Genomic DNA, 70,481 nt, shown 5'->3' with positions numbered 1-70,481 from the left:
GTGTAAAAAGAGGCACATGTTTTGGCGGGAAAAAGTACACAGGCTCTCTGATTGGTGGATTCAAATTCAGCAGCTCCCAGGCTGACCTAGAAACTTACTTCTCTCTCCCTGTGCATTTTTTTGCTGATTTTTTCATTTAACAAGTATATTTGAGGGACCCTCAGCATGTTCAGCATTTTTTCAGCTGTCCATTTTGCTTTTCCAATTTTTCTGTTTAACTTATTACTATTGTGCTAAATAATACTATTTCTGCTATTTTATAAGATTTGTGCCTAATATAGTATTTCTGCTAAATTACAATATTTCTGCTTTTTATACTATTTGTGCTAAAACATAGTATTTCTACTAAATGTAGTATTTATGCTTAATCATACTATTTCTGCTTTTTATGGGATTTGTGCCTAATATAGTATTTCTGCTTTTTATAGGATTTTTGCTCAAACATAGTATTTCTACTAAATGTAGTGTTTATGCTTAATCATCCTATTTCTGCTTTTTATAGGATTTGTGCTTAATATAGTATTTCTGCTAAATTATAGTATTTCTGCTTTTTATAGTATTTGTGCTAAAACATAGTATTTCTACTAAATGTAGTATTTATGCTTAATCATAGTATTTCTATATATTTCTGCCAGGTCCCCAGGCAGCCAATCCTCTGTGAGGACTGAGAAATTCAAATTTTCAAATCAGGGCCTGCACGGCTTCCCAGCCAATCATATATGTGTCCTGAGGCATTCAAATTTGCATATTGGGGCCTTCATGGCTTCTAAGCCAGCCAATCATATCTGAGGGCTGAGGAATTCAAATCCACAAATCAGGGCCTGCACGGCTTCCCAGCCAGCCAATCATATATGTGGTCTCAGGCATTCATATTTGCATATTTGGGAATTCGTGGCTTCTAAGTCAACAAGTCATCCATGTCATATATCTCTAAAAATTCACATTTTAATGATAAATTGTTAACACTGGAAGATTCCCCCATCTCTTCTGAACAAAACAGTGTAAGAATGACCGCTCTAGCCCCTACGGTTAGGAAATTATGGTCATTTGTTTGAGGGGAGTCCTCACTATGAGAAATAGGCTGCAATAATCCTGTGCCTCTCTGTGCTGCTGCGTGTGTAAAAAGATGCACCTGTTTTGGCGGGAAAACGTAAACAGCCACTCTGATTGGTGGATTTAAATTCGGCAGCTCTCTCCCTCTGTGTGTGTGTGTGTGTGTGTGTGTGTGTGTGTGTGTGTGTGTTTGTTTAGTGGGAGAGAGAGGACCCTGCCCTTATTTGGCAGCATGTCATTGTAGGATTTAAATTGAATATAGTTAGACTGGTTGACTGGATTAGAGCCTGTGTTTGTGTGTCCCTCTGTGCATTTCTGTTTCAATATGCCTCCATATTTGTAATTTTGTAAGTTATTACTATTCTGCTAAATCATAGTATTTCTGGTACTTTTCGGTACTTGTGCTAAATACAGTATTTCTGCTAAATCATACTATTTCTGCTTTTCATAAGATTTGTGCCTAATATAGTATTTCTGCTAAATTATAGTATTTATTATTTTTATAGGATTTGTGCCAAACATAGTATTTCTGCTAAATTATAGTATTTCTGCTTTTTATACTATTTGTGCCTAATATAGTATTTCTGCTTTTTATAGGATTTGTACCTAATATAGTATTTCTGCTTTTTATAGGATTTGTGCTTAATATAGTATTTCTGCTAAATTATAGTATTTCTGCTTTTTATACTATTTGTGCTAAAACATAGTATTTCTACTAAATGTAGTATTTATGCTTAATCATAGTATTTCTATATATTTCTGCCAGGTCCCCAGGCAGCCAATCCTCTGTGAGGACTGAGAAATTCAAATTTTCAAATCAGGGCCTGCACGGCTTCCCAGCCAATCATATATGTGTCCTGAGGCATTCAAATTTGCATATTGGGGCCTTCATGGCTTCTAAGCCAGCCAATCATATCTGAGGGCTGAGGAATTCAAATCCACAAATCAGGGCCTGCACAGCTTCCCAGCCAGCCAATCATGTATGTGGGCTCCAGGTATTCAAATTTGCATATTGGGGAATTCGTGGCTTCTAAGTCAACAAGTCATCCATGTCATATATCTCTAAAAATTCATATTTTAATGATAAATTGTCAACACTTGAAGATTCCCCCATCTCTTCTGAACAAAACGGTGTAAGAATGACCGCTCTAGCCCCTATGGTTAGGAAATTATGGTCATTTGTTTGAGGGGAATCCTCACTATGTGAAATAAACTGAAAGAAGCAGGTCTATGTCTCTGTGCTGCGTGTGTAAAAAGATGCACCTGTTTTGGCGGGAAAACGTAAACAGCCTCTCTGATTGGTGGATTCAAATTCAGCAGCTCCCAGGCTGACCTAGAAACTTAGTCCTCTCTCCCTGTGTGTGTGTGTGTGTGTGTGTGTGTGTGTGTGTTTAGTGAGAGAGAGAGGACCCTGCCCTTATTTGACAGCATGTCATTGTAGGATTTAAATTGAACATAGTTAGACTGGTTGACTGGATTAGAGCCTGTGTTTGTGTGTCCCTCTGTGCATTTGTGTTTCAATAAGTTATTACTATTCTGCTAAATCATAGTATTTCTGGTACTTTTCGGTACTTGTGCTAAATACAGTATTTCTGCTAAATCATAGTATTACTGCTTTTCATAGGATTTATGCCTAATATAGTATTTCTGCTAAATTATAGTATTTCTGCTTTTTATAGGATTTGTGCCTAACATAGTATTTCTGCTAAATTATAGTATTTCTGCTTTTTATACTATTTGTTCTAAATTATAGTATTTCTGCTTTTTATAGGATTTGTGCTTAATATAGTATTTCTGCTAAATTATAGTATTTCTGCTTTTTATAGGATTTGTGCCTAACATAGTATTTCTGCTAAATTATAGTATTTCTGCTTTTTATACTATTTGTTCTAAATTATAGTATTTCTGCTTTTTATAGGATTTGTGCTTAATATAGTATTTCTGCTAAATTATAGTTTTTCTTCTTTTTATAATATTTGTGCTAAAACATAGTATTTCTACTAAATGTAGTATTTATGCTTAATAATAGTATTTCTATATATTTCTGCCAGGTCCCCAGGCAGCCAATCCTCTGTGAGGACTGAGACATTCAAATTTTCAAATCAGGGCCTGCACAGTTTCCCAGCCAATCAAATAAGTGTCCTGAGGCATTCAAATTTGCATATTGGGGCCTTCGTGGCTTCTAAGCCAGCCAATCATATCTGAGGGCTGAGGAATTCAAATCCACAAATCAGGGCCTGCACGGCTTCCCAGCCAGCCAATCACATAAGTGGTCTCAGGCATTCAAATTTGCATATTGGGGAATTCGTGGCTTCTAAGTCAACAAGTCATCCATGTCATATATCTCTAAAGATTCATATTTTAATATTAAATTGTCAACACTTGAAGATTCCCCCATCTCTTCTGAACAAAACGGTGTAAGAATGACCGTTCTAGCCCCTACGGTTAGGAAATTACGGTCATTTGTTTGAGGGGAGTCGTCACTATGAGAAATAGACTGCAAAAATCCTGTGTCTCTCTGTGCTGCTGCGTGTGTAAACAGATGCACCTGTTTTGGTGGGGAAAAGTGCACAGCCTCTCTGATTGGTGGATTCAAATTCACCAGCTCCCAGGCTGACCTAGAAACTTACTTCTCTCTCCCTGTGTGTGTGTGTGTGTGTGTGTGTGTGTGTGTGTGTGTGTGTGTGTGTGTGTGTGTGACAGAGAGATAGAGAGATAGAGAGAGAGAGAGAGAGAGAGAAAGGCTTTTAATGGGATGATCTCATTCTAAGATTTAAATTCAATATATTTAGACTGGTTGACTGAATTGGATCTTGTGTGTGGGTCTCTCTGTGCATGTGTGTTTCCTCATGTGTACATATTTGTGATTGTGTGGCTGTAATAAATTTTTTTGCAGATTTTTGTCATTTAACAAGTATATTTGAGGGACCCTCAGCATGTTCAGCATTTTTTCAGCTGTCCATTTTGCTTTTCCAATTTTTCTGTTTAACTTATTACTATTGTGCTAAATCATACTATTTCTGCTTTTATAGGATTTGTGCTTAATATAGTATTTCTGCTAAATGTAGTATTTATGCTTAATCATACTATTTCTGCTTTTCATAGTATTTGTGCTTAATATAGTATTTCTGCTAAATTTAGTATTTCTGATTAATTATAGTTTTTCTACTAAATCATAGTACAGTATTTCTGCTTTTTATGGGATTTGTGCTAAAACAAAGTATTTCTACTAAATGTAGTATTTGTGCTTAATCATACCATTTCTGCTTTTTATAGGATTTGTGCTTAATATAGTATTTCTGCTAAATTATAGTATTTCTGCCAAATTATAATATTTGTGCTAAAACATAGTCTTAATTTAAAATTACAATATTCATAGTTCATCACAGTGTCTCTGGTAAATCACAATATTTCTGCTCTGTTGTACTATTTTTCTAAATCATAGTGTTTCTGTAATGTTTAAGTATTTTTGGCTAAATATATTCTTTCTGTTATCTTATACTATTTCTCCTAAATTCTTGTATTTTTGAGAAGTTATCATGTTTCTGGTAAGTTACAATATTTCTGCTAAATTCTGCTATGCTATTGTATTTCTGCCAAGTATTATGTTTCCTCTAAGATATTGCAGTTCTGCTAAGTTATTCCATTTTAGCAAACTTCTTTTGCTTCTGCAAAGTTTTTACAATTTCTGCAACTTTTCAGCTTTTTCAGCTAGTTTTTGCATACAGCTTCAGCTTTAAGCATCCACACTGCATTTTCGCAGGAAATGCAAATTTTTCTAGTTATTATTCTAGTTGCTTCCGTACACTTTTCGCCGTTAAACTACTTCCACAATTTTCAGCCGATTTTCACCGTTCAAATTTTAAACTATTCAGCTATTTTTGCTAATTCCTGCTACGATTTTTGCTATTTTTAACTATTATACTTTTTAAAATATTAAGCTTTTTTCCTTTAATTTGTCCCATTGAAATGAATGGGAAACTTCAGCAATTCTGCTAAAATTTGCTTGTTTTTGAAACTTAACTACTTCCTCATATTTTCACCTAGAACAACCATTCAAACTTTAAAATGTTCACAAATTATTGGGCTATTCAGGTATGATTCAGCTTTTTCAAATCTTTTACTGTTTTACTTTTATGCCTCTTAAAGTTTTGAGTTGCAAAATTGTGATTTTTCACAAAATACATGTGTTGTTATGGTTGCTATGCTCTTGGCTTCCAGTGTGCCACTGAAGGTTTTGCAATTTTCACTTCATGTCCGAACAACTTCCTGCTACTTGCTCAATTTTCACTCAACTTCCACAAATTATACATCAAAACGTAGGTATTTTTGCTGGCTTTCAGAAAATGTCACCATCATTGTTGTGGGATTTATAGAATTTTTGCAAATCTCCTCAGACTAACACAAGGTCAGAAAACTCTCCATATAAAGTGAATGGAGAGCTTGTTCAAAATCACCGCTGGATTTCTGTAATGAGAGGCATATTCGAATCGTCATATCTCCTTAACGAAGCAAAGTTAAGACATGAGGCTTGTCCCCGAATATCTTCAGACACCCCTGACGCTCACAATTCAAGAATTTCTTTCTCACCTATTACCGTTCTGAAATGAGTTGGACTTGTTTGAGGGTAGGAAATTCGTCCTTCGCTCAGATTTCTTCAGATTTCAAACTGTGGAAATGAACCACTTTTTTCTCTCGTCATAACTTTTTGTTGGATTTCCACAGAGACCTGAAAATTTCCATGATTGTTCACCAAAGCCTGCTGTCTCTTACGGTGAAAGAATGATATCGATACTCCAAATAGATTTCGAGTTAGAAAGCGTTGTTTGAGGGCAAGTCAAGGCAGTTTTTGCTTCGCTCTACTCAGTTATGGTGCATTACAAGTCAAATATCTTTAATAATTCATATTTTAATGATAAATTGTAAACACTGGAAGATTCCCCCATCTCTTCTGAACAAAACGGTGTAAGAATGACCGCTCTAGCCCCTACGGTTTGGAAATTATGGTCATTTGTTTGAGGGGAGTCCTCACTATGAGAAATAGGCTGCAATAATCCTGTGCCTCTCTGTGCTGCGTGTGTAAAAAGAGGCACATGTTTTGGCGGGAAAACGTACACAGGCTCTCTGATTGGTGGATTCAAATTCAGCAGCTCCCAGGCTGACCTAGAAACTTACTTCTCTCTCCCTGTGCATTTTTTTGCTGATTTTTTCATTTAACAAGTATATTTGAGGGACCCTCAGCATGTTCAGCATTTTTTCAGCTGTCCATTTTGCTTTTCCAATTTTTCTGTTTAACTTATTACTATTGTGCTAAATAATACTATTTCTGCTATTTTATAAGATTTGTGCCTAATATAGTATTTCTGCTAAATTATAATATTTCTGCTTTTTATACTATTTGTGCTAAAACATAGTATTTCTACTAAATGTAGTATTTATGCTTAATCATACTATTTCTGCTTTTTATGGGATTTGTGCCTAATATAGTATTTCTGCTTTTTATAGGATTTTTGCTCAAACATAGTATTTCTACTAAATGTAGTGTTTATGCTTAATCATCCTATTTCTGCTTTTTATAGGATTTGTGCTTAATATAGTATTTCTGCTAAATTATAGTATTTCTGCTTTTTATAGTATTTGTGCTAAAACATAGTATTTCTACTAAATGTAGTATTTATGCTTAATCATAGTATTTCTATATATTTCTGCCAGGTCCCCAGGCAGCCAATCCTCTGTGAGGACTGAGAAATTCAAATTTTCAAATCAGGGCCTGCACGGCTTCCCAGCCAATCATATATGTGTCCTGAGGCATTCAAATTTGCATATTGGGGCCTTCATGGCTTCTAAGCCAGCCAATCATATCTGAGGGCTGAGGAATTCAAATCCACAAATCAGGGCCTGCACGGCTTCCCAGCCAGCCAATCATATATGTGGTCTCAGGCATTCATATTTGCATATTGGGGAATTCGTGGCTTCTAAGTCAACAAGTCATCCATGTCATATATCTCTAAAAATTCACATTTTAATGATAAATTGTTAACACTGGAAGATTCCCCCATCTCTTCTGAACAAAACAGTGTAAGAATGACCGCTCTAGCCCCTACGGTTAGGAAATTATGGTCATTTGTTTGAGGGGAGTCCTCACTATGAGAAATAGGCTGCAATAATCCTGTGCCTCTCTGTGCTGCTGCGTGTGTAAAAAGATGCACCTGTTTTGGCGGGAAAACGTAAACAGCCACTCTGATTGGTGGATTTAAATTCGGCAGCTCTCTCCCTCTGTGTGTGTGTGTGTGTGTGTGTGTGTGTGTGTGTTTAGTGGGAGAGAGAGGACCCTGCCCTTATTTGGCAGCATGTCATTGTAGGATTTAAATTGAATATAGTTAGACTGGTTGACTGGATTAGAGCCTGTGTTTGTGTGTCCCTCTGTGCATTTGTGTTTCAATAAGTTATTACTATTCTGCTAAATCATAGTATTTCTGGTACTTTTCGGTACTTGTGCTAAATACAGTATTTCTGCTAAATTATAGTATTTCTGCTTTTTATAGGATTTGTGCCTAACATAGTATTTCTGCTAAATTATAGTATTTCTGCTTTTTATAGGATTTGTGCTTAACATAGTATTTCTGCTAAATTATAGTATTTCTGCTTTTTATACTATTTGTTCTAAATTATAGTATTTCTGCTTTTTATAGGATTTGTGCTTAATATAGTATTTCTGCTAAATTATAGTTTTTCTTCTTTTTATAATATTTGTGCTAAAACATAATATTTCTACTAAATGTAGTATTTATGCTTAATAATAGTATTTCTATATATTTCTGCCAGGTCCCCAGGCAGCCAATCCTCTGTGAGGACTGAGACATTCAAATTTTCAAATCAGGGCCTGCACAGTTTCCCAGCCAATCAAATAAGTGTCCTGAGGCATTCAAATTTGCATATTGGGGCCTTCGTGGCTTCTAAGCCAGCCAATCATATCTGAGGGCTGAGGAATTCAAATCCACAAATCAGGGCCTGCACGGCTTCCCAGCCAGCCAATCACATATGTGGTCTCAGGCATTCAAATTTGCATATTGGGGAATTCGTGGCTTCTAAGTCAACAAGTCATCCATGTCATATATCTCTAAAAATTCATATTTTAATGATAAATTGTCAACACTTGAAGATTCCCCCATCTCTTCTGAACAAAACGGTGTAAGAATGACCGCTCTAGCTCCTACGGTTAGGAAATTATGGTCATTTGTTTGAGGGGAGTCGTCATTATGAGAAATAGACTGCAATGATCCTGTGTCTCTCTGTGCTGCGTGTGTAAAAAGGATGCACCTGTTTTGGAGGGAAAGAGTGCACAGGCTCTCTGATTGGTGGATTCAAATTCAGCAGCTCCCAGGCTGACCTAGAAACTCACTTTTCTCTCCCTGTGTGTGTGTGTGTGTGTGTGTGTGTGTGTGTGTGTGTGTGACAGAGAGAGAGAGAGAGAGAGAGAGAGAGAGAGAGAGAGAGAGAGAGAGAAAGGCTTTTAATGGGATGATCTCATTCTAAGATTCAAATTCAATATATTTAGACTGGTTGACTGAATTGGATCTTGTGTGTGTGTCTCTCTGTGCATGTGTGTTTTCTTATGTGTACATATTTGTGATTGTGTGGCTGTTATAGATTTTTTTGCTGATTTTTTTCATTTAACAAGTATAGTTGAGGGACTTTCAGCATGTTCATCATTTTTTCAGCTGTCCATTTTTGCTTTTCCAATTTTTCTGTTTAAGTTATTACTATTGTGCTAAATCATACTATTTCTGCTATTTTATAAGATTTGTGCCAAATACCGTATTTCTGCCAAATATAGTATTTCTGATTAATTATAGTTTTTTCTACCAAATCATAGTACAGTATTTCTGCTTTTTATAGGGTTTGTGCTTAATATAGTATTTCTGCTAAATTATAGTATTTCTGCTTTTTATAGTATTTGTGCTAAATTATAGTATTTCTGCCAAATTATAATATTTGTGCTAAAACATAGTCTTAATTTAAAATTACAATATTCATAGTTCATCACAGTGTCTCTGGTAAATCACAATATTTCTGCTCTGTTGTACTATTTTTCTAAATCATAGTGTTTCTGTAATGTTTAAGTATTTTTGGCTAAATATATTCTTTCTGTTATCTTATACTATTTCTCCTAAATTCTTGTATTTTTGAGAAGTTATCATGTTTCTGGTAAGTTACAATATTTCTGCTAAATTCTGCTATGCTATTGTATCTCTGCCAAGTATTATGTTTCCTCTAAGATATTGCAGTTCTGCTAAGTTATTCCATTTTAGCAAACTTCTTTTGCTTCTGCAAAGTTTTTACAATTTCTGCAACTTTTCAGCTTTTTCAGCTACTTTTTGCATACAGCTTCAGCTTTAAAGCATCCACACTGCATTTTCGCAGGAAATGCAAATTTTTCTAGTTCTAGTTGCTTCCGTACACTTTTCGCCGTTTAACTACTTCCACAATTTTTGTGCTATTTTCACCGTTCAAACTTTAAACTATTCAGCTATTTTTGCTAATTCCTGCTACGATTTTTGCTATTTTTAACTATTATACTTTTTAAAATATTAAGCTTTTTTCCTTTAATTTGTCCCATTGAAATGAATGGGAAACTTCTGCAATTCTGCTAAATTTTGCCTGTTTTTGAAACTTAACTACTTCCTCATATTTTCACCTAGAACAACCATTCAAATTTTAAAATGTTCACAAATTATTTGGCTATTCAGGTATGATTCAGCTTTTTCAAATCTTCTACTGTTTTACTTTTATGCCTCTTAAAGTTTTGAGTTGCAAAATTGTGATTTTTCACAAAATACATGTGTTGTTATGGTTGCTATGCTCTTGGCTTCCAGTGTGCCACTGAAGGTTTTGCAATTTTCACTTCATGTCCGAACAACTTCCTGCTACTTGCTCAATTTTCACTCAACTTCCACAAATTATACATCAAAACGTAGGTATTTTTGCTGGCTTTCAGAAAATGTCACCATCATTGTTGTGGGATTTATAGAATTTTTGCAAATCTCCTCAGACTAACACAAGGTCAGAAAACTCTCCATATAAAGTGAATGGAGAGCTTGTTCAAAATCACCGCTGGATTTCTGTAATGAGAGGCATATTCGAATCGTCATATCTCCTTAACGAAGCAAAGTTAAGACATGAGGCTTGTCCCCGAATATCTTCAGACACCCCTGACGCTCACAATTCAAGAATTTCTTTCTCACCTATTACCGTTCTGAAATGAGTTGGACTTGTTTGAGGGTAGGAAATTCGTCCTTCGCTCAGATTTCTTCAGATTTCAAACTGTGGAAATGAACCACTTTTTTCTCTCGTCATAACTTTTTGTTGGATTTCCACAGAGACCTGAAAATTTCCATGATTGTTCACCAAAGCCTGCTGTCTCTTACGGTGAAAGAATGATATCGATACTCCAAATAGATTTCGAGTTAGAAAGCGTTGTTTGAGGGCAAGTCAAGGCAGTTTTTGCTTCGCTCTACTCAGTTATGGTGCATTACAAGTCAAATATCTTTAATAATTCATATTTTAATGATAAATTGTAAACACTGGAAGATTCCCCCATCTCTTCTGAACAAAACGGTGTAAGAATGACCGCTCTAGCCCCTACGGTTTGGAAATTATGGTCATTTGTTTGAGGGGAGTCCTCACTATGAGAAATAGGCTGCAATAATCCTGTGCCTCTCTGTGCTGCGTGTGTAAAAAGAGGCACATGTTTTGGCGGGAAAAAGTACACAGGCTCTCTGATTGGTGGATTCAAATTCAGCAGCTCCCAGGCTGACCTAGAAACTTACTTCTCTCTCCCTGTGCATTTTTTTTGCTGATTTTTTCATTTAACAAGTATATTTGAGGGACCCTCAGCATGTTCAGCATTTTTTCAGCTGTCCATTTTGCTTTTCCAATTTTTCTGTTTAACTTATTACTATTGTGCTAAATAATACTATTTCTGCTATTTTATAAGATTTGTGCCTAATATAGTATTTCTGCTAAATTACAATATTTCTGCTTTTTATACTATTTGTGCTAAAACATAGTATTTCTACTAAATGTAGTATTTATGCTTAATCATACTATTTCTGCTTTTTATGGGATTTGTGCCTAATATAGTATTTCTGCTTTTTATAGGATTTTTGCTCAAACATAGTATTTCTACTAAATGTAGTGTTTATGCTTAATCATCCTATTTCTGCTTTTTATAGGATTTGTGCTTAATATAGTATTTCTGCTAAATTATAGTATTTCTGCTTTTTATAGTATTTGTGCTAAAACATAGTATTTCTACTAAATGTAGTATTTATGCTTAATCATAGTATTTCTATATATTTCTGCCAGGTCCCCAGGCAGCCAATCCTCTGTGAGGACTTAGACATTCAAATTTTCAAATCAGGGCCTGCACGGTTTCCCAGCCAATCATATATGTGTCCTGAGGCATTCAAATTTGCATATTGGGGCCTTCATGGCTTCTAAGCCAGCCAATCATATCTGAGGGCTGAGGAATTCAAATCCACAAATCAGGGCCTGCACGGCTTCCCAGCCAGCCAATCATATATGTGGCCTCAGGCATTCAAATTTGCATATTGGGGGAATTCGTGGCTTCTAAGTCAACAAGTCATCCATGTCGTATATCTCTAAAAATTCACATTTTAATGATAAATTGTTAACACTGGAAGATTCCCCCATCTCTTCTGAACAAAACGGTGTAAGAATGACCGCTCTAGCCCCTACGGTTTAGAAATTATGGTCATTTGTTTGAGGGGAGTCCTCACTATGAGAAATAGGCTGCAATAATCCTGTGCCTCTCTCTGCTGCGTGTGTAAAAAGATGCACCTGTTTTGGCGGGAAAAAGTACACAGGCTCTCTGATTGGTGGATTCAAATTCAGCAGCTCCCAGGCTGACCTAGAAACTTACTTCTCTCTCCCTGTGCATTTTTTTGCTGATTTTTTCATTTAACAAGTATATTTGAGGGACCCTCAGCATGTTCAGCATTTTTTCAGCTGTCCATTTTGCTTTTCCAATTTTTCTGTTTAACTTATTACTATTGTGCTAAATCATACTGTTTCTGCTATTTTATAAGATTTGTGCTTAATATAGTATTTCTGCTTTTAATAGGATTTGTGCTTAATATAGTATTTCTGCTTTTTATAGAATTTGTGCTTAATATAGTATTTCTGCTTTTTATAGAATTTGTGCTTAATATAGTATTTCTGCTTTTTATAGGATTTGTGCTTAATATAGTATTTCTGCTAAATTATAGTATTTCTGCTTTTTATAGTATTTGTGCTAAAACATAGTATTTCTACTAAATGTAGTATTTATGCTTAATCATAGTATTTCTATATATTTCTGCCAGGTCCCCAGGCAGCCAATCCTCTGTGAGGACTTAGACATTCAAATTTTCAAATCAGGGCCTGCACGGTTTCCCAGCCAATCATATATGTGTCCTGAGGCATTCAAATTTGCATATTGGGGCCTTCATGGCTTCTAAGCCAGCCAATCATATCTGAGGGCTGAGGAATTCAAATCCACAAATCAGGGCCTGCACAGCTTCCCAGCCAGCCAATCATGTATGTGGGCTCCAGGTATTCAAATTTGCATATTGGGGAATTCGTGGCTTCTAAGTCAACAAGTCATCCATGTCATATATCTCTAAAAATTCATATTTTAATGATAAATTGTCAACACTTGAAGATTCCCCCATCTCTTCTGAACAAAACGGTGTAAGAATGACCGCTCTAGCCCCTATGGTTAGGAAATTATGGTCATTTGTTTGAGGGGAATCCTCACTATGTGAAATAAACTGAAAGAAGCAGGTCTATGTCTCTGTGCTGCGTGTGTAAAAAGATGCACCTGTTTTGGCGGGAAAACGTAAACAGCCTCTCTGATTGGTGGATTCAAATTCAGCAGCTCCCAGGCTGACCTAGAAACTTAGTCCTCTCTCCCTGTGTGTGTGTGTGTGTGTGTGTGTGTGTGTGTGTGTGTGTGTGTGTGTGTGTGTTTAGTGGGAGAGAGAGGACCCTGCCCTTATTTGACAGCATGTCATTGTAGGATTTAAATTGAACATAGTTAGACTGGTTGACTGGATTAGAGCCTGTGTTTGTGTGTCCCTCTGTGCATTTGTGTTTCAATAAGTTATTACTATTCTGCTAAATCATAGTATTTCTGGTACTTTTCGGTACTTGTGCTAAATACAGTATTTCTGCTAAATCATACTATTTCTGGTACTTTTCGGTACTTGTGCTAAATACAGTATTTCTGCTTTTCATAGGATTTATGCCTAATATAGTATTTCTGCTAAATTATAGTATTTCTGCTTTTTATAGGATTTGTGCCTAACATAGTATTTCTGCTAAATTATAGTATTTCTGCTTTTTATAGGATTTGTGCCTAACATAGTATTTCTGCTAAATTATAGTATTTCTGCTTTTTATACTATTTGTTCTAAATTATAGTATTTCTGCTTTTTATAGGATTTGTGCTTAATATAGTATTTCTGCTAAATTATAGTTTTTCTTCTTTTTATAGTATTTGTGCTAAAACATAGTATTTCTACTAAATGTAGTATTTATGCTTAATAATAGTATTTCTATATATTTCTGCCAGGTCCCCAGGCAGCCAATCCTCTGTGAGGACTGAGACATTCAAATTTTCAAATCAGGGCCTGCACAGTTTCCCAGCCAATCAAATAAGTGTCCTGAGGCATTCAAATTTGCATATTGGGGCCTTCGTGGCTTCTAAGCCAGCCAATCATATCTGAGGGCTGAGGAATTCAAATCCACAAATCAGGGCCTGCACGGCTTCCCAGCCAGCCAATCACATATGTGGTCTCAGTCATTCAAATTTGCATATTGGGGAATTCGTGGCTTCTAAGTCAACAAGTCATCCATGTCATATATCTCTAAAAATTCATATTTTAATATTAAATTGTCAACACTTGAAGATTCCCCCATCTCTTCTGAACAAAACGGTGTAAGAATGACCGTTCTAGCCCCTACGGTTAGGAAATTACGGTCATTTGTTTGAGGGGAGTCATCACTATGAGAAATAGACTGCAAAAATCCTGTGTCTCTCTGTGCTGCTGCGTGTGTAAACAGATGCACCTGTTTTGGTGGGGAAAAGTGCACAGCCTCTCTGATTGGTGGATTCAAATTCACCAGCTCCCAGGCTGACCTAGAAACTTACTTCTCTCTCCCTGTGTGTGTGTGTGTGTGTGTGTGTGTGTGTGTGTGTGTGTGTGTGTGTGTGTGTGTGTGTGTGTGTGTGACAGAGAGAGAGAGAGAGAGAGAAAGCCTTTTAATGGGATGATCCCATTGTAAGATTCAAATTCAATATATTTAGACTGGTTGACTGAATTGGATCTTGTGTGTGTGTCTCTCTGTGCATGTGTGTTTCCTCATGTGTACATATTTGTAATTGTGTGGCAGTCATAAATTTTTTTGCTGATTTTTGTCATTTAACAAGTATATTTGAGGGAACCTCAGCATGTTCAGCATTTTTTCAGCTGTCCATTTTGCTTTTCCAATTTTTCTGTTTAACTTATTACTATTGTGCTAAATCACACTATTTCTGCTATTTTATAAGATTTGTGCTTAATATACTATTTCTGCTTTTATAGGATTTGTGCTTAATATAGTATTTCTGCTTTTTATAAGATTTGTGCTTAATATAGTATTTCTGCTAAATGTAGTATTTATACTTAATCATACTATTTCTGCTTTTCATAGGATTTGTGCTTAATATAGTATTTCTGCTAAATTTAGTATTTCTGATTAATTATAGTCTTTCTACTAAATCATAGTACAGTATTTCTGCTTTTTATGGGATTTGTGCTAAAACAAAGTATTTCTACTAAATGTAGTATTTATGCTTAATCATACCATTTCTGCTTTTTATAGGATTTGTGCTTAATATAGTATTTCTGCTAAATTATAGTATTTCTGCCAAATTATAATATTTGTGCTAAAACATAGTCTTAATTTAAAATTACAATATTCATAGTTCATCACAGTGTCTCTGGTAAATCACAATATTTCTGCTCTGTTGTACTATTTTTCTAAATCATAGTGTTTCTGTAATGTTTAAGTATTTTTGGCTAAATATATTCTTTCTGTTATCTTATACTATTTCTCCTAAATTCTTGTATTTTTGAGAAGTTATCATGTTTCTGGTAAGTTACAATATTTCTGCTAAATTCTGCTATGCTATTGTATTTCTGCCAAGTATTATGTTTCCTCTAAGATATTGCAGTTTTGCTAAGTTATTCCATTTTAGCAAACTTCTTTTGCTTCTGCAAAGTTTTTACAATTTCTGCAACTTTTCAGCTTTTTCAGCTACTTTTTGCATACAGCTTCAGCTTTAAGCATCCACACTGCATTTTCGCAGGAAATGCAAATTTTTCTAGTTAGTTTTAGTATTACTCTTATTATTCTTTATGGGTCACAAAATAAACGTTTCACATATTTTCAGGCGAGAATGTAGCTGTGCAAACCTCAAATATCTGCTCAGTTTATCAAGACACCACATATTTTCAAAAGCGCTCCGACGTTTTCGGAGACGTCTGTTACCCACTAGCTCGATAGCGAGCCGGGGGCTAGGCTCACTAGAGCCGTGAGAACACCGGACTCCCGGCAAATCGTTTTCAAACCCACCGCAGTCTTTCGCTACTCAGGTTAAACATATATAGGTCACTTAGATAACTTAAAAATGTTATCGTTTGGCTTTTTTTTAGTATTTTATTTGTTCCTGAGTAAATCGGTTTGGCTGAGATTAAAGTTATAGTTTCTGTAAGCAAAGCAAAACTGTTTATGTGAAAAACTGTAAAATATAATTTCCGTGTTCTGTAAAATATAATTTCAGTGTTCTTTTTACATTTCATAAGAGTAAAATCCTTGTAGGAGTAAATGTATCCAAGCTTCTGACAGATGTCACAGATGTTTAACTTATTGTTGTTTACTTGTAGTGTACAATAAATAATCAAAAACACAGGATTATTGTGCAATGCTTCATTACTCATTAATCTTACAAATGTTGAAAGGTAAAAGTGTTCAATAAAATCCTAAATATTGCAAAATGCTGTAAGAACTCTTCTTTTGCTGCTTTAGGTCACATCCCATTATATTGACTACTGTACACACACTAGTTAATATTTAAGATACAAAAAATACTGGTTTCTGTGCATGCATCTGCAGTGAAGGTGTGTGTTGTTTTGCCATGCAGCTTTTACTTGCTTAGGCGCAGTCAAGCACTCTTCTTCATTTTGCCTACCATGAAGTCAAGCCAAAAAACAAGAAAAGAAAAACGATTTTTCTGGTATCTGAAGTATAACAGTTCCCTGAACTACCTCTGATAGTGTCCTCATCATCATAACATTCCCTTTATTTATGATTAGTTATCTTCATCTTCAGAGGTCTGGGTGACAGTTTTAGTGTTTGCTTTAAATAACAAAAAACAACAAAAACTCAAAACAAAAACTTGAAATATATATATATTCTATATACATATATAGAGATGCTCACTCCTGATTGGACACTGAGCTGCACCACCTTCTCCTTCACTCCTCCACCTTGCTGTCCTCTGTGCTCTCTCTCCTCCATCTCCAGGGAACAAATCAGAGTCTGAGCACCAAACCTGTGGACTGTTAATCTGCAGATAAGAAGGAAAACACGCAGAATTCTCATGTTTGCCATTTTTCATACCGTATTACTATAGTATATTAGTTTACCAGTCCAACAGATTTATTTTCCCAAATGGATCATTACAGCTTTTGCCACACTGGTCCACTTGATTGTCAAAGTGTATTAGCTCTTTATTATTTCTTTCTTTTCTTTACCTTGAAATTATTACAATCAGAACGGACAGGACTGGGGATGGGAAAGAGAAAGATGAAGAAAAGAGAAGTTGGGAAGATGCTCAACAGAAGGAGATGGAAAGCAAAAAGATAGGAGAAGAGAGACACAGAGAGAGAAGACACTAAAAATCTGTTTGATCACCTGCTGGAAAAATAAAAACAAGCAAAAAGAGAAAAACACAGTAGCGAAACCACAGCAAAAACCAACATAAGCACAAGTTATAGTAAATAATAAATATCTCCATCTCCCGGAAGGGCCTGATCGAGCCACAGGGGCCATAAACTGACAGTTTATTTATAACTAGAAATAATAAAGCAGTTGACGTGTTTCAGGCTGTGACTTTTAGTATCTGTTGGTACTTCATCACTTTGAATAAGTGTAAGTCAACACCAGGCCGCACTTTCAGTCTTTCCATTAAACAAATGAACAACAATCCATTGTTTTCACCATTAAACAATAAAATATGCTTCTTGACTCCTTGATGCAGGTGCCCACCTACGACCTGGTTTATTAATACTAAGCTAAAGAGGAAAGCAACTCACTGTAGTTCTCACAGCTCAGGACAAGCAGACACCTGATGTTGAGTGACTGAATGGAACTAAAACAAGAATTCATAATTATGTTTGTCTGCCATGAACACGTGATGATAAAACTCTGCATATGCAGTCAGGAGACTGATGACCTGTGAAATGAGCTGTTAGAAATGTGCAGATATGTGTAAACATTGATCAGCATTTAACATCCAGGATGGAGCAAAACTTCTGACCTGCATGTATGAGAACCTTTAATCACATCATCTTTGTAGTGAAATAGCTGATGACTCATTAAACGTTTCCATGTAATTTATCCACAGTGAAAAATATTCACTTTGCTGGATCTGAAAATCACGTGTTCATTTCATTAGACACTAGCAATACCATTAAACTGGACCTTATCATTATCATATAGCACTAAATGTGAAACTGTGTCATATAACAATCTATATATGTAATATGTGTTTGCCTGAATCTTCCAGCACAAACAGAAAGACGAGCTGTTGTCTGAGTATCAACGCAAGTACACACCAGAAATCGTTCAGTAAAGACAAATTTAATAAATGAAAGCTGGTGAGAGGGCCTTTGATGTTTCTCTTTGGATCATCCTGTTGTTTGTCTCCCAGTGTCGTTACTGCTCCTCTCCTTTCAAAGACAAACACCAAATAACACCAAATGAGAGTGAATCACTTCAGAAACACTCCTGGTTATTGTGAGCAAACGTCATAACATGATGAATGTATTTACCATTTTACTGAGGGAAAATCTTCTGTGTGGAGTTTCTTCTCATCTTGGCTCTTTTTCCTGACATTTAGAAACAAGAGGCAGAAAAGAAAGAATAAAAGTTAAAACCTCAACAAGTTTTTTAATGTTTGGGATGTTTTAGAAACAACCTTAAACACTATTTACTACTTACCACTTTGTTCATTCTTGCTGACGTTCACTCTCCTCATCTTCTCTCTAAAGGACAAATGACAGAAAAGAGGGAATCATTTTAGTAACTTTATCAACCAGGTGAGCAGAATTTTAGATATTTATCAATATTCTGATTAAAAGCAGAGTGAATACTTATCTTTTTACGAGAAAGGGTTCAATCCGTCCTGTCTTAGGTCTTAATGTCACCTTGGCTCCTCTGTTTTCTCTGAAAAACAAAAGACAAATGGGAAGAAAAAAATTAGTAAATGATTTCAGCAACTAGAGGAAGTGTTCACTGAGGAGGAGCTGTCATAATAATATAAAATCAATATATACTTATCTTTTTTTTAATGACAGTTTACAGAGCACGCTGGCTTCGCTCCTCCCTCCGCTCCTCTCTGAAAGTTAACTGGATAAAGGATAATAACAATTAATAACATCATCAAAACAGACAAACCTGAAAGAATTGCTGATCAGAGCTGTGACAGAGTCACAGATTAGTTGGATGTATACTTATCTTTCACAATGAGAGCGTTTGCATAGACGTCTCTTCAGGTCTTTTTATTGTTTTCTCTCTGGAGAGGAAAGTGATGAGACTGATGAGGAAATACCAAATACAAAGACTGACAAAGGGAACTGAAAAAGTCTAACCAAAACCTATACTGGGGGAAAACTGTAGGAAACAGAACTACTGAGGCAAGGAAACACGAGGGGACGGAGACTAACACTCTGACAAGGGACAAAGGGAGACTGACACTATATTTACACACAGGAGGCTGATTATGGGAACTAAGGACACATAGAAACACAGCTGAACCGAATAAGAAATGAACAACAAGTCGAAACAAACTCTAATGACAGTTCAACCAGATTCTAAACACAACAAATAACTTTCAGGATGTTTCAACAATGTGTAAAATGAGTTCTTATCTTTTTTTGTGAGAGGGCCTTCAATGTTTCTCTTTGGATCATCCTTCCATCCATTTCTTCTGCTTAACCATTGGAGCCATCCCAGCTGTTATGGGGCCAGAGGCGGGGGTATAACCTGGACAGGTCAGTCTAACACAGAGAAACAGACAACCATTCACACTCACATTCAACCTAACTGCATCTCTCTGGACTGTGGGATGAAGCTGGAGTACCTGGAGGGAACCACAAAGGCGCCAGGACTGTCTTGCTCTCAGATGACGCCCGTTCACGCTGCTCTGAAGACCCTCAGTTGTCTTTGGATCAAATAACACCAAATGAGAGTGAATCACTTCAGAAACACTCCTGGTTATTGTGAGCAAACGTCATAACAAGATGAATATATTCACCATTTTACTGAGGGAAAATCTTCTGTGTGGTGTTTCTTCGCAGCGTGACTCTTTTGCCTGACTTTTAGAAACAAGAGGCAGAAAAGAAAGAATAAAAGTTAAAACCTCGACGATTTTCAAATATTTTAGGACATTCTTTTAGAAACAACCTTAAGCACTATTTACTACTTACCACTTTGTTCAGGCTTGCTGACGTTCGACATGCTTCACTGTATATTATAATCTCAAGCGCTTCCTTGCTTGAGTCGGGCTCCGGATGCTGCTCTCTTCCTCCGCCTTCCTCTTAGCACGCTTTGCCGACATATTTAGAAAACGGCAGAGCACCGAAGTGAGAACTCTGCCGTCCGCGCTGTAGTCTGTTACTCTCCAGCGGTTCTTCATCTCAGTGTCCTCTGTTTGGTAAACAGTGGAGATGACTCTGGTGACGGGGAGGCCGTCGACAGTCAGGGTGCGGACACAGTTCCTCCGATCTGCCTTCAGCACAGCAAGATCTGCTTTCTCTGGAAGAACTGGAGTCAGGAAGCGTGGATGAGAGCTGGAGCCCGCAGGCGGCAGCATCATGCCAGCTGGTGAGTCCGTAGGAGGAGAAGGAGTGGTGTTCTCTCTCTGGCTCTGCCTCACATCGACAAATGGTGTCGTCACCAGGTCCCGGTGGAACCATCCTTTAAAAGGTATGCAAGGAAAGTCCTTGGACCCAGTCACCAGGTTATGGTAAAGAGTGAGGACCAGGTGAGGCATGGAGTTCAGATGCCTCCTGCTCAGTTCACGGTTCCTCAAGTTAGTGACGACCATCTGAGGTGCAGTGACTGGACTCACCAGATCAGCTACGAGAAAGCAAAGCGTGCGTCTACGTTAATCATGTGATCACACAAATTAAAGCCTGAATTTAAATTGTCCAGACATGGCTTTACATCATCATAAGCTCTTCCACACACAAACAGTAAGAAGCGCCCAGCAGAACTCATTGTTTATGAAAGCCTTCACATTTTTCACCTGGTAAAAGTTTTCATGTGTGTAAGGCTGCGTGGATTTTCACTGAGGTTTTAATACGCATTCACATTAAGGAGTAATATCTTCATATTAGTTGAGCATCGATATTTTGTGGATAAAGCAGCTACATTTAGGTGAGAAACCTCCCACCTCCTTATTGCAGGCACACACTGTTTCAATCTCAAACTCATCCTGCGACTCTGTGAACTTTTAAAACTCCAGCTTCTCCAGCTTTACACATTCACAATCTATGAAACGTTCACGTATAACTCAGCGCCAGCGGCCCAAACATGTCAACTCAAACCCTCTACATGCAAAAACGGCCGCGCGCTGACGTCAGCGTCCTCCAACGCCTTAAGTCGTTAGCAATTAAAAAAAAACATGGCGCCATCTTTATAGCGTACTGGCACATGTTAAAATTGATGTTACTCAAGTATGAAACATCTCATCCTAAATGTTAACACTCATGAAGTCCTACTTCCAAACAATAAAAGACAAAAATCTAAGTTGTATTTGTTTGCTAGCACTCTGACATATTAGCCTGCTGTACTCACCATAGCTTTGATCTAACACCTCCTCAATGAAAAGGGAGAGCAGGTGCATCTCGCGACTCAAGTTTGAAGAAGTCATTTTGCAAATCCTTCTTGAAGATTTTCAAACGTTAGCTGTAGTTTGAAAAATCCGAGTTTTCACAGCACTAGTGGGAAAAAGCTCCTGTTTGCGCTCAAACGTGAAACCCGAATTCCAGTTTTTCCTCCTGCTTTTATACCTGCACTCAAACACGTCATCATCACCATGACACCCAGGGTCACCGAAAATCAATTTTATTTATTTAAAATAAAGTTCGTCTAATTATCATAGTTTTTAAAATATATATATATTTCTCATTTTATTTTACTGCTTTATTCATCCTTTTTAAAAAATATATTGCCAAACTTTGTCGTTTTAATTCTTTTAAAAAATCATTAATTCACCAGTTTACAAAAATGAAGATCGATATCTGAAATTTAAATTAATAAATAAATAATTACAATTGATAATGGGTTTTTAGCATTAAAGAATAGTTTTTCAGTGCGCTTTAAATGTTATCAGAGCCGATGTTGTGCCAAAAAGTGATCGCAGTCCAAAAAGTGATTTACGGTATTGAAACGTTTGTTTGTGTCATGACATTTGTAAACAGTTGATGTTTAAGGTGCAGTTCATGTGGAAGCCAGAGGAGGGTGGTGTTGTGCGCATGATACAAAGTGATGGCGAAACCTAAAAGACGGTGTCATGTCTGCTCCCTGAAGCAATCTCATAACAGTTTCAATCTATTTCAAGCCAGTTAGCACATTTCTGTTATGAAGTGCAATCATTTTTTGGCAGTAAACTTAAATCCTTTTATTATGAATATCACATTCTCAGATTTTCAAGAGAGACCAGACCAATAGGACAGCAGAAATCACAAAAATATATAAATAACAGTTTTATAAAGATTAAAACAGTAAAAAAAAAAAAAAGACTGGAATGATTATGATGTATAACACAGAATATGTACAATAACAGAGTTATAAACACACCTAGAACACACGTGATACTTTTATTTCATCTATAACCTCTGTGCAAATTTTGTTGACTGCAAAGTGTTTATGAATATGTTTTTAAAAGCTGGTTATCTGACTGTCAGTTAATAGCAATTAAAAAGAAAGCTGATTTTTATTTAAAAAACCCTGAAAACATCACACCTCTGAAGTAACACATTGTGATTCATGTACAAACAATACACAATTATTGTAGATTCTTCAAAGCCTCCTTATATTCAACACTTGGGTAGGTGGTGTTATACATGCCCTCACAGCACCGGCACATCAGTCCTCCTGTTTTCACCTTGTCACCTTCATTAAGCTGCTCTCTTACTACAGAAGGCCCACCGCATGCATGGGGGGGAGAGGGGGGGAGAGAGGGGGGGGGGGGGGGGGGATACCGTGGGCCAGGGCTGTGGCATCTAATGTCTGGTTGTCAGTGTCCTTTGGAAAAGCAAGTGATTGTCCTCAAATCAGATGTCCCAGCAGATTGATCTAGTTTGCCATGCTGGCAAAAGACCAATACACCAAGACAAACAGCCATTTATGCTTTTTACACAGACAGCCCATTTTTTTTCTATTTAACTAGAAGAATTGTTGTACCACACATTAAAGTTTCAAATCAGTGAAAAAGCAATCGTGCCAAAGAAATGTCATGTGTTTGTTTAAGATGACTGCAATTATGGTATTAACAGAAAACACACATCTCTGTCTCTTTTCTTTTCTGTTTAGTGTTTCACTTACCTTCTAAACTCAACAAGTACTTGCACAATCCTGAGGTTTTTAGAAAAGAACATCTCAGATTAAATAAGGAGGAGATACAGACGTTAAAACTAACCTTTATTACTATGATACAAAACAATATTAATGAAGTTGTTAAAAGTGGTACTTCTTACACACACACACACACACACACACACACACATTCGGCTCATTACAAGTGTTTAAAAGTTTGAGTTGTCTGAAAAACTAAAGAAAGAAAAAGACAAAAATGTTACAATACAAAAGTTGGAACTTTATTAACACACAGAAATACAAACTGATGGGTTGATAAATATCAAGAAGACAGTGCATTTCACATAAAGACTGTGCATCATTTTAAGATGAAAAAATGCAATATGGGGTCAGCCAGAGGATTAATAATCAAAACTAAGGGATTCTGATATTAATACTGCACCGCCTCCAATCTCACTATAAGTTACATCTGTTGAACTGACTTCTTGCTAGCATTTCCAATGAAGTCAAGATGAAAAAAATAAAACCTAAAAACAGAGGGTCCAATACATTTAACAGGAATTTGTCAAAAAGAACAACAAAAGTACTGACTGTTAATTTTTTATTTTTGACCCTGTAACTCAGTTATTAGTTTGAAAATAAACGTTTGTATGTCTTCAAAAAATACTGTAAAGCTTTTGACTCTTAGGGAGTCAGGAGCTACATGACAGATGTTATTTTGAATGACTTGGATATTTGCTGTTTACCAACCGTAAGTCTGCACAACAGAAATATTGTTCTGAAACACATTAAAATACACAAGTGAAAGATGATATCTGTAATTAGAGCTGCCACGATTAGTTGAAGAGTCACGATTTTTTTTTTTTAAACTTTATTTATCACATTTTAAACATACAGTCAAGTAAAACAGGGATCACATAAAAGATGCCATTGTGGTAGTACAATGAGGAACAGAAAGAGTGACAAGGACAGTGAGACAAAAGTGAGTACAAAAAATAAAATAAATTAAGGGGAACATAAATAAACAAAAGTTTGCAAGAGCCAAAATCAAGTTAGCAGTTTCAATCGGATATAGATGTTAACAGTCTTGAGAGCCTTAGTGTTTTTTGATGAGGAGATTGTCCTTATATATTGTGCAAGTTCCATTTTTAATCCAAGAAGTTCAGGCTTTCTGCCGAGGACTTTGCTTTTGTGTATATGAAATTTTGCCAAAAATAAAACCAAATTTATAAAGAAGAAAGCATCATTGTCCTTGTCTTTAAAATTATAATAGCCAAAGATAACATCCTTATAGTATAGTTGAAGATTAGGGAGAACAAAGTCAGTAATAAACTTGTGGAAATCCTTCCAGAATTTACACGTAAATTTACATGACCAAAACAGATGAGAAACTGTTTCAGGTTGCTCTTGACAGAAGGTACAATGTACATTTATTTCAGCCATAAATTTGGACAAATATTGTTTGGTAGGGTAAAACTTATGAATCGACTTAAAGGAAATCTCTTTAATTTTGTTTGTTAAGAAAAACCTTTGTGGTCAAGTCCAAACTTTTTTCCATTCAATATCTGTTACAAAATTGGCCCAATAAAATATGGCTGATGGAACAGAGACCATTGCATCCTGAAAGAGAGATCTTATTTTGGTATTTATAGACTTATGAGAGGAAAAGCAAACATTGCCAAGAGAAGAATGTAACACATCCGGGGGAGTGACCTGTAGTGGAGCACTGTGGGAGCATCTGTGTAACATGGACAGACCAGATGGGATGGCATCGAACACTATTGAGAATTCTTTAGGCGTTATCGGTACATCTCCTGAGGAACTCAGAGTCATTATATAAGAGTCCATCTTCTCTATATAACTGACTAACCAAGATTATTCCATTATTAAACCAGTTATTTAAAAAAAAGAGTTTTATTTTTATAAATAATATTGCAGTTATTCCAAATAAAACAGTTTTGTGGAGAGAAATTGTGTTTGTAAATCAGCGCCCATGCCAAAAGAATTTGTTGATGAAAGTGAGAAAGTTTCAGTGGTATTTTTGGAATACTGTAATTGCAGAGCAGTAGGAAGTTAAGGCCGTCTAAATGAGAGAACACATGATGTGAGATAAAGTTCCAGATAGAAGTGGGATTTCTTAAATACTTTTTAATCCAGTTTATTTTAAAGGTGTTGTTAAGAGCACCGAAATCAATAAAATTTATACCTCCTTTATCATATGAATTTAAAGCTACTGATTTACGCAAGTAGTGAGTTTTATTTTTCCATAAAAAATTGTATAATAATTTGTTAATTGACTTACAGGTTGTATTATCAACATGTAGTGACTGGGCAGCATAGGTTAGACGGGAGATACCTTCAGCCTTCGATAGCAGAACTCTACCCTTCAATGACAGGTCTCGCTGTAGCCAATGATTAAAGATTTTTTGGGATTTATCTATAATAGGAATGAAGTTTGTGGAGCATCTGGATTGCTCATTTTTTATTATTTGAATTCCAAGGTATCTTACAGAGTTTCTTACAGGTATTCCATGAATTGAAGTTGCTAAACAACTTTTAACTGGTAAAAGTTCACATTTATGCAGGTTGAGTGAAAGTCCGGAGGCTTTAGAGAATGGCTGTATATTGTTAATGGCCACTGAAACTTGCGAGGCGTCTCTGAGGAAGAGAGCTGTATCGTCTGCCAGCTGACTTATGAGTATTTCTCTGTTAGCAATGACCAGGCCTTTTAAAGAACTGAGTTTAATGTGTGAATTGAGGAGTTGCACAGAAAGAAGGAATAAATATACGGATAGGGGGCAACCCTGCCTCACTCCACGCTTTAGAGAGAATCTTGGGGAAATACCAGTGGCAAGCTTTATGGAGCTGTTACTATTGGAATACAGTGTCCGAACGGCATTACAGAAGGACTGACCAAACCCAAATTTATTTAAAGCAGTAAAAATAAACTCATGCTCTAAGGAGTCGAACGCCTTGTAGAAATCTAAAAAAAGAATAAGACTATCATCCTGTACAAGTTCTGGGTAATCTATTATGTCTAAAATTAATCTTATGTTGTTTGAGATATGACGATTCTGCATGAAACCAGACTGACTCTCATCAATAACTTGATCTAATACAGGTTTCATTCTATTAGCCAGAATTTGTGCCAATATCTTATAATCATTATTCAGTAATGAGATTGGTCGCCAATTGTCTAAGAGCAAAGGATCCTTTCCTGGTTTTGGAATGAGGGTGATCAAACCTTGACATAAAGTGGGAGGGAGTGCACCTCTATCCATACTTTCCTTAAAAACTTCTAAAAGAAACGGGGCTAAACTGTCAGCGAACTGTTTGTAAAACTCGGCAGTAAGGCCGTCAGTTCCAGGTGATTTGTTAATCTTTAGATGTTTTATAGCATCTGCAACCTCAATCAAAGAAATTGATCTGTCGCAAAGCTGACTATCCTCCTCATTCAGCTGAGTAATTTTGTCTAAAGAATTTTTAAAAAAGTCAGACAAGCTTCAGGGCAATAACTAGAAGAATAAAGTTTGCAATAAAAGTTTGAACAATATTTTGCTATGTGCTATTTGCTATGCTCATCTAACCTGTGCTGCAGGTCAACCAGTTCTATCTTATCAGATTCACTGAGGGTGTCTATTGGTTTGGAAGTAAGGCATGTGATCTTTTGTATCACTTGCGTCTCATCAGATCTTCTTTTTTTTGCTAAATCACTGCTATATTTTCTAAAGAATTTTCCAATTTCATATTTCAAAAGTTCCCAGTTACTACAAAATGTATTATTTGTGAGAGCTTTACTCCAATAAAGTTTAATGAATCTCTGAACTTCACAAATCACTTCTTTATGCTCAAGAATGGTACTATTTAACTTCCAGTAAGAGGTTTTAGTGATTAGGGAGGATGACAACAGGATCGATAAGCTAACCATTTTGTGGTCTGAGAGTGGTGTAGGATAAATATCCGTTTTAACTTTTTCTAAATCTTTTGAGATAAGCCAAAAATCGATACGTGAGTGTCTGGTTTGAGTCTTATTACACCATGTATAAGCTATCTGAGACGAATGAGAATCCCTCCAAGAATCGACTAAGTTGAATCTTTGTGCAAACAGTCTTATGAATGAGTTAGAGTCTGAACTTCTAGAAGGCCATCTGTCCAAATAGCTGTTAAACACTGTATTAAAGTCTCCACCAAAAACAATAAAAGAATTGGGATATTTCGATAACCAGCGCAGTAGGCGCTCCTCCAACCTATCAAAATATAGCTTATTCTCCCTCTGACAGTTAAAACCATACACACTGACTAAAATATAGATAGAGTGTGCAGCCTCAACTATTAGAAAAATGTAATGACCATCTTTATCTATGTCAGAATTCAAGATTTGACCATTAAATCTTCCTTTAAGTATGCAGACACCAGCAGCATGCTCTGTACCATGGGACATCCACAGATCATCTCCCCATTGCGATCTCCAAAATGTTTTTTCTTGTTCTGTTGAGTGAGACTCTTGTATAAAACAGAAATCTGAACTGAACTGCTTGCAAAACAAAAAATTAGCCTGACGTTTAACATTGTTTCTTAAACCTCTTGCATTTAAAGAAATAACAGACAGAGACATAATGATAGTAACAAAAATTAAAAGTGACAAATAAGAAAAAGCTTAAACCAAGTAAATGAAGAACAGTTGAACCTGGTCACTTAAGAGAGTCCTATATAAGATGAGAACTGCAACCCCTGAGTTATGGAACGCCAGGACTGCCATAATGAATTAATTAAATACACCATTAAATAATTAATTAAATGTGGCAATAATTAATTAAAATTGGAATTAATTAATTAAATAAATAGTTATGACACATGTAATTAATTAATTATTGACACATTTAATTAATTATTTATGTATTTCACATTTTAATTAATTATTGACATATTTAATTAATTATTTATGTATTTCACATTTTAATTAATTATTGCCACATTTAATTAATTAATTATTGCCACATTTAATTAATTATTTAATGGTGTATTTAATTAATTCATTATGGCAGTGCTGGCGTTCCATACTGAGTAAGGAAATTGTGAACTTGAATAATACTCGGCAGCTCGTGTGCTGACGAAGACCAGAGGGCGGGCTCACATTACACCGGTTTTAGAATCGCTGCACTGGCTCCCCGTGTGTTTCAGGATCGATTTTAAAGTTCTTTTATTGGTTTTTAAATGTCTTAATGGTCTTGGGCCTTCTTATCTCTCAGATCTGCTTTTACCATACGAACCCTCGCGGACCCTGAGGTCCTCTGGCACTGGCCTTTTGATTGTCCCTAAAGTCAGGACACATACTCACGGAGAGGCAGCTTTTCAGTGGTATGGTCCTCGTCTGTGGAACAGCCTGCCGGAGGAGCTCAGGGCCGCAGAGAACGTACATGTTTTTAAGAACAGGCTCAAGACCCACCTTTTTAATTTAGCTTTCACCTAACGTTTATTTATTTTATGCTTATTTATTCTATCCTGTTATTTTATTATTAATTCAGGTTTTACCTAATATTTATTGATTTTATTCTTATCCATTTTTTAATCTTCTTACTCTATTTATATTGTAACCCGTTCTTATTTATTTTATCATTTTACCCTGTATATAGCCTATTGTGCCATATCTCCAGTGTTTCCTCGGAGGGGGCTCTCTGCACCGGGGCTGTTATTGACCGTGACTGCTGGGTCTCTGGGGTCCTCTCAGCCTGGTTGGGGGGCTCCTTTGCCTCCCTCCGGCTGTGTGCCCAGCCCGGAGGCTGCGGTCTGTGACCGGCTCCCGGTGCAGACGGCTCTCTGTTATAATGTTTCCTCACTTGGCTCATGCGAGCCCAGCCCAATTTTTACTCTTTAAGTGTGCGCGTGTGTGTATGTGTATGTGGGTGGGGGTGGGGGGATATATGTGTATTGAGAGTGTGGGGAGTGAGTTGGAGGGTGGGGTGGGCTGCTTTTAACTATGTAAAGCACTTTGTGCTACATTTTTTCTGTATGAAAAGTGCTTTATAAATAAAGATTGATTGATTGAATAATAGGAATACAATAGCCTAAAACAATAAAACCAATGTGGTAAAAATAAATAAATAAAATAAATAAACGCTTCACATATGAGCATTGAAAGGGAGCTTAATAGAAATTTTCTTGCTCCATTTAAATAACTAATTATTCAAAAAAGAATAAAAGTAAAAAATAAAAAGAAGCTTATCCAGCTTGCTCATAACATTTTCAGTAAAAAATATTGCAGCCAAACTGAAGACCAATAAACTTATAACAAATAAACTGCATCAGTTTAACTCTGATCGTTTTATGAGTCCAACAACAAAAACAAACAAACAAAAAAAGAACGGCAGTGAAACCAAGTTAATCTTAAGATACTTCAGTTTTCACCTCAAAATACCTTGGATCAAATTATAGGGCTGGAAAAATCTCTTTTCCCTCCACGAACGCACGACCTCCTACGAAGAACGCCAGCTTGTTTTCGTTGCGCGCAGCTTCCACAGACGGCCAGAGTCTGTTTCTTCGGGCGCGGTCGTCAGGGGACAGATCCTCAGCCAGCTTTAGGTTGTTACCTTTCAGTAGGGTTGCCAACTCCCTGAAAAAAAAATAAGGGACACCTAGTGGCCAGGGCCGGGCGACCCAATTGTCTTCACCCTTCCCTGTGTGGTGAATTTTTTTAGCTCTTTTTTTTGAGTGTGAATTTTTTTTTTTTTAACCATTTGACTTGAAGTTGATTTAAGTAGATGCATATTCTTTGTGATATGAACACATGGGAAACAAATGATCATTTATCCATTTATTTTTAACGCAAAATGACAACATTAACACAATAAAATAGGTTTCTTTCCTAAACGAAAGACTGGTACGCTTCACTTTTTGTGCAAAATGACAAAATTAACACAAGGAACTCTGTCCTGCTTAACCTAAAATTATATAAATTAATAGAAAACAATAGAAAGAAAAACATTCTTGTAACAGTGCACATTTAGTGCAATTAGAAAAGTGCAAAAAAAGTCTGTGGAACACCTGTAAACACAACATTTCTGCCTCAAAGGTATGGAACGCCAGGACTGCCATAATGAATTAATTAAATACACCATTAAATAATTAATTAAATGAGGCAATAATTAATTAAAATTGGAATTAATTAATTAAATAAATAGTTATGACACATGTAATTAATTAATTACTGACACATTTAATTAATTATTTATGTATTTCACATTTTAATTAATTATTGACACATTTAATTAATTAATTATTGACACATTTAATTAATTATTTATGTATTTCACATTTTAATTAATTATTGACACATTTAATTAATTATTGACACATTTAATTAATTATTGACACATTTAATTAATTATTGACACATTTAATTAATTAATTATTGACACATTTAATTAATTATTGACACATTTAATTAATTATTTAATGATATATTTATTTATTTAATTTTGGCAGTCCTGACGCCTGGCTCTCATCATGAAATAATTTTATCTGTCAGCCTCACCCATCAAACTCAGGGGGCGGGGTTAACGCTGATCGAGTCAAAACCATTGCTTTGGCCTGGTGGCCATTGTTTCTAGCACACAACAACCTGCATGTGGAAGCTAACAGAACTGAACTTTGAAAAACCCTGTTTGTGTGTCACCAAATACCGTTTTAATATTTTTTTAGCCGAGAATGTAGTGGTTTAATCTTCATGTGTCTGGTCGGTTTGTCAAGATACAGCCTCTTTGCAAAAGTGCTTCGATGATTTCGGAGATGTCTGCCCAGCCCAGTCTCACGGCAAAGCGTGGGATAGACCCGCTCGCCTCGCAAGCAATCCCACCGACAAAGCGCAGGCCCCGGTACACAGCTGTAGTAACCCCCGCTGACTTCTTTCACTGAGGTTATATTTATCGGTGTTTTATTTCCTGATGTTCTTATGTGTCCTACGTGTTTCAGTCGCCAATTCTGAATTATAACTAACATTAAAAACATGTTTAAGGAGGCGAGAGAGCAAATAAATCTGTTTAACATCTGATCTTTGGGTTTTTGTTCAGTAATCAGCGTGACCTGTGTATAAACGCATAAAAGAGATAACGTTGGTGTTTCCGTCATGTAGTAACTGCTGGCTTTAACTGTACAAAGGTTGTTCGACACTATGAAACACATACAGACTTCATGATGTTCGGCTAATATTTTTATTGTGAATATTAATCATGCTGACCTCGCTCTGTACACCACGCAGCGAGGTCAGCATATCCACGATATCCTCAGCTCCATGAGTTAACACAAAGTTTCCCAGCTGACTATCTAACTGCCAACTATTCCAGAGACGTGAAAATATACAGCATAAAGAAAAGTGTAAGAGACTCAGCAGCAGATTAGAATAACAGTTATACATTTAATAAATCACCAAATGAATCCAAGAAACGAGCAAACCTGTTCCGACAATTTGAGTTTGTATTCCCTCAGCTGCAGACTCGCTGCTGTTTAAATGTTTGAAAAGGAAGATTAGATATAAAAAACGTCAAACATAGACTCAGTCTGCCTTCACATTTGATATGAGGCCAGCACGTATAGTGGCTGTGTCCTGTTTTAAGATCATACATGTAAAATTGTTGTCTGACCTCCGTCGATCCAGCCGCTCAGAGTCCGTGGTTACCATGGTTACTGCATAAGCAGCTATAATGTAAACAGCTGGCACTGAGGAAACCTCCCGGCAGCATATGGGTGTTTATGTTTTTCACTGCAAAAGAACTGTCTGAATGGTTAACTGAAGTTAACTTGGATAAATTATAGTTAAGGAGTATCACAGATAACGCCTACGTGAGCTGTGCGACTGTTCACCACTACACTGAAATCAGCAGGCTATTACTGAAATACACGTGCTATATCATAAGCTATGATATAAATAGGGAGGTCCTATTAACATGTTTAGTTTTAAAGGACACCTTCCTGCCTTTAGTCTCATTCATGAGCAGTATTAGTTTTCTTCTAACATCCAGAAGTCTGCACCATGTGTTTCATGTTGTTTCATGTGTTTGTAACAAGCCTTTGATAGGTAAACATCACATGACCGAAAAAGCAAAAAAAAAAAAAAAAAAAAGAAAGAAAGAAAAAAAGAGAGAGAGAGAGTGTTGACATAATGTTACGGCTGTGGCCATGAGGACCCTGTGTGGGCTGTTTTCTTTCTGTGTTTCTGTACTGTGCTTAAGACTCTTTCCACACAGCAAATCCAGCATGTCCAAATTAACACTGTCGGATTTGATTTCAACACTATTAAAGTGTCTATATGGGTCCACACCAGAGAGTGTTAATTTAACTCTTTTTGGAGAGTTGGTACGTTAACTCTGATTTAGTGTTAAACACCAAATCTGTCTGGAGTTGATAATTTAACACTTGGTGTTAAGAGTTTATATATTAACTCTCAAAGAGTATTTTAGTTTAACTACGTAAGAGTTATCTTCTAATTCATTCTAAAAAGCGGGAATTTTACTGTTCTGAACTTCTAGAAATTTCTTTTGGAAATAAACATTTGCTAAAAAGATGCAATGGTTTTTGAAAAACATTTATTCTGAACTGTGCACCACAATTTCAAAACATTTTCTGAAAGATGTAACAGTATACATGTTCTCACTTTCATTAGAATTGTGTTTATCAAAAGGTCTGACATAGGTGAACTGGTAAATGCAAATAACAGCATTCTCGTCACTTATTTCTTCAATACAATATGCATGTCCTTCATTCATCCCTTTGTGGAACTTCAACGCACTTCTGCTCTCCCCCATATTCCATCTTCACAAGCATATCCTGTGCGGAGATTGAATAAAAATTAGTTGACACTAACCAATGGCACAAATAATCCAGTAAACAATTGCAGCACAGTGAAAAAAAAAAAAAAAAAAAGGAATCCTCTTTGAGCCATTTCTTGTGTAAAGTATTTTCCCAAAAGACAAAGACGCAGGCAACAGGTAATACTGAACTAAATGTAAAACCTCAACCTTTTTCATTTTTACCTAAACCGTGTGCACAAAACTCTGGAGGGATCTATGCTAACGTAGAATCCAGTCAGGACGTCAGCTACTGCTGTTTGTTCGTTTTTTTTTTTTATGGGCGATCGTTTTCAGGCTTCAAGTAGCACCATTATACCAACATTTCACATTCTAGACATTGTTTTAGGTGTATTTGACCAAAAGTTTGACTGAAAATTCACATGCAAGCTTTTTTCAAGGCTGTGGTATTTGCCCGCAAACAATACCTTTCAGCTAGCTAAAACAGAATATTATGCTATAAGTGACCAACATGGCTAATGCCTTTCACACAGCTTTGTCTCAACTCCAAAGAGCCACAGAAGTAAAAGCTCATAATAATAATTGAAACAATCTTTGAAAAAATGACTTACCAAGCATGGCAAACAACTCAAATATGTAGAGCAAAATGTTCTGAAACGGCTTCACTTCAGCTTCGATTGGAGCCGTGCTGGGGGCGGAGTCTGTGAATTTACTCTGTTGGTGTCATAGCCCCTCTAGGAGTTCAGAGTTAAGAGGTCAAGAGTTAATGTTTCCATTGTAACACCTCCAGATTTGAAATAGAAACACTCATTTTTAACACTCGATTTTAACTACTATCATTTTACACCTCAGAGTTACATTAAAAGAATGTGACTCTACTTAGAGTAAAATTAACTCTACTTTTGCAAGAAGACTATTAACACCAAAACATTTAACACTTTTGAATTTGCTGTGCAGGTCCCTCCCCTAATGAAGAGTAGTGAGCGGCTGATTGGACCATGGAGCGGGTGACTACCTTCAAAAAGCCGCTCTGACAGATCTACAGGGAGAGGGAGAGAGAGTGGAGCGAGCGAGCGAGTAGCTTGACAGCCGACGTGGCCCTGACCCTGACTTTCCCAGCCTGTATTTTTATTGTGTATTTGTGTGAGCGTGAATTGTGAAAGCTGCTCCTAGTGCATTAGCTGAGAGCGTAGGCACTCTTGGGCTGAAGCGGAAGGGGTGAGCCGCCTTTTCTTTTGGAACCGTTTTCTCCTGTTTTCCGGGTAGGGAGCGAGGGATAGCTCTGTCATTTGTTTGTTCTGTTTCTTTCCTAGGGTTTAGTTAGTTTTTCTCTGGTGGGACTTAGTTGGTTTTGTTTATTATTTTGGCCTGGGCTCACCCTGGAGCTATGCTTCTTTTCCTTAAATAAAATCACCTTTTTACTCACAACTGGTTTGGATGTTTGGCTTGGGAACCAGGGCGGGGATTTGTCTCTCTCTCTCCTCCAACCTTATGTGCGTCCCTACACGCCTAGACTAGGGGGCGTAACAATAAGAAGAGAAAATACTCTCAATTATGGAGACAGGCAAATGGTTCATTTATGTTTGATGTGTGTTTATTCCTCCCTAAATATCGTCGGTGAAGTTCGCCATGCACGTCAGATTTTTCTGCGCATTTTTATACCTCTGCCAACAGAGAGAGAGAAAAAAATCACATTCTAACAGACAGCTGGTGCTTAGAATACAGTTGAATAACTATTAAAAAACAGATGATATTTAGATGATAGTTCAGTCTAACACATGTGCCAGTGAACCATTAAACGTCTGTGAAACTATGCAGTTATGAAACGTAACTTTAACCTCAGCCAAACCGATTTGCTCAGTTGTAAATAAAACAGCGAAGTAAACGTGACCCGACAGACAGAACCTGAGTGAATGAAGTCCAGGTTTTAACCACTGAGAGTTAAAACTCAGCTGAGGTTTCAAAGCTGTGTGCCGGTGATTGGACATCAGCCGCTGATGAAGCTGTTCGCCTAGAAAGTGCTCTGTAAGGAAACAAGCTCCAGCAGCTCTGCGCTCGGGGAAAACACTATATTTACTTATCTTGTGCAGAAAAATGCGCTGACATTGCTTTATATCGAGCACCGGCTGCCCAGTTAAACTGTGACTATCACCAGGTAACGTAGGCGTGTTTCTTGAATTAGCAGCAGGTGTTAAACAGCTGACAGATGAGGAGGAGGATGCATGCAGGTAAACTGAGGGTCTGTTGAGCTGATCGCTGGTTTCGTGAGAAAAATGTCAGCTCGTTCTTTATGTTACAGAAGCACAGAGACACAAGACCAGGCGGAAAGAGACGATCGTTCGGTGAAAATGAGAATCTGCGAATGCAACATGTGGAACACGGAGAGTGGAATATGTAAACAAACCGGTTAACGTAACCCCCTCGGTGCACTCTGCATGCTAATTGTTAGCAGAGCTAGTGAAATCTCTGAAAACATCTGAGCACTTTTGCAAACATGTTCTATGTTGACAACCTGACCAGACATACGGCGCGACATTCGCGGCTAAAACACTGTTAAAAGTGTAGCTGGTGACAGAAAAACTACACCACCACCATTGCTGCCTGTGATTTGATCTGCATTCTGGGATACCTGGCTGCCCCAAGTCTACACAAGCAATCGATTATCTAGGATCGACCTGTTTTGACTTACTTTGCACGGCAACCAATCAAATGTTAGAGAAGCTGCATGGCAGCGTTAACCCCGCCCCCTGAGTTTGACGGGTGAGGCTGACAGATAAAATTATTTCATGATGAGAGCCAGACGCCAGGACTGCCAAAATGAAATAAATAAATATATCATTAAAGAATTAATTAAATGTGTCAATAATTAATTAATTAAATGTGTCAATAATTAATTAAAATGTGAAATACATAAATAATTAATTAAATGTGTCAATAATTAACTAATTACATGTGTCATAACTATTTATTTAATTAATTAATTCCAATTTTAATTAATTATTGACACATTTAATTAATTATTTAATGGTGTATTTAATTAATTCATTATGGCAGTCCTGGCGTTCCATACAAAGGCCTTGACTGTAGCTGAAAGTTGAAGTTAAAAAAAAACAACAAACTCATGAACTCAAGCTCAATGCTACATTATGTGGAAACAGACTACTTTTTCCATTTGTATTTTTTTGAGCTCTTGCTGCAGTTAGGAGTTGTTTGTCTTTCAGTACTGCAGAGTAAAACTCTGAGCAAGACATATCATAATTTAGACTGACAATGAGCTCACTTCTAATTAATTCAGTAGAACATTTGTTCCGCACATCAGTCCACTTATTCTTCATAAGAGAGAAAATCCTCTCCTCAAACCCAGTGGAAGATGGGATGCTGAGTACAAAGGATACAACAGCCTGCATATTGGGGAGGTCAGCTGCCTGAAGAATTTCCATCCACTTCTCTGCTGTTCCCTTGGACTGCCACTTTTCCTTCTCCTGATGTTCTTTGGTGAGGTGCTTCAGAAGACTGGTTGCAGTGACACACTCTTCATAACGCTCATCCATAGAGATGTTTAACCTGCCAATAGAGATGAGAAGTTGACCTAAATCCTAAGTGGTACATAGAACATTTACAGTGGTAAATAAATGGAAAAAATGTATTGTATATGTTTATAACGTTGTATAGCAGGGGTGCTCAATACGTCGATCGCGATCGACCAGTCGATCGCAAAGGTAGTATTGGTAGATCGCATGGCATTAAAAAAAATAGATGCCAGCCTATCATCAATCCCGTCACTTGATTGATACAGGGAAGCCAGTCAGATGACATCGGATTTTTTTCTGACGCTTAGGTCGCTGCGCATGTGCAAACAGCGGCGCGAAGTGTAGTAAAACTGACAAGCTAGTCAGCGAGTTAGCTCCAATTTTTAGCTCTCGGTTTTTTCTAAACCTAAGAAAGGGTTAAAAATGAGTGAGGGAGCTGGACCAAGTAAGAAGACAAAAACGTATCACTTTCATACGGAATGGGAGGAAGACTTTTTTTTCACGATGTCATTTTCGAAGTGCGTTTGCCTCATCTGCCAGGCTGCCATCGCAATGCCAAAGAAGGGAAATGTGGAGCGGCATTTTCGAACTGTTCACGGAAAATACGACACTACATTCCCGCCGAAAAGCGAGCTAAGAAAGAAAAAGGTGAAGGAACTAAAATCCCAGTTGTCCGGACAGCAGTCATTTTTCACACAACAAACTTCAAAAGCGAAAGCCGCCACCGAAGCATCGTTCCGGGTGAGTCACATCATCGTTAAAAACAAGAAGTCTTTTCAAGATGGAGAGATGGTAAAAGAGGCATTCGTTGAAGCAGCTGACTCATTGTTCCGAGACTTTAAAAATAAGGCAGAAATAACATCTTCGATCAAAGCTCTCCAGCTGTCAAGAAGTACAGTTACACGGCGCTGTGAAGCCATGGCGGAGGATTTAACCCAGCAACTTTGGAAGGACATCGGAGATTGCCAGTGTTTCTCACTGCAGTTGGACGAATCTACGGACGTGAGTGACACAGCCCAGGTGTGCATTTTCATTCGTATGGTGTTTACTGATATCACTGCAAAAGAAGAGCTATTAACAGTCCTGCCCATGAAAGAACAGACGCGAGGAGAGGACATATTTCAGTCGTTCAAAAACTTTATCGAGAAAACCCAGCTCCCAGTGTACAAATTGGTGTCTATTACCACAGATGGAGCACCCGCAATGGTTGGCCGCTTGAATGGATTTATTGCCAAGTGCAGGCAGGACGATGCTTTCCCGGACTTCCTAAATTACCATTGCATAATCCACCAACAAGCGTTATGCGCTAAAATGCTCAACATGAAGGAGATCATGAATGTTGCAACGAAGATCGCCTGTTCTATTCGCGCCAGATCTCTTCAAAGACGGTTATTTCGTGCACATCTGGAGAAGGCTGACTGCGACCACTCTGAGTTGTTGCTACACACTGACGTGAGGTGGCTTAGTCGAGGGAAATTCCTGCAAAGATTTCGAGAGCTCTGTCCGGAGATTAAGGAGTTTTTCCGTGTAGCTGGACAAGCAGAATACATGCAACTTAATGACGGTCAGTGGCTGTTAGACTTGGCATTTTTAACCGATCTGACAAACATGTTGAATGACCTTAATCTACAGCTGCAAGGAAAAGACAAAACAGTGATCAACATGATCAGCTCAGTTAATGCTTTCAAACGAAAGATGCAACATCTCTCTTTAAAGCTGCAGCGCCATGATTTGATAAACTTTCAAAACCTGGCGTCAGAGCTGGAGATGCAGGGGATGGCCTGTTTGCAACTTGACAGTGCACGCTACACAGAGCAGATTGACAATTGTCTGTCAGAGTTTGACAAACGCTTTCAAGACTTTTCTTTGCTCGAGCCAGTCGCTACCTTCATGTGCTATCCTTTTCGGGAAGATGCTGATGTCGATTCACTCGCATCAAAAATTGCAAAACTATTTCACCTGAACTCTTCTGGAGTGGAAGATGAGATTTTGACACTACAAGCCGACATTGAGCTGAAGTCCAGAGATCATGGACAGTTCTGGAACTTACTCACAGAAGTAAAGTACCCCAACATGAGGAAATGTGCTGCCTCTTTGACTGCATTATTCGGCTCCACTTATTTATGTGAGTCATCATTTTCCCACATGAACATCATTAAGTCCAAGTACCGTTCCACCATGACTGATGAACATTTGGAAGTGTGTTTGAGGCTGGCCGTCAGCAGCTACTGTCCGGACTATGCATCCCTGGCTGATTCAATTCAGTGCAAGTCATCAGAGTAAACTCAGGTAATGACAAAAAATTTACATTGTTAATTGTGTTGTGAAATATTGGATATTGCGGTTATGCATGTATATACATTGTAGATATAAAGAATCCTCAATATATTTATAAATAAGTATATGTTTTGGATTTTTGTAGTGGGTAGATCATGTTGACTTGGTCATTTTATAAGTAGCTCACATGCGGAAAAAGTGTGAGCACCCCTGTTGTATAGCATTTAAACAATACAATAAGTATAGTTTATTTATTATGTATTTATCCATCCTTATATTAAGTATATGAACTCCTTCAATTTGTAAAATAGTGTATAAAAGATTGCATGCGTGTGTATATACACTCCAAACAAAGTTAATGATTATGGTTTTATTTATATATGTTATCTATCAATTGTATTTGTTTATTTTTAACCATCAATACTATTAAAACATGGTTTATCATTTCACTGCTAAATGTTTTATTCTTACCTGCCAGCCAGGTGAAGCCGTTCAATGATCTTCTCCATGTCATCAAAGGAAATCTTCCCAGATGCTAGAGAGAGGGGCTGCAGGTGGAAAAGCCAGTTTTCTTCTGAAAAGTCAAACCACTTCCAGACATAACTGATGGCAGTGTCTAGGAAGGCTGTAAACTCCTGCCTGGCACCATCAGCATCAGATGGCGAGAGATGCTGGAGCTTTTGTCTTGTTAGGTACCCGTAGAACCCATCATCTCTTCTCTGAATAAGTCTTGTCAGGAAACACTCCATGATGGAATAGAGGTCAACAGACGTGGTTACATTCTTCTCCAGTTTTTTCACCACTTCTTTAAACAGACACATGACATTATTACAGAAGAGGAGGTAGACTTCCACAATGTCTGCCTCTCCCTCAACTCCAGCAGCATCTTCTGTCAACTTCAGCAATTCCTTCAGGCGCCTTGGACATTCCTCACCAATGCTGATGAGATATGACTTCAGCGGGTCCCAGTTCTGCAGCAGGCGGGTGATTGCAGGGTTGAGTGACAGCCATCTCGTCACAACATGGCGCAGGATATCATGGAATTCAACGTCACAAAATTCACAGAACTCTTTCAGGGACTCTCTCCTTTTGGCAGAGGTGGAAAAGAAGCTGTATATCTTCAGGACAATATTTTCCACATCTACTGAGAGCTTGTCCAGGGCTTTTTTCACAGTGTTATGAACAATATGTGCATGACAGTTGCCACGAAGGATCTCACTGTTGGTCTCTTTCAATTTTGTGAAGACTGAGTTGTGGATGCCATAATTTACATTTGCATTGTCAGCACTGAATGCAGAAACCTGATCTAAGGATAGCCCCACGTTTTCAAGAGAGCTTTGTATTATTTTTACTATTCCCTCTGCAGACTCATCTGGATTTTCAACAAAATCCAACATCTTGTTGACAACTCCAGCCTCTGGTGTAAAAAACTGCAAGGCCAAGGGAAACATCTTCCGATTTCCCTTGTTTGAAGCATCAGTGTGAAGAGAGAATGGGAGTGGAGTTGCACCACTTTTCAATTTTTTGATCACCTCTTCTATTGCCTTTGGAGACAGGACATCTGTGACAACTGCTTCAGCTTTCGTCCTCCCACAGGACATCTTTTTGGCAATACTGGAGTCATTCAGCATTCGTACAGTCAGTTTGAGTGCACAGTCACCCGAGTTATAACTTAAACCGTGCTTTACAGTGTGGTAGACATGGGTCACCTCTGCAGCAGTCACCTATAAAATAGAAATATATATATATATATTACAGTATATCTGTATAGTTTGTGTAGTTTATCAACTGACTTTAAAGTATAAATTACGCATGCAACTTGTAAGAAATGGGTATGGTCATATATATGTATGTTTTCAATATAATGTGTATTCTTTATATATATTCAATTCAGTAATACTTTATTAATCCCAGAGGGAAATTAGGTGTTGTTGCAGCTCAGACTAATCAAGTCTTCAAAGAGTTGTTGAAGACCACAATCACTGTGGGAAGGAAGGATCTCTGCCTTGCCTTGAAACGGAAGTCTCTTCTGTGTCAATTTATTCGGGCTTTGTGGCTTCAGTTGAGGTATTATTTCAGCTTTTCTAATGCTAATCAGCTGCTCCAGTTTGTAAACCCACTTGTTCCCATGATTACGCATCATAACTCATCATCATTATTCATCTATGTATTACTTTTATGTATTAGTCATCTATTCGTTGTAATCATCTATCCTTGTTTATTACACAAAACAAATTATATTATCAAACTTCTGGCCACACAGTGCTGATATTCATTGCACATGCCCATATTAACCTTAACCAGAGGGTTTAAAAAAACAACAATGTTTACATACCATATCTGCTTCTGCCGTGGCCTGGTGGACAACAAATTGGTCAAGGGTTCCTCTTTCTTTCACGCCCCTCATATTCATCATGTGCCCACAAGTAGAAGCATGCTGCTTAACGTCAGTCAGTCCACCATGGCAAATGGAAAAAGTGCGCCGGCACAATGTGCAGTGCGCTTTATACGTGTTATCGCGCACTTTTCCCAGCCAGTTGTTTTCATTTTCCCATTCCTCCCTGTATTTTTGCAACCTTTTTTTTTTCCTTTCTAGGAGGGGAACAAGCACTGTTGTTCAAAGGTGTACTGTCGTCCCAGAGTCGCGCCGCAGTGTCAGTGTTTGTCTCTCTGTTGGCCATGCTGATCATCTGTTGTCTTCCGGTATCTTCTCCGCACACCTTTCCTCGACCAATTAGATAAGCGGTAATCTGAATCGTTATACTCGTGCTAAGTGTGCTGTCAGCTCATTGGTATCAGAGCAGGAGAGGGGCTGGGAATTATGTTTTCAAACAAAGCGTTAAATCCATTAACATTTATAGACTTTTTGTGATTCTCACTGTATTACGGGACAAAGTGCGTCCCTTATTAGCTCAATACGGGACGATTCCGTATTTTAAGGGACGGTTGGCAACCCTACCTTTCAGGTAGGTGGACTTCTTAGCAGCGCGCCAGACAGCATCGCGGTAGATCCTGGATGTAAACTGAATGATGATTCCCCTGGGTTGGTTGTTGTTGGACCTCTTGGGACCGATGCGGTGGACGGTGTCAACGACGTCGGGGGATTTATCTTGCATCTCCGGTATGACTGATCTACAGACTTTGATTACCTCCTGCCGCACGTCCTGCTTGTCCCTCTCGGTCAGACCGTAGAGCTTCAGATTCCAACGCCGTGAATAGCTCTCCAGGTGAGAGATGCGCTTTTCCTGTGCTTCAGCGATTGCTTTATATTTTTCGAGCTGTGCCTCAACACTGACAACTCTGCTCTTCATATCATTTAACTCAGCACAGACAGCATCAAATGACTCCTTAACAGCTGTGATATGTTCAGTGTTCTCTTGGACAGCTTTTTTCATCTCGGAGATGGCTATGGAGTTGTCACTCACCATTTTTTCAAGTGTCTGACCTCGAGTTAATCAACATGGTAAGTGATGAGAGCTGGGAGAGAACCGTAGATGTCTCCGTATCCGCAACTTTTCTTAGCTTACCCGCGGGAGAGGCACGTGGAGTGATAGGGAGAGGGGGAAACTCTTCTTCCATCCGTGAATACTGAAGCGGTTCGGAAACTGCCTCCAAATAGTCGTGCATGGAGTCGATGAGAGTATTTTTAGTGTCGGCGGGCATCTCAGTAGCGAGAGAAGACTGAGCAGCTTGGCTAACATTAGCAAGCTTGCTAACGGAGCCGCTGTTAGCATGCAACTTCTTAGATTCGGTCTTTCTCTTCTCGGGTTTGCTCATTTTGGTTCACAAATAGATACCAAAATGAGACGTAAAAGATGACTATTGCGTAGGCGTAAATAAAGTCTCTGTTCACTGTGTGTAATATATATTTTTAAAAAGGCCAGGTTCGCAGAGCTCAGCGATATGTGACTGCTCAGAGCGCCATCTTGGGCTTCCCCCCCCCCTCGAAGAGTCACGATTACGTTGACTATCAAAAGTCGACGCGTTGTTTGAAGCTTTGTAAGATCCCAAAAGACGCAGGAATAAGTAGTAGGATTTAAGAGTGTAATAACGGACTGAAACAGAAGATGGCAGCACTGCATGTACAAGGATGCCAGCTGCCGTTAAACCCCGAAGAAGAAGAAGTAGCTGTGTCCCAGAATTCATAGCGCAGCCCAGCTCAGTTTCCAACAATGGCGGCAGCTAGTTAGTTTTAATATTACTCTTATTATTCTTTATGGGTCACAAAATAAACGTTTCACATATTTTCAGGCGAGACTGTAGCTGTGTCAACCTCAAATATCTGCTCAGTTTATCAAGACCACATATTTTCAAAAGCGCTCCGACGTTTTCGGAGACGTCTGTTACCCACTAGCTCGATAGCGAGCCGGGGGCTAGGCTAACTAGAGCCGTGAGAACACCGGACTCCCGGCAAATCGTTTTCAAACCCACCGCAGTCTTTCGCTACTCAGGTTAAACATATATAGGTCACTTAGATAACTTAAAAATGTTATCGTTTGGCTTTTTTTTAGTATTTTATTTGTTCCTGAGTAAATCGGTTTGGCTGAGATTAAAGTTATAGTTTCTGTAAGCAAAGCAAAACTGTTTGTGTGAAAAACTGTAAAATATAATTTCCGTGTTCTGTAAAATATAATTTCAGTGTTCTTTTTACATTTCATAAGAGTAAAATCCTTGTAGGAGTAAATGTATCCAAGCTTCTGACAGATGTCACAGATGTTTAACTTATTGTTGTTTACTTGTAGTGTACAATAAATAATCAAAAACACAGGATTATTGTGCAATGCTTCATTACTCATTAATCTTACAAATGTTGAAAGGTAAAAGTGTTCAATAAAATCCTAAATATTGCAAAATGCTGTAAGAACTCTTCTTTTGCTGCTTTAGGTCACATCCCATTATATTGACTACTGTACACACACTAGTTAATATTTAAGATACAAAAAATACTGGTTTCTGTGCATGCATCTGCAGTGAAGGTGTGTGTTTTGCCATGCAGCTTTTACTTGCTTAGGCGCAGTCAAGCACTCTTCTTCATTTTGCCTACCATGAAGTCAAGCCAAAAAAACAAGAAAAGAAAAACGATTTTTCTGGTATCTGAACTATAACAGTTCCCTGAACTACCTCTGATAGTGTCCTCATCATCATAACATTCCCTTTATTTATGATTAGTTATCTTCATCTTCAGAGGTGTGGGTGACAGTTTTAGTGTTTGCTTTAAATAACAAAAAACAACAAAAACTCAAAACAAAAACTTGAAATATATATATTCTATATACATATATAGAGATGCTCACTCCTGATTGGACACTGAGCTGCACCACCTTCTCCTTCACTCCTCCACCTTGCTGTCCTCTGTGCTCTCTCTCCTCCATCTCCAGGGAACAAATCAGAGTCTGAGCACCAAACCTGTGGACTGTTAGTCTGCAGATAAGAAGGAAAACACACAGAATTCTCATGTTTGCCATTTTTCATACCGTATTATTATAGTATATTAGTTTACCAGTCCAACAGATTTATTTTCCCAAATGGATCATTACAGCTTTTGCCACACTGGTCCACTTGATTGTCAAAGTGTATTAGCTCTTTATTATTTCTTTCTTTTCTTTACCTTGAAATTATTACAATCAGAACGGACAGGACTGGGGATGGGAAAGAGAAAGATGAAGAAAAGAGAAGTTGGGAAGATGCTCAACAGAAGGAGATGGAAAGCAAAAAGATAGGAGAAGAGAGACACAGAGAGAGAAGACACTAAAAATCAGTTTGATCACCTGCTGGAAAAATAAAAACAAGCAAAAAGAGAAAAACACAGTAGCGAAACCACAGCAAAAACCAACATAAGCACAAGTTATAGTAAATGATAAATATCTCCATCTCCCGGAAGGGCCTGATCGAGCCACAGGGGCCATAAACTGACAGTTTATTTATAACTAGAAATAATAAAGCAGTTGACGTGTTTCAGGCTGTGACTTTTAGTATCTGTTGGTACTTCATCACTTTGAATAAGTGTAAGTCAACACCAGGCCGCACTTTCAGTCTTTCCATTAAACAAATGACCAACAATCCATTGTTTTCACCATTAAACAATAAAATATGCTTCTTGACTCCTTGATGCAGGTGCCCACCTACGACCTGGTTTATTAATACTAAGCTAAAGAGGAAAGCAACTCACTGTAGTTCTCACAGCTCAGGACAAGCAGACACCTGATGTTGAGTGACTGAATGGAACTAAAACAAGAATTCATAATTATGTTTGTCTGCCATGAACACGTGATGATAAAACTCTGCATATGCAGTCAGGAGACTGATGACCTGTGAAATGAGCTGTTAGAAATGTGCAGATATGTGTAAACATTGATCAGCATTTAACATCCAGGATGGAGCAAAACTTCTGACCTGCATGTATGAGAACCTTTAATCACATCATCTTTGTAGTGAAATAGCTGATGACTCATTAAACGTTTCCATGTAATTTATCCACAGTGAAAAATATTCACTTTGCTGGATCTGAAAATCACGTGTTCATTTCATTAGACACTAGCAATACCATTAAACTGGACCTTATCATTATCATATAGCACTAAATGTGAAACTGTGTCATATAACAATCATATATATGTAATATGTGTTTGCCTGAATCTTCCAGCACAAACAGAAAGACGAGCTGTTGTCTGAGTATCAACACAAGTACACACCAGAAATCGTTCAGTAAAGACAAATTTAATAAATGAAAGCTGGTGAGAGGGCCTTTGATGTTTCTCTTTGGATCATCCTGTTGTTTGTCTCCCAGTGTCGTTACTGCTCCTCTCCTTTCAAAGACAAACACCAAATAACACCAAATGAGAGTGAATCACTTCAGAAACACTCCTGGTTATTGTGAGCAAACGTCATAACATGATGAATGTATTTACCATTTTACCGAGGGAAAATCTTCTGTGTGGAGTTTCTTCTCATCTTGGCTCTTTTTCCTGACTTTTAGAAACAAGAGGCAGAAAAGAAAGAATAAAAGTTAAAACCTCAACAAGTTTTTTAATGTTTGGGATATTTTACAAACAACCTTAAACACTATTTACTACTTACCACTTTGTTCATTCTTGCTGACGTTCACTCTCCTCATCTTCTCTCTAAAGGACAAATGACAGAAAAGAGGGAATCAATTTAGTAACTTTATCAACCAGGTGAGCAGAATTTTAGATATTTATCAATATTCTGATTAAAAGCAGAGTGAATACTTATCTTTTTACGAGAAAGGGTTCAATCCGTCCTGTCTTAGGTCTTAATGTCACCTTGGCTCCTCTGTTTTCTCTGAAAAACAAAAGACAAATGGGAAGAAAAAAATTAGTAAATGATTTCAGCAACTAGAGGAAGTGTTCACTGAGGAGGAGCTGTCATAATAATATAAAATCAATATATACTTATCTTTTTTTTAATGACAGTTTAGGAGGAGCGAAGCCAGCGTTTACAGAGCACGCTGGCTTCGCTCCTCCCTCCGCTCCTCTCTGAAAGTTAACTGGATAAAGGATAATAACAATTAATAACATCATCAAAACAGACAAACCTGAAAGAATTGCTGATCAGAGCTGTGACAGAGTCACAGATTAGTTGGATGTATACTTATCTTTCACAATGAGAGCGTTTGCATAGACGTCTCTTCAGGTCTTTTTATTGTTTTCTCTCTGGAGAGGAAAGTGATGAGACTGATGAGGAAATACCAAATACAAAGACTGACAAAGGGAACTGAAAAAGTCTAACCAAAACCTATACTGGGGGAAAACTGTAGGAAACAGAACTACTGAGGCAAGGAAACACGAGGGGACGGAGACTAACACTCTGACAAGGGACAAAGGGAGACTGACACAATATTTACACACAGGAGGCTGATTATGGGAACTAAGGACACATAGAAACACAGCTGAACCGAATAAGAAATGAACAACAAGTCGAAACAAACTCTAATGACAGTTCAACCAGATTCTAAACACAACAAATAACTTTCAGGATGTTTCAACAATGTGTAAAATGAGTTCTTATCTTTTTTTGTGAGAGGGCCTTCAATGTTTCTCTTTGGATCATCCTTCCATCCATTTCTTCTGCTTAACCATTGGAGCCATCCCAGCTGTTATGGGGCCAGAGGCGGGGGTATAACCTGGACAGGTCAGTCTAACACAGAGAAACAGACAACCATTCACACTCACATTCAACCTAACTGCATCTCTCTGGACTGTGGGATGAAGCTGGAGTACCTGGAGGGAACCACAAAGGCGCCAGGACTGTCTTGCTCTCAGATGACGCCCGTTCACGCTGCTCTGAAGACCCTCAGTTGTCTTTGGATCAAATAACACCAAATGAGAGTGAATCACTTCAGAAACACTCCTGGTTATTGTGAGCAAACGTCATAACAAGATGAATATATTCACCATTTTACTGAGGGAAAATCTTCTGTGTGGTGTTTCTTTGCAGCGTGACTCTTTTGCCTGACTTTTAGAAACAAGAGGCAGAAAAGAAAGAATAAAAGTTAAAACCTCAACGATTTTCAAATATTTTAGGACATTCTTTTAGAAACAACCTTAAGCACTATTTACTACTTACCACTTTGTTCAGGCTTGCTGACGTTCGACATGCTTCACTGTATATTATAATCTCAAGCGCTTCCTTGCTTGAGTCGGGCTCCGGATGCTGCTCTCTTCCTCCGCCTTCCTCTTAGCACGCTTTGCCGACATATTTAGAAAACGGCAGAGCACCGAAGTGAGAACTCTGCCGTCCGCGCTGTAGTCTGTTACTCTCCAGCGGTTCTTCATCTCAGTGTCCTCTGTTTGGTAAACAGTGGAGATGACTCTGGTGACGGGGAGGCCGTCGACAGTCAGGGTGCGGACACAGTTCCTCCGATCAGCCTTCAGCACAGCAAGATCTGCTTTCTCTGGAAGAACTGGAGTCAGGAAGCGTGGATGAGAGCTGGAGCCCGCAGGCGGCAGCATCATGCCAGCTGGTGAGTCCGTAGGAGGAGAAGGAGTGGTGTTCTCTCTCTGGCTCTGCCTCACATTGACAAATGGTGTCGTCACCAGGTCCCGGTGGAACCATCCTTTAAAAGGTATGCAAGGAAAGTCCTTGGACCCAGTCACCAGGTTATGGTAAAGAGTGAGGACCAGGTGAGGCATGGAGTTCAGATGCCTCCTGCTCAGTTCACGGTTCCTCAAGTTAGTGACGACCATCTGAGGTGCAGTGACTGGACTCACCAGATCAGCTACGAGAAAGCAAAGCGTGCGTCTACGTTAATCATGTGATCACACAAATTAAAGCCTGAATTTAAATTGTCCAGACATGGCTTTACATCATCATAAGCTCTTCCACACACAAACAGTAAGAAGCTCCCAGCAGAACTCATTGTTTATGAAAGCCTTCACATTTTTCACCTGGTAAAAGTTTTCATGTGTGTAAGGCTGCGTGGATTTTCACTGAGGTTTTAATACGCATTCACATTAAGGAGTAATATCTTCATATTAGTTGAGCATCGATATTTTGAGGATAAAGCAGCTACATTTAGGTGAGAAACCTCCCACCTCCTTATTGCAGGCACACACTGTTTCAATCTCAAACTCATCCTGCGACTCTGTGAACTTTTAAAACTCCAGCTTCTCCAGCTTTACACATTCACAATCTATGAAACGTTCACGTATAACTCAGCGCCAGCGGCCCAAACATGTCAACTCAAACCCTCTACATGCAAAAACGGCCGCGCGCTGACGTCAGCGTCCTCCAACGCCTTAAGTCGTTAGCAATTAAAAAAAAACATGGCGCCATCTTTATAGCGTACTGGCACATGTTAAAATTGATGTTACTCAAGTATGAAACATCTCATCCTAAATGTTAACACTCATGAAGTCCTACTTCCAAACAATAAAAGACAAAAATCGAAGTTGTATTTGTTTGCTAGCACTCTGACATATTAGCCTGCTGTACTCACCATAGCGTTGATCTAACACCTCCTCAATGAAAAGGGAGAGCAGGTGCATCTCGCGACTCAAGTTTGAAGAAGTCATTTTGCAAATCCTTCTTGAAGATTTTCAAACGTTAGCTGTAGCTTGAAAAATCCGAGTTTTCACAGCACTAGTGGGAAAAAGCTCCTGTTTGCGCTCAAACGTGAAACCCGAATTCCACTTTTGCCTCCTGCTTTTATACCTGCACTCAAACACGTCATCATCACCATGACACCCAGGGTCACCGAAAATCAATTTTATTTATTTAAAATAAAGTTCGTCTAATTATCATAGTTTTTAAAATATATATATATTTCTCATTTTATTTTACTGCTTTATTCATCCTTTTTAAAAAATATATTGCCAAACTTTGTCGTTTTAATTCTTTAAAAAATCATTAATTCACCAGTTTACAAAAATGAAGATCGATATCTGAAATTTAAATTAATAAATAAATAATTACAATTGATAATGGGTTTTTAGCATTAAAGAATGGTTTTTCAGTGCGCTTTAAATGTTATCAGAGCCGATGTTGTGCCAAAAAGTGATCGCAGTCCAAAAAGTGATTTACGGTATTGAAACGTTTGTTTGTGTCATGACATTTGTAAACAGTTGATGTTTAAGGTGCAGTTCATGTGGAAGCCAGAGGAGGGTGGTGTTGTGCGCATAATACAAAGTGATGGCGAAACCTAAAAGACGGTGTCATGTCTGCTCCCTGAAGCAATCTCATAACAGTTTCAATCTATTTCAAGCCAGTTAGCACATTTCTGTTATGAAGTGCAATCATTTTTTGGCAGTAAACTTAAATCCTTTTATTATGAATATCACATTCTCAGATTTTCAAGAGAGACCAGACCAATAGGGCAGCAGAAATCACAAAAATAAATAAATAAATAACAGTTTTATAAAGATTAAAACAGTTAAAAAATGACTGGAATGATTATGATGTATAACACAGAATATGTACAATAACAGAGTTATAAACACACCTAGAACACACGTGATACTTTTATTTCATCTATAACCTCTGTGCAAATTTTGTTGACTGCAAAGTGTTTATGAATATGTTTTTAAAAGCTGGTTATCTGACTGTCAGTTAATAGCAATTAAAAAGAAAGCTGATTTTTATTTAAAAAACCCTGAAAACATCACACATGTACAAACAACACACAATTATTGTAGATTCTTCAAAGCCTCCTTATATTCAACACTTGGGTAGGTGGTGTTACACATGCCCTCACAGCACCGGCACATCAATCATCCTGTTTTCACCTTGTCACCTTCATTAAGCTGCTCTCTTACTACAGAAGGCCCACCGCATGCATGGGGGGGGAGGGGGGGGGGATACCGTGGGCCAGGGCTGTGGCATCTAATGTCTGGTTGTCAGTGTCCTTTGGAAAAGCAAGTGATTGTCCTCAAATCAGATGTCCCAGCAGATTGATCTAGTTTGCCATGCCGGCAAAAGACCAATACACCAAGACAAACAGCCATTTATGCTTTTTACACAGACAGCCCATTTAACCAGGGAACTTGACACAATGTATTTTTTTTTCTATTTAACTAGAAGAATTGTTGTACCACACATTAAAGTTTCAAATCAGTGAAAAAGCAATCGTGCCAAAGAAATGTCATGTGTTTGTTTAAGATGACTGCAATTATGGTATTAACAGAAAACACACATCTCTGTCTCTTTTCTTTTCTGTTTAGTGTTCCACTTACCTTCTAAACTCAACAAGTACTTGCACAATCCTGAGGTTTTTAGAAAAGAACATCTCAGATTAAATAAGGAGGGGATACAGACATTAAAACTAACCTTTATTACTATGATACAAAACAATATTAATGAAGTTGTTAAAGTGGTACTTCTTACACACACACACACACACACACACACACACACACACACACACACACACACCTCATTACAAGTGTTTAAAAGTTTGAGTTGTCTGAAAAACTAAAGAAAGAAAAACACAAAAATGTTACAATACAAAAGTTGGAACTTTATTAACACACAGAAATACAAACTGATGGGTTGATAAATATCAAGAAGACAGTGCATTTCACATAAAGACTGTGCATCATTTTAAGATGAAAAATGCAATATGGGGTCAGCCAGAGGATTAATAATCAAAACTAAGGGATTCTGATATTAATACTGCACCGCCTCCAATCTCACTATAAGTTACATCTGTTGAACTGACTTCTTGCTAGCATTTCCAATGAAGTCAAGATGAAAAATAAAATAAAACCTAAAAACAGAGGGTCCAATACATTTAACAGGAATTTGTCAAAAAGAACAACAAAAGTACTGACGGTTAATTTTTTATTTTTGACCCTGTAACTCAGTTATTAGTTTGAAAATAAACGTTTGTATGTCTTCAAAAAATACTGTAAAGCTTTTGACTCTTAGGGAGTCAGGAGCTACATGACAGATGTTATTTTGAATGACTTGGATATTTGCTGTTTACCAACCGTAAGTCTGCACAACAGAAATATTGTTCTGAAACACATTAAAATACACAAGTGAAAGATGATATCTGTAATTAGAGCTGCCACGATTAGTTGAAGAGTCACGATTTTTTTTTTTAAACTTTATTTATCACATTTTAAACATACAGTCAAGTAAAACAGGGATCACATAAAAGATGACATTGTGGTAGTACAATGAGGAACAGAAAGAGTGACAAGGACAGTGAGACAAAAGTGAGTACAAAAAATAAAATAAATTAAGGGGAACATAAATAAACAAAAGTTTGCAAGAGCCAAAATCAAGTTAGCAGTTTCAATCGGATATAGATGTTAACAGTCTTGAGAGCCTTAGTGTTTTTTGATGAGGAGATTGTCCTTATATATTGTGCAAGTTCCATTTTTAATCCAAGAAGTTCAGGCTTTCTGCCGAGGACTTTGCTTTTGTGTATATGAAATTTTGCCAAAAATAAAACCAAATTTATAAAGAAGAAAGCATCATTGTCCTTGTCTTTAAAATTATAATAGCCAAAGATAACATCCTTATAGTATAGTTGAAGATTAGGGAGAACAGAGTCAGTAATAAACTTGTGGAAATCCTTCCAGAATTTACACGTAAATTTACATGACCAAAACAGATGAGAAACTGTTTCAGGTTGCTCTTGACAGAAGGTACAATGTACATTTATTTCAGCCATAAATTTGGACAAATATTGTTTGGTAGGGTAAAACTTATGAATCAACTTAAAGGAAATCTCTTTAATTTTGTTTGTTAAGAAAAACCTTTGTGGTCAAGTCCAAACTTTTTTCCATTCAATATCTGTTACAAAATTGGCCCAATAAAATATGGCTGATGGAACAGAGACCATTGCATCCTGAAAGAGAGATCTTATTTTGGTATTTATAGACTTATGAGAGGAAGAGCAAACATTGCCAAGAGAAGAATGTAACACATCCGGGGGAGTGACCTGTAGTGGAGCACTGTGGGAGCATCTGTGTAACATGGACAGACCAGATGGGATGGCATCGAACACTATTGAGAATTCTTTAGGCGTTATCGGTACATCTCCTGAGGAACTCAGAGTAATTATATAAGAGTCCATCTTCTCTATATAACTGACTAACCAAGATTATTCCATTATTAAACCAGTTATTTAAAAAAAAGAGTTTTATTTTTATAAATAATATTGCAGTTATTCCAAATAAAACAGTTTTGTGGAGAGAAATTGTGTTTGTAAATCAGCGCCCATGCCAAAAGAATTTGTTGATGAAAGTGAGAAAGTTTCAGTGGTATTTTTGGAATACTGTAATTGCAGAGCAGTAGGAAGTTAAGGCCGTCTAAATGAGAGAACACATGATGTGAGATAAAGTTCCAGATAGAAGTGGGATTTCTTAAATACTTTTTAATCCAGTTTATTTTAAAGGTGTTGTTAAGAGCACCGAAATCAATAAAATTTATACCTCCTTTATCATATGAATTTAAAGCTACTGATTTACGCAAGTAGTGAGTTTTATTTTTCCATAAAAAATTGTATAATAATTTGTTAATTGACTTACAGGTTGTATTATCAACATGTAGTGACTGGGCAGCATAGGTTAGACGGGAGATACCTTCAGCCTTCGATAGCAGAACTCTACCCTTCAATGACAGGTCTCGCTGTAGCCAATGATTAAAGATTTTTTGGGATTTATCTATAATAGGAATGAAGTTTGTGGAGCATCTGGATTGCTCATTTTTTATTATTTGAATTCCAAGGTATCTTACAGAGTTTCTTACAGGTATTCCATGAATTGAAGTTGCTAAACAACTTTTAACTGGTAAAAGTTCACATTTATGCAGGTTGAGTGAAAGTCCGGAGGCTTTAGAGAATGGCTGTATATTGTTAATGGCCACTGAAACTTGCGAGGCGTCTCTGAGGAAGAGAGCTGTATCGTCTGCCAGCTGACTTATGAGTATTTCTCTGTTAGCAATGACCAGGCCTTTTAAAGAACTGAGTTTAATGTGTGAATTAAGGAGTTGCACAGAAAGAAGGAATAAATATACGGATAGGGGGCAACCCTGCCTCACTCCACGCTTTAGAGAGAATCTTGGGGAAATACCAGTGGCAAGCATTATGGAGCTGTTACTATTGGAATACAGTGTCCGAACGGCATTACAGAAGGACTGACCAAACCCAAATTTATTTAAAGCAGTAAAAATAAACTCATGCTCTAAGGAGTCGAACGCCTTTGTTGTAAAGGCTCACCTTTCAGCACATTCACTTCACCAGATGCACCTTGTTTCTTTTCCTCACCTTTGATTGGGTGTGGTGCTTCGCCTTAATTGCACTCACCTGTCACTCGTTATATAAGGACTGCACTCACCTACCCCTCACTCTTTCTTCACTCCCACATGGGGCGGCAGCTGAGAGAGAGCAGTCCATGTGTGTCTTTCTTTCCTTTATCCGTTATACAATAAAACAACAAAACCTGCAAAGATTAATGACTGCTTATTTTCATTCTAATCGGATGAGCCCATGATGACGACTACTGAAACCCTGAACCAACCTTCCTCCAAAACATGGTCCTCCGAGCCGGAGTAGCGTTAGCGTCATGGATTCACAGCAGCCATTGACTGAAGATTTGAGACATTCTGGTCGTGATAGTCGACCTCCTGCCCACCTGCAGCAGTATGACGTTCAGTATCCTGGAAGTAGAAGTGCTCGATGTGATACAGAGAGTCAAACAGAATGCCAACATAGTGACAAAGACACACATGGGCTGCAGGATCCTGTCGGAGAGTCAGAAAGACAACCAGAGACATCCCCTGCTCCTTTACCCACCAATCAAGATGAGGTGATGAGGGAACTCCTGATGACAATGAGGGAGATTAGGCAATTCATGATTCAGTTATCTCCTCCCCATTCTCACAGTTCCTCCAGATCTTCAATTCACACTGTCTCTGATGAAAGCAAATCCTCTGTTTGCGGTTTACAAGCCATTCCCCAAACACATCAGCAACATGAGCAGTTCCCAGTGATTGATCCAGCAACATGTCAATCACACTCTCAGCCCCCCCAGGTTAGCCGTCACTCTGGTGCAGTTCTGGCTGCTAGCCCTTCTTTCCCTAATTCAACAATATTAGATGCTGCAGTTCCTTCAAGTGGTTTGCCTAGACCAGTTTTTCCTACACCAGATGAGACTCCTTTTAATTTCCTGGCCACACCACTGCAAGGTCCCCACCAGATTTCATGTGTTCAACCTGCTGTTCCTCTAGATGAAGACCCAGCTCAACCTCTCGTTTGCATTCCAGAACCAAGGCAGCACCCTCCTTTAAAGCAGCAACCAGCTACATCTGATGGTTTGCATGCACAAAAACCTTCGGTACCCATTACTGCTAGTTCTAGTCACCCTGTTAGCACTAGAACACATGTGTATAAGCTTGAGGGTCCTTCTTTCCCAGACCTTACCAGAGAAGATGAGATCCAGTATAGGCTGTTACGAATGGCCCTTACTAACCTGCTTGACCCTCATGAGACAGAGCATTTCAAATATCATGTCCTTCTTGATCATCTGAAAGTAGACCAAGCTAAACGGTTAGCTATTTCCTTTTCCTATGCTCCTGACCCATACACTCAAGCCATCAAAGCTCTTGATGAGCGTTATGGGCAACCAAGACAGCTAGCATTGAAAGAGCTACGGAATATACTGGAGCTTCCTCCTATCAGAGCAGGTGATGGTCAGAGTCTTGATAATTTTGCTCTTCGTGTACAAGCTTTAGTTGGTTTGCTTAGCACTATGGGTGATCAAGGACGGACAGAACTAAATTGTGGCTCCCATGTCGATCGCCTACTTGAAAAGTTGCCCGCAGAGCATTCCGGTCGCTTCAAACGGCATATTTACAGGGAACAAGGAGATACGATGTATGACTTACCTTTGTTCTCATCCTGGTTGCAAATTGAATTCAAGTGTCAACCAAGAAAGGACAGTCCTGTTTCATCCTTTAACCAGCCACGACCTGCCCATAAGTACACCTCTCCACTCACAACAATATTACATGGGACAAATGCATCCGATCCTGTACAGGCAGCACAACCCATCATAATGACTAAGGCAAGATGTGCATATTGCTGCTCACCTGAACACCACATTAGCAAGTGCCCCGAGTTCATTAACAAGACAAAGGATGAGAAAATAAACTGGATAAGGAGAAACAAACGGTGCTGGCGTTGTGCTAGAACTCATCAGGCTGCGAAGTGTGATCTGAGGAAAGCATGTGCCACCTGCATGGAAAGACATCTACAGATCCTATGTGAGGTGAATCAGAGACCTAGAACTGAAACTGTAAGTTTCCAGATTTCTCCCATCGCACATCCAGAGAAAACTTACACAATTAATAATGCCTTCGCTACAAGTCACTTAGCACTTTCAGACCACACCTACCCCGTATCCTCTCTTCAACGGAGATACAAGCATCTTCAAGGTATCCCATTAACCTTCATTAACAAAGCAGCTCCACTACTGCTCATAGGCTCTGATCATACCCACCTTATTACGCCTATTGCACCAGTTAGACATGGACCATTTGGATCTCCTGCAGCAGTCAAAACCCGCTTAGGATGGACACTCCAAGGTCCAATCACAGACTTCCAACCCCTGAGCAGTTCCACGCATGCCCAATGTTTGTTCACATCTTCCAGTTCAGGTTCAGGAGAACCGCTCCAGCACATCCTTGTGTCCGCTGATGGCTCTGAATTCATTCAGCCACCTCATACTCGACCATCAGCAGTACCTATGTCGTCACCGGCAGTGCCACTATCACCAGTTCCACCGCCTGTGGCTGCCATTCCGCCAGTGGTCAGGGCGCTGCCTGCTCCTGCATCACCTGGTCCTGCCTCTGCCAAGCCCCGTACATTGCCCCCAGCACCTGCAAAACTGCCCAACGGTCTGCAGGTCTGGGCCTGCCGCTGCATCCCACGCGGTTGGCATTTGGACCTGCTTTGCCGTCACCGCTGGTTACATGGTCGGCCCCCTGAACTGTCTAGCCTGCATTGTCGATCTCTAGGTCAACCCCCTGAACCTATATTAGACCTGTAGCATGTCTGATTCCTCTGCCCCCGCTTTGTGAAAAAGAGCATCTCTAATCCTTTGAACATATTTCTCAGTAGAAATATGGGGGCGGCTGTTGTAAAGGCTCACCTTTCAGCACATTCACTTCACCAGATGCACCTTGTTTCTTTTCCTCACCTTTGATTGGGTGTGGTGCTTCGCCTTAATTGCACTCACCTGTCACTCGTTATATAAGGACTGCACTCACCTACCCCTCACTCTTTCTTCACTCCCACATGGGGCGGCAGCTGAGAGAGAGCAGTCCATGTGTGTCTTTCTTTCCTTTATCCGTTATACAATAAAACAACAAAACCTGCAAAGATTAATGACTGCTTATTTTCATTCTAATCGGATGAGCCCATGATGACGACTACTGAAACCCTGAACCAACCTTCCTCCAAAACAGCCTTGTAGAAATCTAAAAAAAGAATAAGACTATCATCCTGTACAAGTTCTGGGTAATCTATTATGTCTAAAATTAATCTTATGTTGTTTGAGATATGACGATTCTGCATGAAACCAGACTGACTCTCATCAATAACTTGATCTAATACAGGTTTCATTCTATTAGCCAGAATTTGTGCCAATATCTTATAATCATTATTCAGTAATGAGATTGGTCGCCAATTGTCTAAGAGCAAAGGATCCTTTCCTGGTTTTGGAATGAGGGTGATCAAACCTTGACATAAAGTGGGAGGGAGTGCACCTCTATCCATACTTTTCTTAAAAACTTCTAAAAGAAACGGGGCTAAACTGTCAGCGAACTGTTTGTAAAACTCGGCAGTAAGGCCGTCAGTTCCAGGTGATTTGTTAATCTTTAGATGTTTTATAGCATCTGCAACCTCAATCAAAGAAATTGATCTGTCGCAAAGCTGACTATCCTCCTCATTCAGCTGAGTAATTTTGTCTAAAGAATTTTTAAAAAAGTCAGACAACCTTCAGGGCAATAACTAGAAGAATAAAGTTTGCAATAAAAGTTTGAACAATATTTTGCTATGTGCTATTTGCTATGCTCATCTAACCTGTGCTGCAGGTCAACCAGTTCTATCTTATCAGATTCACTGAGGGTGTCTATTGGTTTGGAAGTAAGGCATGTGATCTTTTGTATCACTTGCGTCTCATCAGATCTTCTTTTTTTTGCTAAATCACTGCTATATTTTCTAAAGAATTTTCCAATTTCATATTTCAAAAGTTCCCAGTTACTACAAAATGTATTATTTGTGAGAGCTTTACTCCAATAAAGTTTAATGAATCTCTGAACTTCACAAATCACTTCTTTATGCTCAAGAATGGTACTATTTAACTTCCAGTAAGAGGTTTTAGTGATTAGGGAGGATGACAACGGGATCGATAAGCTAACCATTTTGTGGTCTGAGAGTGGTGTAGGATAAATATCCGTTTTAACTTTTTCTAAATCTTATAAGATAAGCCAAAAATCGATACGTGAGTGTCTGGTTTGAGTCTTATTACACCATGTATAAGCTATCTGAGACGAATGAGAATCCCTCCAAGAATCGACTAAGTTGAATCTTTGTGCAAACAGTCTTATGAATGAGTTAGAGTCTAAACTTCTAGAAGGCCATCTGTCCAAATAGCTGTTAAACACTGTATTAAAGTCTCCACCAAAAATAATAAAAGAATTGGGATATTTAGATAACCAGCGCAGTAGGCGCTCCTCCAACCTATCAAAATATAGTTTATTCTCCCTCTGACAGTTAAAACCATACACATTGACTAAAATATAGATAGAGTGTGCAGCCTCAACTATTAGAAAAATGTAATGACCATCTTTATCTATGTCAGAATTCAAGATTTTACCATTAAATCTTCCTTTAAGTATGCAGACACCAGCAGCATGCTCTGTACCATGGGACATCCACAGATCATCTCCCCATTGCGATCTCCAAAATGTTTTTTCTTGTTCTGTTGAGTGAGACTCTTGTATAAAACAGAAATCTGAATTGAACTGCTTGCAAAACAAAAAAATAGCCTTACGTTTAACATTGTTTCTTAAACCTCTTGCATTTAAAGAAATAACAGACAGAGACATAATGATAGTAACAAAAATTAAAAGTGACAAATAAGAAAAAGCTTAGACCAAGTAAATGAAGAACAGTTGAATTGGGAACCTGGTCACTTAAGAGAGTCCTATATAAGATGAGAACTGCAACCCCTGAGTAAGGAAATTGTGAACTTGAATAATAATAGGAATACAATAGCCTAAAACAATAAAACCAATGTGGTAAAAATAAATAAATAAATAAAATAAAATAAATAAACGCTTCACATATGAGCATTGAAAGGGAGCTTAACAGAAATTTTCTTGCTCCATTTAAATAACTAATTATTCAAAAAAAGAATAAAAATAAAAAAAAATAAAAAGAAGCTTATCCAGCTTGCTCATAACATTTTCAGTAAAAATATTGCAGCCAAACTGAAGACCAATAAACTTATAACAAATAAACTGCATCAGTTTAACTCTGATCGTTTTATGAGTCCAACAACAAAAACAAACAAACAAAAAAAGAACGGCAGTGAAACCAAGTTAATCTTAAGATACTTCAGTTTTCACCTCAAAATACCTTGGATCAAATTATAGGGCTGGAAAAATCTCTTTTCCCTCCACGAACGCACGACCTCCTACGAAGAACGCCAGCTTGTTTTCTTTGCGCGCAGCTTCCACAGACGGCCAGAGTCTGTTTCTTCGGGCGCGGTCGTCAGGGGACAGATCCTCAGCCAGCTTTAGGTTGTTACGTTTCAGGTAGGTGGACTTCTTAGCAGCGCGCCAGACAGCATCGCGGTAGATCCTGGATGTAAACTGAATGATGATTCCCCTGGGTTGGTTGTTGTTGGACCTCTTGGGACCGATGCGGTGGACGGTGTCAACGACGTCGGGGAATTTATCTTGCATCTCCGGTATGACTGATCTACAGACTTTGATTACCTCCTGCCGCACGTCCTGCTTGTCCCTCTCGGTCAGACCGTAGAGCTTCAGATTCCAACGCCGTGAATAGCTCTCCAGGTGAGAGATGCGCTTTTCCTGTGCTTCAGCGATTGCTTTATATTTTTCGAGCTGTGCCTCAACACTGACAACTCTGCTCTTCATATCATTTAACTCAGCACAGACAGCATCAAATGACTCCTTAACAGCTGTGATATGTTCAGTGTTCTCTTGGACAGCTTTTTTCATCTCGGAGATGGCTATGGAGTTGTCACTCACCATTTTTTCAAGTGTCTGAACTCGAGTTAATCAACATGGTAAGTGATGAGAGCTGGGAGAGAACCGTAGATGTCTCCGTATCCGCAACTTTTCTTAGCTTACCAGCGGGAGAGGCACATGGAGTGATAGGGAGAGGGGGAAACTCTTCTTCCATCCGTGAATACTGAAGCGGTTCGGAAACTGCCTCCAAATAGTCGTGCATGGAGTCGATGAGAGTATTTTTAGTGTCGGCGGGCATCTCAGTAGCGAGAGAAGACTGAGCAGCTTGGCTAACATTAGCAAGCTTGCTAACGGAGCCGCTGTTAGCATGCAACTTCTTAGATTCGGTCTTTCTCTTCTCGGGTTTGCTCATTTTGGTTCACAAATAGATACCAAAATGAGACGTAAAAGATGACTATTGCGTAGGCGTAAATAAAGTCTCTGTTCACTGTGTGTAATATATATTTTAAAAAAGGCCAGGTTCGCAGAGCTCAGCAATATGTGACTGCTCAGAGCGCCATCTTGGGCTCCCCCTCGAAGAGTCACGATTGCGTTGACTATCAAAAGTCGACGCGTTGTTTGAAGCTTTGTAAGATCCCAAAAGACGCAGAAATAAGTAGCAGGATTTAAGAGTGTAATAACGGACTGAAACAGAAGATGGCAGCACTGCATGTACAAGGATGCCAGCTGCCGTTAAACCCCGAAGAAGAAGAAGTAGCTGTGTCCCAGAATTCATAGCGCAGCCCAGCTCAGTTTCCAACAATGGCGGCAGCTAGTTAGTTTTAGTATTACTCTTATTATTCTTTATGGGTCACAAAATAAACGTTTCACATATTTTCAGGCGAGACTGTAGCTGTGTCAACCTCAAATATCTGCTCAGTTTATCAAGACCACATATTTTCAAAAGCGCTCCGACGTTTTCGGAGACGTCTGTTACCCACTAGCTCGATAGCGAGCCGGGGGCTAGGCTCACTAGAGCCGTGAGAACACCGGACTCCCGGCAAATCGTTTTCAAACCCACCGCAGTCTTTCGCTACTCAGGTTAAACATATATAGGTCACTTAGATAACTTAAAAATGTTATCGTTTGGCTTTTTTTTAGTATTTTATTTGTTCCTGAGTAAATCGGTTTGGCTGAGATTAAAGTTATAGTTTCTGTAAGCAAAGCAAAACTGTTTATGTGAAAAACTGTAAAATATAATTTCAGTGTTCTTTTTACATTTCATAAGAGTAAAATCCTTGTAGGAGTAAATGTATCCAAGCTTCTGACAGATGTGACAGATGTTTAACTTATTGTTGTTTACTTGTAGTGTACAATAAATAATCAAAAACACAGGATTATTCTGCAATGCTTCATTACTCACTAATGTTACAAATGTTGAAAGGTAAAAGTGTTCAATAAAATCCTAAATATTGCAAAATGCTGTAAGAACTCTTCTTTCGCTGCTTTAGGTCACATCCCATTATATTGACTACTGTACACACACTAGTTAATATTTAAGATACAAAAAATACTGGTTTCTGTGCATGCATCTGCAGTGAAGGTGTGTGTTTTGCCATGCAGCTTTTACTTACTTAGCACTCTTCTTCATTTTGCCTACCATGAAGTTAAGCCAAAAAAACAAGAAAAGAAAAACGATTTTTCTGGTATCTGAACTATAACAGTTCCCTGAACTACCTCTGATAGTGTCCTCATCATGATAATATTCCCTTTATTTATGATTAGTTATCTTTATCTTCAGAGGTGTGGGTGACAGTTTTAGTGTTTGCTTTAAAAAACAAAAAACAACAAAAACTCAAAACAAAAACTTGAAATATATATATTCTATATACATATATAGAGATGCTCACTCCTGATTGGACACTGAGCTGCACCACCTTCTCCTTCACTCCTCCACCTTGCTGTCCTCTGTGCTCTCTCTCCTCCATCTCCAGGGAACAAATCAGAGTCTGAGCACCAAACCTGTGGACTGTTAGTCTGCAGATAAGAAGGAAAACACGCAGAATTCTCATGTTTGCCATTTTTCATACCGTATTACTATAGTATATTAGTTTACCAGTCCAACAGATTTATTTTCCCAAATGGATCATTACAGCTTTTGCCACACTGGTCCACTTGATTGTCAAAGTGTATTAGCTCTTTATTATTTCTTTCTTTTCTTTACCTTGAAATTATTACAATCAGAACGGACAGGACTGGGGATGGGAAAGAGAAAGATGAAGAGAAGTTGGGAAGATGCTCAACAGAAGGAGATGGAAAGCAAAAAGATAGGAGAAGAGAGACACAGAGAGAGAAGACACTAAAAATCTGTTTGATCACCTGCTGGAAAAATAAAAACAAGCAAAAAGAGAAAAACACAGTAGCGAAACCACAGCAAAAACCAACATAAGCACAAGTTATAGTAAATAATAAATATCTCCACATCCCGGAAGGGCCTGATCGAGCCACAGGGGCCATAAACTGACAGTTTATTTATAACTAGAAATAATAAAGCAGTTGACGTGTTTCAGGCTGTGACTTTTAGTATCTGTTGGTACTTCATCACTTTCATCATCATCATCATCATCATCATCGTTTATTTGTATAGCACTTTAAGAACACACCAGGCAGACCAAAGTGCTGAACAACACAGATCAAAACAACAACCAAATTAAAAATACCATAAAATCATTACAAACAATAAAATAATAAGAAGGTGTCAATTTCCTACAGAGTTAAAAGCCAGGGAATAAAAATAGGTTTTCAATCTGGACTTAAAGACCTGCACTGATGACGCTTGTCTAATTTGGAGGGGAAGGTTATTCCAGAGCATCGGAGCCGCAATTGAAAAGGCACGGTCTCCTCTGCATTTCAGCCGCGACTTAGGGACCGACAGCAGCAGCTGCTCAGCTGAACGGAGCGAGCGAGGAGGAACATGTGACTTCAGCAAGTCAGTTAAGTACACAGGAGCCAGACCATTTAAAGATTTAAAAACCAATAAAAGGACCTTAAAACGAACCCTAAAATCAATGGGAAGCCAATGCAAGGAAGCCAGAACCGGAGTGATGTGATCGAATTTCCTACTACCGGTTAAAAATCGCGCCGCCGCGTTTTGCACTAACTGCAGGCGTGACAAGGTGCCCGACCCGACCCCTATTAAAAGGGAATTACAATAGTCCAGACGTGAGGTGATAAAAGCATGAATAAGAGTTTCCAAATTGGGTTTGGAAAGGAAAGGCTTAACCTTCGACAGGCGTCTGAGGTGATAAAAAGCTGATTTTACCACCCCACTTACATGACCTTCAAAAGTAAGCGCAGAATCAAGTTTAACACCAAGATTAGTGACTGAACTTTTCAGATGAGAGGTCAAATCACCAAAATCAACATCTGGAGAATCAGTAGAACGATGCGGGCCATATAAAATTGCTTCCGTTTTGCGACCATTAAAATTCAAAAAATTATTTGCCATCCATAATTTAATATCGCTAAGACAGTCAAGCAGTGATTGACATGGGGAGGTATCCAAATGACTAAAAGGTAAGTAAAGCTGACAGTCATCGGCATACAAATGAAATGACACTCCGTGTTTACGAAAAATCGCACCAAGGGGGAGTAAATACAGCGAGAAAAGTAATGGCCCAAGGATAGATCCCTGGGGCACACCCCAAAGCAGAGGGGCCACAGAGGAAGTGTCACTTGAATAAGTGTAAGTCAACACCAGGCCGCACTTTCAGTCTTTCCATTAAACAAATGACCAACAATCCATTGTTTTCACCATTAAACAATAAAATATGCTTCTTGACTCCTTGATGCAGGTGCCCACCTACGACCTGGTTTATTAATACTAAGCTAAAGAGGAAAGCAACTCACTGTAGTTCTCACAGCTCAGGACAAGCAGACACCTGATGTTGAGTGACTGAATGGAACTAAAACAAGAATTCATAATTATGTTTGTCTGCCATGAACACGTGATGATAAAACTCTGCATATGCAGTCAGGAGACTGATGACCTGTGAAATGAGCTGTTAGAAATGTGCAGATATGTGTAAACATTGATCAGCATTTAACATCCAGGATGGAGCAAAACTTCTGACCTGCATGTATGAGAACCTTTAATCACATCATCTTTGTAGTGAAATAGCTGATGACTCATTAAACGTTTCCATGTAATTTATCCACAGTGAAAAATATTCACTTTGCTGGATCTGAAAATCACGTGTTCATTTCATTAGACACTAGCAATACCATTAAACTGGACCTTATCATTATCATATAGCACTAAATGTGAAACTGTGTCATATAACAATCTATATATGTAATATGTGTTTGCCTGAATCTTCCAGCACAAACAGAAAGACGAGCTGTTGTCTGAGTATCAACACAAGTACACACCAGAAATCGTTCAGTAAAGACAAATTTAATAAATGAAAGCTGGTGAGAGGGCCTTTGATGTTTCTCTTTGGATCATCCTGTTGTTTGTCTCCCAGTGTCGTTACTGCTCCTCTCCTTTCAAAGACAAACACCAAATAACACCAAATGAGAGTGAATCCCTTCAGAAACACTCCTGGTTATTGTGAGCAAACGTCATAACATGATGAATGTATTTACCATTTTACTGAGGGAAAATCTTCTGTGTGGTGTTTCTTCTCATCTTGGCTCTTTTTCCTGACATTTAGAAACAAGAGGCAGAAAAGAAAGAATAAAAGTTAAAACCTCAACAAGTTTTTTAATGTTTGGGATATTTTAGAAACAACCTTAAACACTATTTACTACTTACCACTTTGTTCATTCTTGCTGACGTTCACTCTCCTCATCTTCTCTCTAAAGGACAAATGACAGAAAAGAGGGAATCATTTTAGTAACTTTATCAACCAGGTGAGCAGAATTTTAGATATTTATCAATATTCTGATTAAAAGCAGAGTGAATACTTATCTTTTTACGAGAAAGGGTTCAATCCGTCCTGTCTTAGGTCTTAATGTCACCTTGGCTCCTCTGTTTTCTCTGAAAAACAAAAGACAAATGGGAAGAAAAAAATTAGTAAATGATTTCAGCAACTAGAGGAAGTGTTCACTGAGGAGGAGCTGTCATAATAATATAAAATCAATATATACTTATCTTTTTTTTAATGACAGTTTACAGAGCACGCTGGCTTCGCTCCTCCCTCCGCTCCTCTCTGAAAGTTAACTGGATAAAGGATAATAACAATTAATAACATCATCAAAACAGACAAACCTGAAAGAATTGCTGATCAGAGCTGTGACAGAGTCACAGATTAGTTGGATGTATACTTATCGTTCACAATGAGAGCGTTTGCATAGACGTCTCTTCAGGTCTTTTTATTGTTTTCTTTCTGGAGAGGAAAGTGATGAGACTGATGAGGAAATACCAAATACAAAGACTGACAAAGGGAACTGAAAAAGTCTAACCAAAACCTATACTGGGGGAAAACTGTAGGAAACAGAACTACTGAGGCAAGGAAACACGAGGGGACGGAGACTAACACTCTGACAAGGGACAAAGGGAGACTGACACAATATTTACACACAGGAGGCTGATTATGGGAACTAAGGACACATAGAAACACAGCTGAACCGAATAAGAAATGAACAACAAGTCGAAACAAACTCTAATGACAGTTCAACCAGTTTCTAAACACAACAAATAACTTTCAGGATGTTTCAACAATGTGTAAAATGAGTTCTTATCTTTTTTTGTGAGAGGGCCTTCAATGTTTCTCTTTGGATCATCCTTCCATCCATTTCTTCTGCTTAACCATTGGAGCCATCCCAGCTGTTATGGGGCCAGAGGCGGGGGTATAACCTGGACAGGTCAGTCTAACACAGAGAAACAGACAACCATTCACACTCACATTCAACCTAACTGCATCTCTCTGGACTGTGGGATGAAGCTGGAGTACCTGGAGGGAACCACAAAGGCGCCAGGACTGTCTTGCTCTCAGATGACGCCCGTTCACGCTGCTCTGAAGACCCTCAGTTGTCTTTGGATCAAATAACACCAAATGAGAGTGAATCACTTCAGAAACACTCCTGGTTATTGTGAGCAAACGTCATAACAAGATGAATATATTCACCATTTTACTGAGGGAAAATCTTCTGTGTGGTGTTTCTTTGCAGCGTGACTCTTTTGCCTGACTTTTAGAAACAAGAGGCAGAAAAGAAAGAATAAAAGTTAAAACCTCGACGATTTTCAAATATTTTAGGACATTCTTTTAGAAACAACCTTAAGCACTATTTACTACTTACCACTTTGTTCAGGCTTGCTGACGTTCGACATGCTTCACTGTATATTATAATCTCAAGCGCTTCCTTGCTTGAGTCGGGCTCCGGATGCTGCTCTCTTCCTCCGCCTTCCTCTTAGCACGCTTTGCCGACATATTTAGAAAACGGCAGAGCACCGAAGTGAGAACTCTGCCGTCCGCGCTGTAGTCTGTTACTCTCCAGCGGTTCTTCATCTCAGTGTCCTCTGTTTGGTAAACAGTGGAGATGACTCTGGTGACGGGGAGGCCGTCGACAGTCAGGGTGCGGACACAGTTCCTCCGATCTGCCTTCAGCACAGCAAGATCTGCTTTCTCTGGAAGAACTGGAGTCAGGAAGCGTGGATGAGAGCTGGAGCCCGCAGGCGGCAGCATCATGCCAGCTGGTGAGTCCGTAGGAGGAGAAGGAGTGGTGTTCTCTCTCTGGCTCTGCCTCACATTGACAAATGGTGTCGTCACCAGGTCCCGGTGGAACCATCCTTTAAAAGGTATGCAAGGAAAGTCCTTGGACCCAGTCACCAGGTTATGGTAAAGAGTGAGGACCAGGTGAGGCATGGAGTTCAGATGCCTCCTGCTCAGTTCACGGTTCCTCAAGTTAGTGACGACCATCTGAGGTGCAGTGACTGGACTCACCAGATCAGCTACGAGAAAGCAAAGCGTGCGTCTACGTTAATCATGTGATCACACAAATTAAAGCCTGAATTTAAATTGTCCAGACATGGCTTTACATCATCATAAGCTCTTCCACACACAAACAGTAAGAAGCGCCCAGCAGAACTCATTGTTTATGAAAGCCTTCACATTTTTCACCTGGTAAAAGTTTTCATGTGGTGTAAGGCTGCGTGGATTTTCACTGAGGTTTTAATACGCATTCACATTAAGGAGTAATATCTTCATATTAGTTGAGCATCGATATTTTGAGGATAAAGCAGCTACATTTAGGTGAGAAACCTCCCACCTCCTTATTGCAGGCACACACTGTTTCAATCTCAAACTCATCCTGCGACTCTGTGAACTTTTAAAACTCCAGCTTCTCCAGCTTTACACATTCACAATCTATGAAACTTTCACGTATAACTCAGCGCCAGCAGCCCAAACATGTCAACTCAAACCCTCTACATGCAAAAACGGCCGCGCGCTGACGTCAGCGTCCTCCAACGCCTTAAGTCGTTAGCAATTAAAAAAAACATGGCGCCATCTTTATAGCGTACTGGCACATGTTAAAATTGATGTTACTCAAGTATGAAACATCTCATCCTAAATGTTAACACTCATGAAGTCCTACTTCCAAACAATAAAAGACAAAAATCGAAGTTGTATTTGTTTGCTAGCACTCTGACATATTAGCCTGCTGTACTCACCATAGCGTTGATCTAACACCTCCTCAATGAAAAGGGAGAGCAGGTGCGTCTCACGACTCAAGTTTGAAGAAGTCATTTTGCAAATCCTTATGAAGATTTTCAAACGTTAGCTGTAGCTTGAAAAATCCGAGTTTTCACAGCACTAGTGGGAAAAAGCTCCTGTTTGCGCTCAAACGTGAAACCCGAATTCCACTTTTTCCTCCTGCTTTTATACCTGCACTCAAACACGTCATCATCACCATGACACCCAGTGTCACCGAAAATCAATTTTATTTATTTAAAATAAAGTTCATCTAATTATCATAGTTTTTAAAATATATATATATTTCTCATTTTATTTTACTGCTTTATTCATCCTTTTTAAAAAATATATTGCCAAACTTTGTCGTTTTAATTCTTTAAAAAATCATTAATTCACCAGTTTACAAAAATGAAGATCGATATCTGAAATTTAAATTAATAAATAAATAATTACAATTGATAATGGGTTTTTAGCATTAAAGAATGGTTTTTCAGTGCGCTTTAAATGTTATCAGAGCCGATGTTGTGCCAAAAAGTGATCGCAGTCCAAAAAGTGATTTACGGTATTGAAACGTTTGTTTGTGTCATGACATTTGTAAACAGTTGATGTTTAAGGTGCAGTTCATGTGGAAGCCAGAGGAGGGTGGTGTTGTGCGCATAATACAAAGTGATGGCGAAACCTAAAAGACGGTGTCATGTCTGCTCCCTGAAGCAATCTCATAACAGTTTCAATCTATTTCAAGCCAGTTAGCACATTTCTGTTATGAAGTGCAATCATTTTTTGGCAGTAAACTTAAATCCTTTTATTATGAATATCACATTCTCAGATTTTCAAGAGAGACCAGACCAATAGGGCAGCAGAAATCACAAAAATAAATAAATAAATAACAGTTTTATAAAGATTAAAACAGTTAAAAAATGACTGGAATGATTATGATGTATAACACAGAATATGTACAATAACAGAGTTATAAACACACCTAGAACACACGTGATACTTTTATTTCATCTATAACCTCTGTGCAAATTTTGTTGACTGCAAAGTGTTTATGAATATGTTTTTAAAAGCTGGTTATCTGACTGTCAGTTAATAGCAATTAAAAAGAAAGCTGATTTTTATTTAAAAAACCCTGAAAACATCACACATGTACAAACAACACACAATTATTGTAGATTCTTCAAAGCCTCCTTATATTCAACACTTGGGTAGGTGGTGTTACACATGCCCTCACAGCACCGGCACATCAATCCTCCTGTTTTCACCTTGTCACCTTCATTAAGCTGCTCTCTTTCTACAGAAGGCCCACCGCATGCATGGGGGGGAGGGGGGGGGGATACCGTGGGCCAGGGCTGTGGCATCTAATGTCTGGTTGTCAGTGTCCTTTGGAAAAGCAAGTGATTGTCCTCAAATCAGATGTCCCAGCAGATTGATCTAGTTTGCCATGCCGGCAAAAGACCAATACACCAAGTCAAACAGCCATTTATGCTTTTTACACAGACAGCCCATTTTTTTTCTATTTAACTAGAAGAATTGTTGTACCACACATTAAAGTTTCAAATCAGTGAAAAAGCAATCGTGCCAAAGAAATGTCATGTGTTTGTTTAAGATGACTGCAATTATGGTATTAACAGAAAACACACATCTCTGTCTCTTTTCTTTTCTGTTTAGTGTTTCACTTACCTTCTAAACTCACCAAGTACTTGCACAATCCTGAGGTTTTTAGAAAAGAACATCTCAGATTAAATAAGGAGGAGATACAGACATTAAAACTAACCTTTATTACTATGATACAAAACAATATTAATGAAGTTGTTAAAAGTGGTACTTCTTACACACACACACACACACACACACACACACACACACACACGGCTCATTACAAGTGTTTAAAAGTTTGAGTTGTCTGAAAAACTAAAGAAAGAAAAACACAAAAATGTTACAATACAAAAGTTGGAACTTTATTAACACACAGAAATACAAACTGATGGGTTGATAAATATCAAGAAGACAGTACATTTCACATAAAGACTGTGCATCATTTTAAGATGAAAAAATGCAATATGGGGTCAGCCAGAGGATTAATAATCAAAACTAAGGGATTCTGATATTAATACTGCACCGCCTCCAATCTCACTATAAGTTACATCTGTTGAACTGACTTCTTGCTAGCATTTCCAATGAAGTCAAGATGAAAAAAATAAAACCTAAAAACAGAGGGTCCAATACATTTAACAGGAATTTGTCAAAAAGAACAACAAAAGTACTGACTGTTAATTTTTTATTTTTGACCCTGTAACTCAGTTATTAGTTTGAAAATAAACGTTTGTATGTCTTCAAAAAATACTGTAAAGCTTTTGACTCTTAGGGAGTCAGGAGCTACATGACAGATGTTATTTTGAATGACTTGGATATTTGCTGTTTACCAACCGTAAGTCTGCACAACAGAAATATTGTTCTGAAACACATTAAAATACACAAGTGAAAGATGATATCTGTAATTAGAGCTGCCACGATTAGTTGAAGAGTCACGATTTTTTTTTTTAAACTTTATTTATCACATTTTAAACATACAGTCAAGTAAAACAGGGATCACATAAAAGATGACATTGTGGTAGTACAATGAGGAACAGAAAGAGTGACAAGGACAGTGAGACAAAAGTGAGTACAAAAAATAAAATAAATTAAGGGGAACATAAATAAACAAAAGTTTGCAAGAGCCAAAATCAAGTTAGCAGTTTCAGTCGGATATAGATGTTAACAGTCTTGAGAGCCTTAGTGTTTTTTGATGAGGAGATTGTCCTTATATATTGTGCAAGTTCCATTTTTAATCCAAGAAGTTCAGGCTTTCTGCCGAGGACTTTGCTTTTGTGTATATGAAATTTTGCCAAAAATAAAACCAAATTTATAAAGAAGAAAGCATCATTGTCCTTGTCTTTAAAATTATAATAGCCAAAGATAACATCCTTATAGTATAGTTGAAGATTAGGGAGAACAGAGTCAGTAATAAACTTGTGGAAATCCTTCCAGAATTTACACGTAAATTTACATGACCAAAACAGATGAGAAACTGTTTCAGGTTGCTCTTGACAGAAGGTACAATGTACATTTATTTCAGCCATAAATTTGGACAAATATTGTTTGGTAGGGTAAAACTTATGAATCAACTTAAAGGAAATCTCTTTAATTTTGTTTGTTAAGAAAAACCTTTGTGGTAAAGTCCAAACTTTTTTCCATTCAATATCTGTTACAAAATTGGCCCAATAAAATATGGCTGATGGAACAGAGACCATTGCATCCTGAAAGAGAGATCTTATTTTGGTATTTATAGACTTATGAGAGGAAGAGCAAACATTGCCAAGAGAAGAATGTAACACATCCGGGGGAGTGACCTGTAGTGGAGCACTGTGGGAGCATCTGTGTAACATGGACAGACCAGATGGGATGGCATCGAACACTATTGAGAATTCTTTAGGCGTTATCGGTACATCTCCTGAGGAACTCAGAGTAATTATATAAGAGTCCAT

The 70,481-nt window shown here is 38.2% G+C and overlaps 6 protein-coding genes and 2 long non-coding RNA genes across 12 annotated transcripts; 1 reads left to right on the top strand and 7 right to left on the bottom strand.

Moving 5' to 3' along the window:
• Positions 1-15,597: 15,597 nt before the first annotated feature.
• Positions 15,598-19,616, bottom strand: LOC147313648 (uncharacterized). The gene is made up of 5 exons (XR_015124963.1): positions 19,526-19,616; positions 18,385-19,442; positions 18,216-18,272; positions 18,000-18,113; positions 15,598-16,729 (listed from the first exon to the last, which is right to left on the bottom strand). It is a non-coding gene; the product is annotated as an uncharacterized LOC147313648 (long non-coding RNA).
• Positions 19,617-19,710: 94 nt separating this feature from the next.
• Positions 19,711-21,414, bottom strand: LOC147313647 (uncharacterized). The gene is made up of 3 exons (XM_086263332.1): positions 21,244-21,414; positions 19,872-20,523; positions 19,711-19,760 (listed from the first exon to the last, which is right to left on the bottom strand). The coding sequence occupies exons 1-2, from the start codon at positions 21,317-21,319 to the stop codon at positions 19,916-19,918; spliced, it is 684 nt and encodes a 227-aa protein (XP_086119458.1). The 5' UTR covers positions 21,320-21,414; the 3' UTR covers positions 19,711-19,760; positions 19,872-19,915.
• A 15,406-nt stretch (positions 21,415-36,820) lies between these two features.
• On the top strand, positions 36,821-38,745 carry LOC147313646 (general transcription factor II-I repeat domain-containing protein 2-like). The gene is made up of 2 exons (XM_086262956.1): positions 36,821-38,586; positions 38,739-38,745. Exons 1-2 carry the CDS (start codon positions 36,821-36,823, stop codon positions 38,743-38,745), a joined length of 1,773 nt encoding a protein of 590 aa, XP_086119082.1.
• A 144-nt stretch (positions 38,746-38,889) lies between these two features.
• LOC147313645 (uncharacterized) lies at positions 38,890-42,808 on the bottom strand. Its single transcript, XM_086263317.1, has 2 exons — positions 40,929-42,808; positions 38,890-40,317 (listed from the first exon to the last, which is right to left on the bottom strand). Exons 1-2 carry the CDS (start codon positions 41,007-41,009, stop codon positions 39,061-39,063), a joined length of 1,338 nt encoding a protein of 445 aa, XP_086119443.1. The 5' UTR covers positions 41,010-42,808; the 3' UTR covers positions 38,890-39,060.
• Positions 42,809-43,860: 1,052 nt separating this feature from the next.
• Positions 43,861-46,022, bottom strand: LOC147313644 (uncharacterized). Of its 3 annotated transcripts, XR_015124962.1 has the most exons (5): positions 45,823-46,022; positions 45,671-45,710; positions 45,502-45,562; positions 45,286-45,399; positions 43,861-44,014 (listed from the first exon to the last, which is right to left on the bottom strand). It is a non-coding gene; the product is annotated as an uncharacterized LOC147313644 (long non-coding RNA). The 3 variants fall into 3 exon arrangements; XR_015124960.1 differs by having other exon boundaries at positions 45,671-46,022; XR_015124961.1 differs by having other exon boundaries at positions 45,502-45,558; positions 45,671-46,022.
• Positions 46,023-46,059: 37 nt separating this feature from the next.
• Positions 46,060-48,722, bottom strand: LOC147313643 (uncharacterized). The gene is made up of 4 exons (XM_086263320.1): positions 48,552-48,722; positions 47,180-47,831; positions 46,834-47,068; positions 46,060-46,750 (listed from the first exon to the last, which is right to left on the bottom strand). Exons 1-2 carry the CDS (start codon positions 48,625-48,627, stop codon positions 47,224-47,226), a joined length of 684 nt encoding a protein of 227 aa, XP_086119446.1. The 5' UTR covers positions 48,628-48,722; the 3' UTR covers positions 46,060-46,750; positions 46,834-47,068; positions 47,180-47,223.
• A 4,862-nt stretch (positions 48,723-53,584) lies between these two features.
• Positions 53,585-59,840, bottom strand: LOC147313642 (uncharacterized). Of its 2 annotated transcripts, none has more exons than XM_086263321.1 (2): positions 58,704-59,840; positions 53,585-53,719 (listed from the first exon to the last, which is right to left on the bottom strand). In XM_086263321.1, the coding sequence occupies exon 1, from the start codon at positions 59,342-59,344 to the stop codon at positions 58,715-58,717; it is 630 nt and encodes a 209-aa protein (XP_086119447.1). In that variant the 5' UTR covers positions 59,345-59,840; the 3' UTR covers positions 53,585-53,719; positions 58,704-58,714. The 2 variants fall into 2 exon arrangements, with proteins under 2 accessions (XP_086119447.1, XP_086119448.1); XM_086263322.1 differs by lacking the exon at positions 53,585-53,719 and adding an exon at positions 56,871-58,044.
• Positions 59,841-63,933: 4,093 nt separating this feature from the next.
• LOC147313641 (uncharacterized) lies at positions 63,934-67,085 on the bottom strand. 2 transcript variants are annotated; one of them, XM_086263319.1, is made up of 6 exons: positions 66,936-67,085; positions 65,564-66,215; positions 65,218-65,452; positions 64,229-65,134; positions 64,077-64,116; positions 63,937-63,964 (listed from the first exon to the last, which is right to left on the bottom strand). In XM_086263319.1, the coding sequence occupies exons 1-2, from the start codon at positions 67,009-67,011 to the stop codon at positions 65,608-65,610; spliced, it is 684 nt and encodes a 227-aa protein (XP_086119445.1). In that variant the 5' UTR covers positions 67,012-67,085; the 3' UTR covers positions 63,937-63,964; positions 64,077-64,116; positions 64,229-65,134; positions 65,218-65,452; positions 65,564-65,607. The 2 variants fall into 2 exon arrangements, with proteins under 2 accessions (XP_086119444.1, XP_086119445.1); XM_086263318.1 differs by having other exon boundaries at positions 63,934-63,964; positions 64,077-65,134.
• Positions 67,086-70,481: the final 3,396 nt, after the last annotated feature.

Source organism: Aulonocara sp. 'chitande type north' Nkhata Bay, linkage group LG15 (assembly GCF_057382095.1).
Source record: "Aulonocara sp. 'chitande type north' Nkhata Bay isolate Kocher_YH1m ecotype deep benthic linkage group LG15, A_spYH_male_GT1.1, whole genome shotgun sequence".
NCBI lineage: Eukaryota > Metazoa > Chordata > Actinopteri > Cichliformes > Cichlidae > Aulonocara > Aulonocara sp. 'chitande type north' Nkhata Bay.
The sequence above is the reverse complement of the archived record's forward strand: the minus strand, read 5'-3'. Positions and strand labels throughout refer to the sequence as shown.

Coding starts and splice junctions, on each gene's coding strand:
- LOC147313647 (XM_086263332.1), bottom strand. CDS start 21,319: ATGACTTCTTCAAACTTGAGTCGCGAGATGCACCTGCTCTCCCTTTTC. Junction 20,524..21,243: donor GGTGTTAGATCAAAGCTATG/GTGAGTACAGCA, acceptor GCTTTCTCGTAG/CTGATCTGGTGAGTCCAGTC.
- LOC147313646 (XM_086262956.1), top strand. CDS start 36,821: ATGTCATTTTCGAAGTGCGTTTGCCTCATCTGCCAGGCTGCCATCGCA.
- LOC147313645 (XM_086263317.1), bottom strand. CDS start 41,009: ATGATGAATATGAGGGGCGTGAAAGAAAGAGGAACCCTTGACCAATTT. Junction 40,318..40,928: donor CCACGGCAGAAGCAGATATG/GTATGTAAACAT, acceptor TCTATTTTATAG/GTGACTGCTGCAGAGGTGAC.
- LOC147313643 (XM_086263320.1), bottom strand. CDS start 48,627: ATGACTTCTTCAAACTTGAGTCGCGAGATGCACCTGCTCTCCCTTTTC. Junction 47,832..48,551: donor GGTGTTAGATCAACGCTATG/GTGAGTACAGCA, acceptor GCTTTCTCGTAG/CTGATCTGGTGAGTCCAGTC.
- LOC147313642 (XM_086263321.1), bottom strand. CDS start 59,344: ATGGTGAGTGACAACTCCATAGCCATCTCCGAGATGAAAAAAGCTGTC.
- LOC147313641 (XM_086263318.1), bottom strand. CDS start 67,011: ATGACTTCTTCAAACTTGAGTCGTGAGACGCACCTGCTCTCCCTTTTC. Junction 66,216..66,935: donor GGTGTTAGATCAACGCTATG/GTGAGTACAGCA, acceptor GCTTTCTCGTAG/CTGATCTGGTGAGTCCAGTC.